At 61.2% G+C, this 67,930-nt stretch overlaps 6 protein-coding genes across 9 annotated transcripts; 3 read left to right on the top strand and 3 right to left on the bottom strand.

Annotated features, from left to right (window-relative positions):
* Positions 1-38,264: 38,264 nt before the first annotated feature.
* On the top strand, positions 38,265-41,692 carry METTL27 (methyltransferase like 27; the record flags this gene model as incomplete). Of its 2 annotated transcripts, XM_082493232.1 has the most annotated exons (6): positions 38,265-38,372; positions 38,460-38,588; positions 38,674-38,809; positions 38,888-38,980; positions 39,356-39,623; positions 40,721-41,692. In XM_082493232.1, the coding sequence occupies 5 exons, from the start codon at positions 38,265-38,267 to the stop codon at positions 39,592-39,594; spliced, it is 705 nt and encodes a 234-aa protein (XP_082349358.1). In that variant the 3' UTR covers positions 39,595-39,623; positions 40,721-41,692. The 2 variants fall into 2 exon arrangements, with proteins under 2 accessions (XP_082349358.1, XP_082349357.1); XM_082493231.1 differs by having other exon boundaries at positions 38,265-38,588.
* Positions 41,693-42,250: 558 nt separating this feature from the next.
* On the bottom strand, positions 42,251-42,895 carry LOC309679775 (claudin-4-like; the record flags this gene model as incomplete). Its single annotated transcript, XM_082493168.1, has 1 exon — positions 42,251-42,895. The coding sequence occupies one exon, from the start codon at positions 42,893-42,895 to the stop codon at positions 42,251-42,253; it is 645 nt and encodes a 214-aa protein (XP_082349294.1).
* Positions 42,896-46,570: 3,675 nt separating this feature from the next.
* On the bottom strand, positions 46,571-47,200 carry LOC309679798 (claudin-4-like; the record flags this gene model as incomplete). The annotated part of the gene is made up of 1 exon (XM_082493205.1): positions 46,571-47,200. The coding sequence occupies one exon, from the start codon at positions 47,198-47,200 to the stop codon at positions 46,571-46,573; it is 630 nt and encodes a 209-aa protein (XP_082349331.1).
* Positions 47,201-55,459: 8,259 nt separating this feature from the next.
* On the top strand, positions 55,460-56,104 carry CLDN3 (claudin 3; the record flags this gene model as incomplete). Its single annotated transcript, XM_082493076.1, has 1 exon — positions 55,460-56,104. One exon carries the CDS (start codon positions 55,460-55,462, stop codon positions 56,102-56,104), a length of 645 nt encoding a protein of 214 aa, XP_082349202.1.
* A 1,145-nt stretch (positions 56,105-57,249) lies between these two features.
* On the top strand, positions 57,250-59,841 carry ABHD11 (abhydrolase domain containing 11). Of its 3 annotated transcripts, none has more exons than XM_082493055.1 (5): positions 57,250-57,268; positions 57,843-58,016; positions 58,416-58,586; positions 58,856-59,037; positions 59,325-59,841. In XM_082493055.1, exons 2-5 carry the CDS (start codon positions 57,894-57,896, stop codon positions 59,461-59,463), a joined length of 615 nt encoding a protein of 204 aa, XP_082349181.1. In that variant the 5' UTR covers positions 57,250-57,268; positions 57,843-57,893; the 3' UTR covers positions 59,464-59,841. The 3 variants fall into 3 exon arrangements, with proteins under 3 accessions (XP_082349181.1, XP_082349180.1, XP_082349179.1); XM_082493054.1 differs by lacking the exon at positions 57,250-57,268 and adding an exon at positions 57,634-57,742; XM_082493053.1 differs by lacking the exon at positions 57,250-57,268 and adding an exon at positions 57,658-57,742 and having other exon boundaries at positions 57,839-58,016.
* A 377-nt stretch (positions 59,842-60,218) lies between these two features.
* On the bottom strand, positions 60,219-64,627 carry LOC309679660 (caspase-1-like). Its single transcript, XM_082493035.1, has 9 exons — positions 64,581-64,627; positions 63,829-64,101; positions 63,401-63,537; positions 62,972-63,148; positions 62,537-62,771; positions 62,255-62,407; positions 61,521-61,630; positions 61,053-61,158; positions 60,219-60,769 (listed from the first exon to the last, which is right to left on the bottom strand). Exons 1-8 carry the CDS (start codon positions 64,585-64,587, stop codon positions 61,066-61,068), a joined length of 1,185 nt encoding a protein of 394 aa, XP_082349161.1. The 5' UTR covers positions 64,588-64,627; the 3' UTR covers positions 60,219-60,769; positions 61,053-61,065.
* Between the last annotated feature and the right edge of the window lie 3,303 nt (positions 64,628-67,930).

The raw sequence follows: 67,930 nt of genomic DNA, 5'->3' as shown, positions 1-67,930 counted from the left end.
TCTCATCCAGAAACAACTCCTGATAGTCGGGGCCACTCCTGGGCAGGGAGAGCTTCCTGCACAGCCCTCGATAGGCATTTCGGCCAGCCAAGGGGCCGTGGGAAGGCAGAAAGCCTGGAAAGACCCAGCCTCTTCCAGTAGTGTCTCCAAGGCTGCTGTCCCCCAAGGTCCCCTCAAGCAGATAATGGCCTCTTCATCCTGCTGCCCCGAAACCAACAAAAGCTGGGCTCAAGGTCATGGTTCTCACTGTCATGTGTCTGCAGAGTGGATAAACAGCCCCGATGCAAAGGAAAGGGTTGCAGTAGGGTGGGGAGGGTTTGGACACAGGCTGCAGGGCCACCTGGGGATGGAGAAGAGCTTTAAGAAGGAGGAGGAAAGGCCAAGGGGTCCCCAGTGGGGGCACGGGACTGTTTGGCCACCAAGACGTTGGCACATGCCTGCCCTGGCACTGCTTGTGGCACTGCTCAGAGTGTGCCAAACCCATCGATGCCATTTGGAGGTGCCCGTGGGGCACACGCGAGGAGGAAGAGCGGCTGGGTCTGTGCAAGGTGTCCCCTGCCCCCAGGAAAGCCCACGCCAGTCTGGCCATGTTCTCCCCATGCATCTGCGAAGGGGGAGCAGGCGCTGGCTGGACCCCTGTGCTGGAAGCAGCCCCCGGCAGCACTGCCACGGTGTTGCAGCGAGCACAGGGATTGCTCTGGCGCGTTATCATCCTTCTGGGAGAAGCTGTTTGGAGGCACTTCCCGCGTTGCCTAAGCATGGCTGTGCATTGCCCAGATGCCTGGACCCCCTCGTGCCCAGGGTGTCCGTCGCCCGTGGGCTGCAGAGAAGAAGCCAAGGTGGACATTTCAGCAGGCTGCATGCCGAAACGGCGAGCGGGCAGGAGCCGGCGGTGCTCGGGCAGAGCGGGCAGGTGGGCTGCGGGCAGCCTGCCACATTCCCCGTCCCAGCCCAAGCTGGCCGAGGGCCCAAGCAGGCAAGAGGAGGGGGAAGGCTGCAGGAACTTGATAAAGGGTGTGGAGGGTGCGGACGTGGGGCTGGCTCTGGGCTGCCCAAGGAGAGCCATGGTCGCAGCCAGGATCTCAGGCTGGGCAGCAGCTGAGGGATGCTGAGGGGCACGAGGAGCTTGGCCTGGGGGGGTCAAAGCACCACGGGGTGAAGGATGAGAATAGACACAAGCCTGCCTAGCCCTGGTGGGGAGGGGACGTGGTGTCCTCACAAAGCAGGGAAGGGGTCCCTACAGCCCAGGCTGGCTCAGATGGACCTGCCTTGCTCAGGAAGCTGGGGCAGCACCAGCACTTGAGTCCCCCGAGCAGTCCGTGCACAAGAGATGTGAAGATACAAAGGCAGTCACGGTCTGCTTGGGCACCACCTGCATGTTTGTCCTGTGCTCCCTCCCTGCTCACAGGACCCCTGTGTTTTGGAGCTTTGGCCAGAGCTCAGTGGTCCCTGGGCTGTTTAGGACATCAGAGTCCAGGGCTTCCTCCTGGGCGCCTCTGAACATGTCCCCAAGATCATCCCCAACCCCAGCGCCGTGCTGCCCATGGCCAACTAGTCTACCAATAGCTGAGTGTGCTCAGTCCCTCACTCCGCAGGCAAAGGCATGTTCTGGCACCATCACAGTGGTGCTGTGCGCCTCGGTTTCCCCCATCATCTTAGACATGATCAGATGGGACACCAGAGTTTGAATATGGCTTGTGTGGCCCAAGCAGAGCAGGGCTGGGGCGGGATGGTGGTCTGAGATCCACAGGGTATCGCAGTGAGACCTCAGTCAAGGTGGGGACCTGCTGGCACTCGCCCCCGGGGCTTCCCAGCAGGATGACGCTGGCTGGTGCCAAAGCCATGGGTCAGGGAGCTGAGGAGCAGTGGAGAGGGCAGCCCCATGCCGCTGCCGTGCCCTGCCTGGCCCTGGCCGCTGGGGTCCTGCCCCTCTGCTCTCCATGCTCCCATCCACTGGTCAGACCATGGGCTGGTTTGCTCCTCCTGCCGTGTCCCAGTACCTTGCGTTTCCCTATAGCACATCTCAGAGGGATGCCCTCCCCATGGTGCCCTGGGGGTCCAGCTCCCCGCTGCCAGATGGGGGCTGCTCCAGCCACTGCTGCCCGCCAGGAGGTTCCTGCTGCTGCACGGCATCACCTCTCATCTCCTCTTCGGCAACCAAAACAGCCGACGCTCTCCCAGCCTGCCCAGCCCCAGCCCCTCGTGTGACCCAGACAGGCCCTGCTGCGAGGGAACAGGGGGTCAAGGGCCACGCAAACATCTGGAGGGAGGTGCAGCCCGCCCCGCATCCATACGGAGGGGGTCCCCATGGACAGGCAGCGCTTGGGTGTCGGGGGGGTTCCCCCTGGGCTGTGCCCCCCAGCCCACTGCTGTGTCGGGGTGGGGGTGTGCTGGCAGCATCCCTCAGACACAGCCGGTCTGAGGACTCCCAGCAGCAGCGCACAGCTGGCTCGCCGGCCGCCGGCACATCTGGAGCCGTTCAGGCAGGTCCAGGCAGCTGCCCACGGAACGCGCAGCAGCGAGGGCAGGGCTGCGTGGTGCTGCTCTGCCGGGAGGCAGGCCAGCCTCAGGGCAACCGGGGTGCCACTGGTCCCCACTAGAGCCACACATGGGCATGATGCTGTCCCCATTCACTCCCCTGCCCCACCCCCAGAGGATCTCATCCCCTGTCCCCGGCACTGGGATGCCATGCAAGGACCGGGCTGCAGGGACCAGCTGCGCAGCAGAGCTGGGGCAAGGTGCCGTACGGCTGCCGTGCCAGTCACCCCATCCAGGATGGATGAGCCACCCTGCCAGCACCCCCTCGCTGCCCATGGGTGTCTTCTGGAGGCACAAATGGATGGATGGACAGGAACAAAGGATAAGAGCACACTGCAGAGGGAGGATGGCAGCAAGGCATGGGCACGACTGGTTGGGGAGGGTCAGCCAGAGCAGCCCAGCTGCCCCTTGGCTTGTTGGACCTGGGCATTAGTATCAGCTGTCCCTATGGACTTTGGGGTCCTCTTCCCATGCAGACTGTGTCCTTTGCCCGGGATTCCTGCATGCTCCCAAATGAGGATCCGAGAAGATCTCAGGTAGGCTTTGGAGCACCCCATGGATATGGTCACCCCATGGTGAAAGGGCATGTGGGTGAGTGGGGTGCAGGGAAAACATGTGCCAGAAGAACTCCTGCCCCACAACTCCACCAGCAGCCCAGTGGAGAGCCCCAGCACAGCCTTCCTTACCTCACCATCCCTCTTTAGGCAACCTGCCTTTCCCTCTGGACAAGACCCCTGGCCAGTCAGGGTCCTCTCATACCAGCTTCCACCAGGGGATGATGCAGCTCCCCAGAGCAGATGATACCGGGGTGCCCTCCTGAGGGCTGGAGGCCGGGTCTGTCAGCTCTTGCTGTCAGTGCCACGAGCATCACTGCTGCGTACAATAGGCAAAAGCACCAGTTACACTGAAGCGGGGCACAGACCCAGAGGTGAAACCCATCCTCTCTCCTGGCCTTGCTGCCGATCAAGCCCAGCTCAGCCTGTTCTGCTTCCTGAGCAGATGAGCCAAGCCTCCATGGTGCCCCCACGCATTTTCCTACCAGGTACCACCACGTACTGGCCTGGAGGACACCTCGGTACAGCCAGTCCACCAGCTCCCCACCACCAAGGTGGGCAACACAGCAGAACAGAGCATGGCCACCAGGAAGAGATGCTCCCCTCGCCTCTGCAAGGCATGGCTGTCTGCTTCACAGCAAAGGGGCTTGATCCACATGGTTTCTCCATGCCAGTTTGGCCAATTTCTACCAACCTACCAGCCCAGGAAGGCTCCTGCCTGTACACATGGTGGAGTCTGTGCTGCCTGCTGCAGCAGCTGGACCACCTCCAGAGCATCTGCAGAGCACCAGCCCTTCTCCAGCCAGGGAGGACCCGCTGCTGCCCACCACCAAGCTGGCAAGGGAAGGGGAGAGAGGGAGTGGTGTCCCAATGCCGGAGTAGAAAACATCATTAACGAAGCATCAGTAGCTCATCAGGGGAAAGCAAGGCTGTTCTCAATTAGTTCAGATCTAGATTAGGCAAGAGAGGTGAGTAACAGCGTGGGCTGGACCCATGTAAAGTTATTGGCTCAAATAGACTAAAAAATAAACTAAAAAGAAAAAAAAAAGAAGAAATAACCATATTCAGGTCTGCTTTGTTTATTCAGAAATAGAGAAAATTAAAACATAAGTACTAGGACAAAATATGCCAGCTCTAAATTCTGCCTGAGATGATGATTTTATTAGCAAAGAATCTGGATCTCAAGTTATGTCTCAAAACAACACAAAACCAGATGCAGAGGTCAATACTCTCATGCCTAATAACAATGCTTTCAGTGACATCCTTAAGGAAGAGATGGACTCATCGGTATTGCAAGAGGCTTTTCAAACATATTTGGACAGCAAAGAGGACAGCAAGATTTTGCTATTAGAATCTGCAATTTAAGTTGAGACAGAGCATAATGAAAGCTCTGTTCCAAATGCAATCCCATGACATCACTAAGACTCAACAATTAACATCAGCTGCTTCCCAAGTAGTTTGAAAAATGGAGATAAAGTCATAACTCATTAGCTAAAGTCATCCCACAAGAAAAATCAGCGGTATCCTGAAAAAAAAGGGAAGTTTGAAGTCTCAACATAAAGCCATTTCCAAAGGGAATAACAGCAAAACTAGTAGGAAATAAAAAGTATGTGAAAGTCATACAACTCGAAATGTTTGCGATAGAACTAAGACAAATGTCAAAAAAATAAAACCCTCGCAGCAGAATCCAGTCCTGTAGAGAAAACACTCTCCCTGCTACCAACAAAAAAAAGATATCTTGAAGGTCAGCAGGAGCAGATCCTAACTTTCCAGGTTCTTCCAAACCTGGAAGAGACTACCCAGTTCCAGAGAATAACGTGGGGATGACAACAGTGTTGTCCACTTTAAAATAAGATGTTCAAAACACCAAACCTAAGGATTGTCACAGAAATGGGGAAGAGATCCTGCAACAAAAATAAGTACTGGGGGCACTGGGACCAGATGGCACCTGTTGGTTGTCTTCAAATCTTTCCTTAATTGCACTCATTTGTGTTGCAAAACTTGAATGGTTTGCACTTCATTGCAAAACTTTCAAAGCAGTCCTATAAGGGGGGCGGGGGGGGAGGGTGAGAAGTTGCAAAGTGACATACAGGAGATGAGAGCTAAAGATGAAGAATGAAGGTTTGGACAGCAAAGTGTCTGGCTAACGAGATTTCTCCCAACTGCCTGAAAACAGGATTGATCAGATGAGAGCTATGACCACTTTGGCAGACACAGGTGTCTCCTGTGGGAACAAAAATGGAGACATGAATGAGACACTCCGCAGACTGACTTCTGGTTGCCCGTCAAGTGCAATGGCTCTGCATGGCTGTGACGTGAGTATCTCCTCCATCTCCACTCCTACGGATGTGAGAGGCACTGCAAGTGCCGTCGGTGGTATCATAGCTTGCTTTCAGCAAGCCAGATCTCTAATCCAAAGCTGCAATCTAGACATGGCTCATGTCTGGCAGAGAGTCTCCCAAGAGGACTTGTTGGCTTTGCTTACTGCTCTCTGTCCTGGAGGAAAAGTTGATGAGGCTCCACCACAAAAAATGCCACTATCAGTCTCTGCTCATTACTGGCATTTAAGATCCCATAGCAACGTGCCGACATTGGAGAAGATACGAAGACCTTTCGCGGTTCGGAATAGACAAATATGGAACTGCAACCATTATAAAGGCGCCCAGTGGGGGTGGGAAGGGAGTCTCCAATACCACGGGGAACCTTCTCTTATCTTTAGAAAAAGCTACAAATACATGGCATTTGGCATTTTAAAGTGTGTTTATCAGCAGCACTGATGGTAAAAAGAATCTTCTTTAACTCTTGAAAGACAAACAGTGAAAAAAAACTACAGACACTTTGTACTTACAGTCATGTCCTATGGTCTTGGTGTGGGAAGATGAGTGACTAAGATGGTTGGATGGGATGACCATGAAATAAGCCATTACGACCTGAGGGCAGGTGCTTGCAGCACATTTGCACCTAAGCAGCTGGTAAAGCAGAGAAAAGCACTAAAGACTTTGTGTTTGGGGACTCTCAGGGAAGGTACAAGGCTGACCTCAGATGAGTGGATAGCAGAAAAGTCAAAAAAAAAGAGGAAACGGAAGGATGTGGAGGTGAAGGCTGCCCGTCTGCACTGATACAGCTCCTGGGAGCAGAGAACCACTTACACCCTGCACAGGGTCCTCCGTGGGTGGCTGCAGATGCTGCTTGAGCCCACTGGTCCCCCAAAAGCTGCTGCTCTGGCAGCTCATGCTCTCCTGGCTCTTGCTCACCATTGTTTCAGGGTGGCCAGAGGAAAGCACGCGTGGTGCAGCCACGGGGACAGCTCCTTTCCCTGCTGGGTCACACTCCTGATTGTGGGTTTGGTCTGTGGGTTTGGTTTTCTCCTTCATCCTGGGCCCTCATATCTGCAGACAGGAGTTTCCAGAAGCCCTTTGCAGTGAGAAGGGGCCAGCCCCCATGAGACCCTGACCCAGCTTTTGCTGCCTACTGAACCCCAGAGGAGTGACCGCAGGTTTCTAGAGAAAACCAAATCCCTGTCAAGGCTTGGTCCCAGCTTGGTGGCTTGCCCCAAGCAACTCCAGCACACAGATGATGGCTGTGGTTATCAAATATTGTGGCTTTTCCTGTGGTGCCTGCAGCTTGGTGATACAGGAAGAGCTCATCCATCTGGGAACACGGTCTCTCAGCACTAGGTCCAGGTCTATGGACTCCCCGCTCTCCCACTTCAAGCCCATGTCCTGGTAGACTGGCTCTGACCGTGCCCTCTCTAACAGGAATATAAAGCCCATAGGAATCTTTTCCCACCTTAGAAAGACCCACATTTTGCCTGGGGAGGCAAAGAGACCACAGAAGATGTGCGATGGCCACTGATCCTGTTGCTTGACTGCTTGGAGGCAACCAGACGGTTGATGAGCATCACTGAATGGGAGTCAACAGCAGGGCAGTGTTGTTGTTCTTGTGGTCTTTCAGATGCGCCGAATTTGCGGCCATGAGCCTATAAATATGATTTGAACATCAGAGGCCTGACAATGTTGCCCTGTGACCATCAAGACCAGGAACCGTCTTTTGGCTTAAGCTCCTCTGCCAGAAAGGCAACCGGTCTGCACGGGACCATACCGAGGAGAATTCAACCTCTGTCCTCTGCGATTAGTTCCAGTCATGGTCAGTGTTGAAATATCCCCTAGTTCACCTTTGAGCAGGTCTAGCTTTAGCTCCCAGCCTTTGGGTCTCGTTATATTGATTTCTTTGCTGAATAAAAGAGCCCCCGAGTAGTCCGTGTTGATTTTGCAAGGAAGCAAGCCTTATGCGATCGAGTCTGTTTGTCATATCTTCCTAATGCATGAAGCAAATTCAGACAAATTTGACAGTTAGGGGCCTTAGGAGGTACCTTTTAAGGGTTTTTTTTAAGTCAGGCAAATGTCAGGGAGGAGAGAAGCTCTTCTGGTTTCTTTCCCTCCCCATAAATTTCCACTGGGGAAGAATGTGGAAAAAGCTTTCACTGGTGTGCACATCTTTATAGAGTAGATGATCTGGGAGGGGATCCGTTACTCAGTCCTCCATTATCTCAGTGAAAATATCGACCCACCAGGAGACATCCCCTTGGAAACCTTGTGCGTGGAACGGGACACCCACCCCACGAGCTCCTCATCACCAGTAACTATCCCACAGTCTCCCACCCAACCTGGCAGCCCGAGCTCCAGCTGCGGGCTCCTGCTCCTCCGTGCGTGGTCCTGTGAGCCTTGCTGTCACGGGAGGCTCTCGCACCCCGGGGTGTTGGTGCCTGGGGATGAGCAGAGACCTTGGAGACCATCTCTCTTGCCTGCACAGCAGTGGGATGCTCCCCCCTCCCTCCAGATCCGTGCACACGCCACTGGATTTTGCAAAGGGGATTTTCCAGGATAAACAGTTGAGATGAACTCATGGAAATCTGTGGCTTGTTAACCTTGGTTAACGGCCACTGGCAGGAGCCGGGGGCTCGGAGTCCCCGCCGGGGGCAGCCTGGGTCGGGGTTTTAGGGAGAGATGCTGGGCACGAGGGGCCGCGCAGGTGACCGCGGCAGTGGGGCTGGCGGGGCTGGACGTCCTGTTCTCCAGTCTCTCAGCCCAATTAACACCACCTCAGAGGATGAGGTCATCGTAGCGGCCAGACAGTCTGGGAAAACACTTTCACAGCTCCAGGAGGATTTCCTTTTTCCTCTTTTCAATTGTTCCTCTGTGCTGCCTCCCCCCCCCCCGGCTCCCCCCTCCCCATCCATGTCCTCAGGCCTCCTTTGCACTTGGGCAGAGGCAGGCTCCTGCATGCCACGCTCACACCAGTCCTTCAAGGAGGCAGGAGGGGCAGCCACAGCCTGCAGAAGGGCGACGTGGGTGCTGGGGGAGACCCCAGTTGCTGCAACGTATTCCGTTCTGCCTGTCCCATCACGTGGCCATGGGAAGGAGGTGGCTGCAGAGCTGCTCCCGGCTGCCTCTGGTCAGCCCCAAACAGCACATCCCATCCCTGGGAGTGGTGGGGAGTGACGGGTCCGGTAGCTCTGTCCTTATCCTCCTGTCACCTGCTTAGGACAGTGATGCCTGCTCAGCGTGACAGGCAGGAGGACCTCTACATTTTGTCACCAAGAACATGGAAGTTCTCAAAGATGGAAGTCTTCAGAGTAAATATTTATCCAAAAACATGGCTTGCACCAGCATTTGCCAAGATTGCAACGAGGCTCCCTTTGCTTCCTCGCTGCAGCTCTGATCTAGAGATGCCAAAGTCTGGAGATGTCCCCCCAAGGCCCACCTGTGGGCCCCTCTGAAGTTGTCCCCATGTGGCCCCTCCAGAAATCCTGTGATCGCAGCTGCCGTTGCCCTCCAGGACCACGCTCAGCCACTCAGCTCTCCGCACTTGGCGATGCTCCTCCTCCTCCTACGCCCCTCCCAGCCCCAGCACATGGCTGCACAGCCTCGAGTCCTCCCCGGTTCACCAGAGACTCCTTGGAAGGACCCAAGAGTTACTCTTACATGTAACAGTGACCACCACATCCTCCATCCACAGGATGGCTCCCTGCCCCGTGCAGGCAACAGGACCAACCTGCAAGGGAAGTCCTTCCCAACCTGCAAGGGTTGGGAGCTAAAGTGGGGTGTGGGAAGGAGGGAGGGATGGGGTGTGAGAGGCATTGGGCTGCACCGGCCACGCTCTTGTGCGATGCAGTGAGGCTGCCCCGGGGGTCCCGAGGAAGACTCCCTCTGCCCCAGTAGGCCAGGACTGGGCACTTGAAAAGGACCTGCCTGACCCCTGTCCCCTCTTAATGCCATTACCATAAAGATGTGGGGGTTTGCTTCATTTGTCCAGATGTCAGGTCCCACCAGCGAAGCACTCGAGGCTGCTCCAAGGGAGATAAACCCAACTGTGGAGGACCCTGTGAGGCAGCTCCCGGGCAGGCAGGGCAGGCAGCACCTGCATGGGGATCCCTGCCCGTGCTGAGACGGACCCTGTTCCCTCCCCAGACCCCACTGGTGAGCTCAGCCGCTGCCCGCAGGAGACCCTGCAGCCGTCCTCGGTGGTTTGAACCCATCCGTGCCTGGGGGTGCAGAGCTCCGGCACCACGCTGGGCGCTGGGTTCGGCCATATCGCCCACAGTTTTCCTGAAATGTTTGTGCACATCTCTGTCTCACCTTTTTTGTCACAACCCGGCATGACATTTAGCAGCTATTTCCACATCACTTTGCTCCTGATTTCCGTGCCTACAAACTCATTCAACTTGTACGGCTATAAGTTTTCTGGGGAATCAGACAGCATTTTGGGGGCACAAACAGCAGTTTGGCAAGGGACTGGCTCAGACGGTGAATTTAACCGTGCCAGAACAGGGATCACCGGTTCACCATCCCCAGGATGCCCATCGCCCCTGCCAGCTGCCCAGCTCATCACACTGCCCACCTACGTCCACTCCACTGCTCATGGACGTCCAAAGGCCTAGGACTGAAGGGCAGTAGTAGCGCGTGGCAGCAGCTATCGTTGAATCACGTGGCATTCATTCATCAGTGTTGGTCTCCCGGCTGCTGATGGCTTGTTTTGTACATGGTGTTTTGAACTCCTCAGCTTCGCATCCCCAGGGCCTTGGTCCCTGAGCTCCTCAGGTGCCGTGTGGTCACCGTGGTACTTGAGGACCCAAGAAAATGAAGAGGTGGGACACAACTCACGACTCACAATGCACGGACTGGATGGTCTGGGGCATGTGAAGGACAGTATTTGGAGATTTCATGTGTCAATGGCTCTCTGAAGGTGCTTTGGAGCACCTCTTTATTTAGACATTGAAGGGGAACATCCAATGGAGCCAAGACGCCAAGAGGGATCCTCAGGACTTGGTGTCTTGGCACTCACTCATGGGCAGAGACTCTCCTGGGCAGAGACTCATGGTCCTGACTCTCCTGGGCCAGGCTGGCCTCGGAGGGGAGACAGGCCTGCAGAGCAGCCCGTGTTCCACAGCCACCATCTCGCACTCCACAAAGCATCCAGGGAAAGGAGACCTGCAAATTCACTTTTCCAAAAGAGCTGCCAGACTTTTCCATAGCTCCACCACGGCCTCGGGCCATTGCACTCACAAGACACTGCTTTCTTATCCTTTCTGTGCCTTAATGTTTATTCCCACCAGCGCCCACCATCTCTCCTCACCTTGGAAAGTACTCCCATATGCAGCATCGCTCTCCCCTCGAGCTCGCTGCCTGCCCTCTGCTCGGAGTAAGCGTTCCAGCGAGGCTTTGCCAGGCTGCCGTTAGACATGACCTCAGGCCGGTCCAGAGGTGCCTGTTTTCCTCTTGGGGCAATCCACAGAACAGCTCAGATACAGGGATACACAAACCCGTCTGATATGTTCAAAGAATTACTGAGCATCTGCAAGGAGAGGGAAAGAAAAACAAACACGCGGATGAAAGGATTCCTGGAACATGACAAAGAGGAAAGAAAAGGAGACAGGGATGAATAAGGCCACCCAGACAGGTCCCAGGCTTTTCTGGGAGCCCACCATCCCCTTGAGGACAGAGGTACCTCAGTACCTGCTCGGTGGCCAGACTGTCACCATCTGCCTGTCCCCTCTGTTCGTCCTCACTGAAACATGCAGTCAGACACGCCATTTGATGCAACCTCATCAGTGAAGAACTCCTTTCTGCAAAGCAGGGACACTGCGCCTTAACTCCCTGACCTCTGCCCTGACCACTTGGAGCAGCTAATGGTTCTGCAGCTAATGGTTCTGCAGCTATTAAATGTGCCTCGTATCTCATCCTGTCCCTTTTGCATCCTCCCCAAGGAACTCTTCTTTGCTTTCTTTGCAGCCCAGGGCAGACTTTTCTTACTGTCCTTGGCAGTCCACACATCCATCCATCTTCCAGGGCTTGCTCCATTGACATTCGGAAGTCTCCCAGATATTGTTACACAGTTCCTTTTTCCTGCCCCAACATCAAGGACATGGTTTCATCCATGAAAAAGAAAAACAAAAATAAAAATGAGGGTGACCTATTGTCTTCCAGAATAACCAGAGGAGTCACAGCTCTAGCTGTACCCAAGGAGACCAGTGGAGGAGGATGCTGAGAGCAGTTCATGTCCCTCAGGAGATGCTCAGGACTGGTCTACAAACTCCGCAGGCAGGTCCCAGGCAGGGATGACCCTCCAGTTCCCATGCTGTCGAAACCCCTCTGGTGCCCAGCAAGGAGCAGGGATGGGGCTGCAGATCCCTTGGAAAGACACCTTCAGCAGCCTGAAGTCCTCCCTGCCCTGGTGGACCTCCTATCTGCACCTCCGCCTTTCTCCACAGAGCTCCGTTGCTGCTGAGGCAGGGATGAGTCTACTTGGTGTCACCTACTCTCAGGTGTCCTTAGCCCGGGGAGTTGAAGTCACCGCACTGCTTCGAAGCTCAGAGATGCCGTTCACTGCTGGGAGGATCAGGCTCCCAGTGAGAGATGTCAGGCTCACAATAAAAAAGAGGGGTGAGGGAGGATTACCCGCTTGGTCCCCATGCGTGGGCAGCAGTGCTGCAGCCAGTCACCGGCCACGGGGACAGAAACAGGTCCGCACTGCCCATAGCCAGTGCTGCCTTTGCAGATAAATGCAGTGCATGGGCACACACCTCTGCTGCATTAAGGACGCTATTTTACAGCACTGACGGTGTCGTAACGACTAGCTGCTGCCGCACAGGACAGTCCTGCTCCTGCCGTGCTGAGCCGAATCATGGAGCTGGACCAGCAGGAGGCTGTTTGCTATCAGGACTGGTTCTCACCCTGCACTGTCTCAGCGCGTGATCAGGAGAGGAGGTACAGGTGGATGGGAAGCAGTGGGGAAACAGAGCTCTCCGGCAAGGGAGGGAGACAGACCCTTTTAGCGGCTTTAGCCTTTGGATGGGCTTGGCTGGCTCGTAAAACAAATCAGAACGGGCTTAAGAGAGCTTTCAGTTTGGGACCAGTGCTACCTGAGCGATCCCTTGGGAGACTGGCTCGCAAGATCCCAGCATCAGCACAGCGGGGGCAGAAAGCGGGGAAGGGACATGCACCAGTGGGACACTGCCTGATCCCCAGGAGCCAGAGGCTCTGGGGCACATGGGCAGCTCTCCATTGCCCTGTGTGCAACCCCAGGGCGAACACCAGGTCCAGGTCCAGGTCCAGGTCCAGGTCCAGGTCCAGCTGCTGCTCAATGCACGACTAGACAGCAGGTGCCACTCCAGAAGGGGCGCAGGGCAGAGCATGCCCTCAGGAGGTGGCTAACACAGTGGCAGGAGGAGGACCCTGGCAGGGATCCTGTCCCCACTACCTCTTGCCCGCACGTCCTCTCTACATGGACCTCTCAGGCGCTCCTGTCCCTATCTGCTCCCTCCCCACAGCACCCAGTCCCTGCCCCTTGTCCTTCTCCCGCTGACGCATCGGTCCTGCAGTGAGCTGGTCTCCAGGGGATGCCGTGTGGCTGCAAAGCCTTTTTGCGGCTGTTTTGGTGGGTACTGTTTGACCCCACGAAGGTGAGACCTTCTGGGATCCTCCCCCAGCAGGGATGGGGAGGAACCATGGCTTGACGTGGTGTGCGATGGCCGTACCAGCCGGTGCCAGCACAAGGCACCCTGAGCATCGCAGCTTATGGGGAGAGCACTGGGAGAAAGCAGGGCACGGCCGGCGCAAGACACGGACTGAAGCTCAGCGGCTCTTTCTGGGCTGCGCAAACATTATTGCTCCCAGGTCCCAGGCTCAGCTGTCGAGTCACCGAGCGCCAGGACCATTAATAGTGCAGTGACAGTGTTTAAATTGGAGCTGCCACCGCCGCAGACACAATAACTCCTCGTGCCCGAGGAACTGATTAGCAACGGCCCTGAGCTGCATTTTCCATCACCCTCTGCGGAGCGAGTGAGGGATGGGGCTGGGGGGGGAAAGGGCGCAAAGCGGACCTCTGGGGTGATGGTGCACCCTGCCATCACCAGGTCCTTCCCCGTAGCTGTGCCCCGTACCCTCTGCCTCGCGTCCGGCCACTGGAGCCCCTTCTGCAGAGCTTCGGGGCTGCGCTGCGACTTATTGTCGAGTGTTTACTGTCATTGCCGGGGAGACATTAGTTCAGATTATGTCAAAACAAAGTTATTCCAAGCTCAATCCTAGAGAAAAATATTATTGTAAGCAGTGATTGGCGAGGGGCGGCGTGTCCACCGCCAGCAATCCGAAAGCCCAGGGGGTGGGGGGGAGATAGGATCTTTGTTTTCAAGCCAGGCTCCCAGCCAAGAGCAGCCAAAGCCGAGGTAGAAGGGAGATTTTGTGCGGCAGCCAGCAATTCAGGTCAAAGCTTCATCTTCTCCAGAAAAAAAAAAAAAAAAAAAAAAATCTTTTAAACTGTAAAGAGAAAGTCCTGTTCCAGCCCCAGCCTTGGCCAGAGAGCATATGTGCCATATTGTCCAGGAATTGAATGTAAGGAATCCAGATATGCCATGTTATCCAAGAATCACATGTAGGAAATCCAGGAGTGACTTGTTATCTAGGAATCACATGCTGGGAAGCCAGACACAGCCTGTTAGACGGGGATTGTATGCAAGGAATCCAGATGTGGCACATCAGATGGGGGCTGGAGGCAAGGAATCCAGATGTGCTGCATGCATGACCCCGGAGCGGCAGGGAGGGATGAGAAACAGGCAAAGGCGTGCGGGCTGCACCTAGCCTGAAAGTGCAGGTACCCCGCTGGCTCCCGCCTCAGCTCAGAAACAGACGAAAAGCAAAAAGCAGCCTCAAAACCGGGGGCGGTGAGCAGGGCCGGGCCAGGCAAGGAGCTAGTAGGCTGGGGGACCCGGTGGCCAGCTCGCAGCAGGACAGAGAGGAACTGGCTGGGGTTGGAGGCAGCTCCGTGGGTTCAGAGACCGGCCCTGGAGGTGGGTGTCAGCAGGGAGAGGTGATGGTCCCTCTCACCAGTGCTGGACAAGAGCTCCAGCGCTGCCAAAAGAGGTCCAGGAGCAGCTGGTGGAGGGAAGGAGATGCACCAAGGAGGAGAGGATGCAAGGGTATAAGCGAGCCTAGAGAGGTGCAAATAAGGACAGCAAAAGGCAGGCAAAGTCTCAGGAGAAATTCCCAGACAGTGAGATAGAGCGGGCAGTGGACACCTCTCCCCAGGGCTGGAAGGGGATGGATGGGAGCTGTGGAGCTGGCTCCCCGGGGAGGACAAGGGGAGCAGCCCGGCTGGGCAGGGCGCCCGGTGGTGGTGGGAGCCACCTAGCCCAAGCCCCAGGGAGCTGCATGGGGACATCTCAGCGGGGTGGTCACCGAGAGCACCCAGGTCCCATCCCAAGCGGAGCAGCAGGTCAGGGGTAGTGCAGCCCGCTCAGTCGGGGACACGGGCACTGCAGGAGGCTGTGTCCACCCAGGCGAGCTGGCATGGATGCTACCACCACCCCAGCACCCTGGGAGCCTTTCCACAACCCTGGGCAGCGCTAGGGGAAAAGGAGACCTTCCCCAACACCTAACCCGGAGGATCACCACCCAGTTCAGCCGGAGGGAGACACCTCTGCAGAGTCACAGTCCCACTCCCAGCCTTTGCCATGCTGCCAGGACATCTTCCCAGGAGCTGGGCAGAGCTTCAAAGCAGCTGGTACCATCCCCTGGCAGCCAAGGCTCTCATCTCCAAGTGAGACTGGGAATGGATCCCATCATCCCAGTGCTGGGGCGATTTGGTGCCAGCCAGTGATCCAGCGCTGTGAGCTTCCCGTAACGGTGCCCTACTCAGGTGCACTTCTCTGACCACACCACCCTCCCCTTCAGGATGTTGTTTCTCATCTGCTTCTTCTCTCAGTGTCTATTTTCGTCGCTCCCTCCCGCCCGTTGAACCAGTGCCACAGAAATAAAGCGCTGGGCGTTTCTGGGGACTGGCCAAAGCACGAGCTGTGCAAATGGCACCAGGCAAAATGCCCGGTATTATTCTGGCACTGAAACAGGCTCTGTAGAGACTGGCCAGAGCCCTCCCCTTCCCCTGAGCTCCTGGAGGAAGGGGCACCCGCAAGGTGGAGGTAAATTGTGCCCCAGCCACAGCAACGCACAGAATCCGCAGATCACAGAATCCCAGAATCCCAGAATGGTGAGGGTTGGAAGGGACCTCTGGAGATCATCTAGTCCAACCCCCGTGCCAGAGCAGGGGCACCTACAGCAGGTTGGACAGGAACACATCCAGGTAGGTTTGGAATCTCTCCAGAGAAGGAGACTCCACAGCCTCTCTGGGCAGCCTGTGCTCTGGCACCACCAAAGGAAAGAAGTTTTTCCTCCTGTTCAGATGGAATTTCCCGTGTTTCAGTTTGTGCCCATTGCCCCTTGTCCTGTCACTGGGCACCACTGGAAAGAGTCTGGCCCCATCCTCTTGCCACCCACCCTTTGGACATTGATCAGCATTGATGAGATCCCCTCTCAGCCTTCTCTTCTCCAGGCTGAACAGCCCCGGGGCTCTCAGCCTTTACTCATAAGAGACGTGCTCCAGTCCCTTGATCATCTTTGTAGTCCTCCGCTGGTCTCTCTCCGGCAGTTCCTTGTCTTTCTTGAACTGGAGAGCCCCGAACTGGACACAGTGCTCCAGATGTGGCCTCCCCAGGGCAGAGCAGAGGGGGAGGATGACCTCCCTCGACCTGCTGGCCATGCTCTTTTCAATGCACTCCAGGATACTATTGGCCATCTTGGCCACAAGGGCACATTGCTGGCTCATGGTCAACTTGTCCACCAGGACTCCCAGGTCTCTCTCTGCAGAGCTGCTCTCCTGCAGGTCAACCCCCAACATGTACTGGTGCGTGGGGTTATTCCTCCCCAGGTGCAGGACCCTACACTTGCCCTTGTTAAACTTCATTAAGTTCCTCTCCACCCAACTCTCCAGCCTGTCCAGGTCACGCTGAATGACAGCACAGCCTTCTGGTGTGTCAGCCACCCCTCCCAGCTTTGTGTCGTCAGCAAATTTGCTGAGAGTACTCTCTGTCCCTTCATCCAGGACGTTGATGAATATGTTGAACAAGACCGGACCCAGTACTGACCCCTGGGGAACACCACGAGCTACAGGCCTCCACCTGGACTCTGTGCTGCTGATCACAACCCTCTGAGCTCTGCCCTTCAGCCAGTTCTCAATGCACCTCGCTGTCCACTTACCTAACCCGCAATTCCAAATCTTACCTATAAGGATGTTATGGGATGTTACGTTATCCTCTCTCACTTTTGGAGGTCAGGCTGTTGGAGGGTGCAGGCAGGAGTGGGACAGCAAGGATGCCCCCAGGCAGATGGGCAACAGGGTGGCAAGCATCCAAGGATATCAGTGGATGTTCTGGGAAAAGAGCCACACCCAGTGCCTGACCCTGCCCGTGCCGTCTTCTGGGCACCTCTGCTGGGTGATGACGAACAGACTGGAGACGGTTTCCCAGACTAAGCGAGCTCCTTTTGCGAACACACAGTGGCTGTACCCGTGTCCCCAGCATTGTCTGCTGTTTGTCTGTACTATCGTGTTTGGTGGCTTATATCTCTATCCTGTAGCATCCTCTGCTCCTCTGCACTGTCTACTCTGTCTCCTATATCGTTTCCAATGTCCACCACCATGTTGGTTTCATGGTTCTCTGTGGGTGGCCTGTGGCCTGAGCAGCTCTTTGCTGCTGGACCTGATCTCTGACCCTTTGCTTAGCTGGATACCTCCTACCAAAGGGCAAAGACCTTTTTACCCCCTTAAAACTGCTCTGTCCCCTCTCGGCAGCTTGTCCTCACCAGGGAGGAAGGGGACACGAGCAGGCACTTGCTCCTGCTCTGGGAATCTTCATGCATGGTCCTGATGGTCCAGTTGGACAACCTAGAGTGGTTCTCAGTGATGTGACAGTGCTATGACTTGTGAGCACACACCACACCTCCCTCTCCTCTGCAGCTTGTGGCCTTGCACTACCTGGCTGAGGCACTCCCATCCTCTTCCAGTTCCCAACTCAGGTACCAGAGCTGTCACCATTTAGCTCGTGCGCCTGCCCTGTCTTGCATATGAACCTTGATAGAGGAGACGTGACAACCTATGTCCCATCCTCTCATGGACCTGGGTCACAGGAGGTGTCCTCCCATCCCTAAGAGCTGCAACGTGGTCCCAGATCCTCCAGTTCAACCACGACACTGTCTCCATGTCTTCCGCCCTGGTGCTGCCTGGAGCCCTGAGGCTGATCAGAAGCCTTCCTTCAACAAGAATGTGCACACAGTGAGCACACCAACCAGTTCCCCACAGGGGCTGTGAAGGAACAGGATGAACACCATAATTTGATCCTCATCAGCAAAGGTTACCTGGAGAATTTCTCCTACAAGCTGGCCCAAAGCCTGGCTTGCAGGAAGACATTGTGCTGCGGTGCCAAAGCTCCAGGCAACGGTGAATCCTCCCGGCATCCAAAAATCTCCTCCAGTGCCTGGTGACCCTCGAGGAGTGGGAAACTGCAGCTGAATTTGTCGAAATGAGGTTTCCAGCCAGCGGACCATAGCGTGCATTTGTCAACACTCCCAAAAGCCTCCCCACCAGGAAACATCTTTATGTGCAAGTACCTATAAAAATGATGACGTCGCCTCCCAAGTTTCTCTGAGTGAGCGGGATAAACCGAGCCTCGCATTCCGCAGTTCATTTCCCAGCCTGTGGGACCGGGGGTCCACGATGAGTGGACACCACGTCTGGTTGCACGTCCCCCTCCCTGGGCCATCAAGCCCTGGCCCTTGGCAGGTCTCCAAACCCTCGGTATTGTCCTGTCTTTCCAAGACTTGTTCAATGTCAGTGTCAGCATTTCAGAGACTCTTCCAGCAGCTCATTCCCAGCTCGAGGGTGTAAGGTAACCGGGTCTGTGGGTTGAGATTTCTCCTTCACAGATGCTAATTTCTTAGCACCTGTGTGATCTTAGCACCAGGATCGAACATGTCTCTATGCTGTGACCCAAGCACGGGATGGAGTCATCTATTAAATATTTATGGGTTTGCTCGTTACAATTAGACTCCGCTTGTTTTACGCAGGGCTGGGATTGGGGGTTGGCTTGATTTGGTCCTTCTAAATGTATATTTTCAGACTTCTCACTGCCATTAGCCAGCGGCTGCTCATTGATTTCTTTGGCTTCCCTTTCTATCACCAGCACTTCTGTATGTCGCTGCAGCCCTCCCTTTTCCACATCCTCCCTGGGGTGCTCCACCTTCTCCAGCCCATGGAGGCTGGTTTTTGACACATCCCAGGCTCTCAGCAGGAAGCCTTCTCCATGTAGGAGGAGGTGCCTCCTGCCTGCTCTGCACAAGAGATTGTGGGACAGATGGGAGCATCCCGTGGACCACATGGACTCTGCCTGAAATGCTAACCCTGGGTGTTTCATCACCACACCTACAACCTTCTCCTGTGTCTGTTCACAGCCAACCTGCTAGAGCTCTTCACAAGGTGGATGGAGCAGCCCAGACAGGAGGCTGGTTGCTCTGCTGGGTCTAAGGGCAGACCCTTTCTGAGGTCTTCACCAGCTGCCGTCGTCCCACAGTCCCAGGAGATGTCACCAAGGTCTCTTATCTCCTCCGATGGCCACTCTGATCTACACCATCAGCCTTCCGGTCATCTGACCCTGCCTGCTCAGCAGGTCACCCCTCCAAAATGCATGGCTGAAGTAGCAGAAGGAGAATGAGGAAGAAGGGAAGGCACGCTGCCCTCTCCAAGGCAGCGAAACAGAATAAACACGCCGACCTTCATTCAGCTTCCTTCCTTCTACCCCAGATGCCAGCCAGGCTCCCGCCTGGTTCCCACCTGCTGCATCACTCAGGGTAGAGTGGTCCTCCCCCTTCGGCTGCGGGCCACCACGCTTACACATCCAAACCGCCTCTGACAGCTTCTTCCCTGAGAGAATTATTTTGGTCTATGAAATCATGGCTTTTGGGGCACTGTTGGGATGTCCTTGAACAAGTCCCAGTTTTTGCTAACACCTCCCACTCTAAATTTACAGTCCCAGCCCGTCACGCCAGCGATTGTTTCGCATTTTAGCAAATTGACCTTTCAAATGTCCAAATAAACACTCTGTTCGTTGATGTCCAAGGCGAGCGCAGCCACGCCGCTCTCCGGTGCCTACAGATCCCCCGCGCCTGAGCCCGGCAATTAGCCTGTCGTTAGCAGAGCAGAGCCCGCTTGCTCGTTACCCTGACAGTGTCCAGAGCTTTCCGTAATGACCGGCTCTTATCTGTGATTTTTAGAAACTCTCGAGAAGTTACGCTGCTGGCTGCACAAGACATCCGTTAAGCCTCTACCAGGCATCTCCAGGGAAAGAGCTCTTTCCCTCCGCGAGCCTTTCCTGTAAGCTGCAATCACGTTTCCCCTAAACGACCCCGTCTCTAATTAAAGAAGCTGGGCTGTCCGCGGGGCTGCGCGCGGATGCCAGCGCTATCAGCGACGGTGTCTTGTTCCTCTCCTGCCCCCGGGTTGAGCCAGCGCATCTCCCTGCAGCCGCCGCGGGCCCGGGGTCACGGTGCTCATCAAGCCTTTTTATCAGCTGTTCCAGTGTTTGAACAACCCCTCCTGGCAACGGCGCTTCATTCATTCCTCATCCCATTTTTCCCTCCCTGTGAGGCAGTAAAATGCTTTACCTTTGGGTTGGTTTTGTTGGTTTTTGGTTTGGTTTTTTTTTTTTTTCCATTATTCGCTACGGACAACTCTGCAAACACCCTGAGTTCGGACTAGTCCTTTGCCACGTTTTTGGCAGTCCCGGGGACAGAGTCCCTCCCAGACGCCTTCGTTCCTAAGAGCCGGTTTGTTTGCCGTAACTCGCTCTATTTCTGGCGAGAGTTTCGCTAGACTGACTGCGGCCACTATATTTGTATCAAGTGTTGGGCAATAGCGTGAGGAGACTTCATGTTTCTAAAACCAGCTATTTTTGGGACACGTGTGTAGCGGTGCTGCGGATGAGGTCAGCCATCCAGCCACGCGCACACGCCGACCTCCTGGGGACTCCTCTACCCCGTCCCACCTCGTGGGACATGCTGTGACACCCAGGTGCCCCAAACCTGTGCCAAAGGGCTGCACTCGTCAGCACAGGTCACCCACAGTGGGGACCATCCAGCAGCAGCCCACCTGCGGTCCTGTGCCCACCAGGCTCCCCTGACCACACATATGGTCCGCACCAAGCTCCCAGGACCTCCTTGATCTCCCAGGTGGTGGGATCATTTGCAGAAAGTAAGTTGCCAAGGTTTGGATGCCAAGCTTATGAGATCTCCACATGCTGTTGAGCACTGGGCAGCCTTTGCTAGGCATCAGAGGTGATGTGGGTAGTGCTTGCTTGTTAGTCACACCAAGAACCACTGCTCCAGGAGGTGCCTGTCCAGCATTGCCTGCTATCTCCCACCCTCACGCTACCCAACAGCACATGTGACTGGTCCATCAGCAGTGGCGAGAACCTGGCTCCAAGCACACTGCATGGACCGTTCCCTATCAATGCACCTCTGGTGGCATCCAGATGCCTCCATGGGGATCAGCCAAGGCAGGGGATGGTCACCTCCTCCCCCATGGAGCCATATCTCCAGCATGAGGGGCTGCATCAGGCCAAGTTTTCTGCACCATGTGGGAGAGGGCCAGATTCCACCACACCAAAATGGGCACTGCTGTTGGGTGCTCCCGCAGGTGGAAGGACAGAGCCCATAGCATCCCTTGGATCTCCTTCCTACTCAGGCAGAGGGGATGGGAAAGGCCATGGGCTCCAGCAAAATGCTGGTCTCCTCCAGGAGACCCCTTGTCCCATGGAGATCTCCACCTTGAAGATCTGCAGCGTGTCATGCTGTCAGACTCGGGACCCTGGAAGCAAGACCCAGGTCCAGAGGACAAGGTGGCAAGGACTGCTGCTGGCAGCAGACACCCATGTCCAGGGGGGCTCATCAATCCCAATGAACGTTGGTGCCCATGTGAGCTCCCCATGGGTGTGCAGCAGCTCTGCTGCGGGTGTTCATGGCATATCCAACATGGAGCAGTCCCTGGACCACCGCGCGGGGTTTCGGAGGCGCCGTCAGCGGCAGCGCAGGCGTCGGTGACTCATGGAGTGAGAACAGGCAGTTCTGCGGGACTGGGGAGCCCAGGGAGACAACAACAGTCTGAGATTTATTCCACAAAGCAGCCTGAAAACAAACCCGAGGAATGTTTATTATTTTTCCTATGTGGCAGGGAAATAAAGCACGATTGTCTCTCGCCTGGAAATGCTGGCATCTCCACACACAGCTCCTCCGCTGAGATAGCGTCCGCAGCTGGACACTCCCAGCCTTGAGTCAGGGCTGCCTCTCCGTGGTCCACACCGCAGAGGAAGGGAGATTTATGGAGTGACTGAATCCCTGGGACGGAGCCCACTGGGAAAGGTCATCCCGAGCCGCAGGAGCACCTGCCATGGACGCGGACGCTTGGGTTGTCTTTCGCTCCGGCACAGCCCCAGGGTGGGAGTGATGGATGTGCATCGAGGAGGGATGCCATCACCCCTTCCCCCAGAGCTGTTTCCCCCCTGACTGGGGGAATGCCTTGGTGGCACGAGAGGGCTAGGACCTGCTGCGGGGCCACTACATTGGGATGCTTGTGTTGAGTCCACACCTTGCACACCGGCTGCACCCTTCCTCGGCATCCTCCCAGCCCACAGACCCATTCCCTCCCCTCTTCGGCCCCCCACACTCCTCCTGGAGAAGCAAGGTAACACTTGGGACATCATCAGTCAGACAGCACCCAACCCAGCCTAGGTCCTCTGCAACGAGCGGCCAGCAGTGCTGGAGTCACTGGGCAAGATGTTAGAGACTATGCAGACTAAGGCATATCCCTGCCCAGACACCCCACAGGCTCACCCCAAAACCCAGCTGGTCTCACCCTACAGCACACCTCACCCACACGCTCTGTTTCGCTCTGCCAACACACCGCTTCCAAGAGTTGCAAACCTTTGCATCCCTTCCTGGGGTGCCGTTCCCCAGAGGTACCAGGGCTGCAACCCCCTGGGGTGCCATTCCCCAAAGCTGCATCCTCCCTTTCCCGGGATCAGGAATAGCAGCGCTGAGACCGGTACGAACAGGGTGTGAGTGGGGACGGGGTGCAAACACTGCTGGGAGGAGGGCCCTGGGGAGGGCAGGTGTTGGCAGCACTCTCATTAGCAGCTTGTGGAGACGCTGAGACATCTATGTGCAGCCTCACTGGGCACCCAGGCTGGAAAAACAAAGGCCAGACCGCTCCAAAAGGTGGATTGAAGCCGCTAAAAGTTGATTTCAGGAAGACGAGGAACAGATGAGAGTCATAAAACTCCCAGGTGAGGAGGCAGAAGACCATCAGCCCATCAGCAGCACCGCCGCCTTATGATTTCCAGAGGTGGGCGAGGACGGAAAGGGGAAAGGCGGTGGGCATGGAATGCCCATAGACACCAACCGCAGCCGCCCCCAGCTGGTGTTTTCCACAGGCCGCCATCTCCTCCACAAGCCAGCCCGCAAGCCAGGCTCCCGCTGGCCTTCTCCGCGATGTGGTCTTGCAAGTTTTTCCAGCTTTGACCTCAGTTCTGCTGCAGTACACGCAGCCTCGGCAGGCTTGGGAGGGCTGGAGCCCATCCCGCTCCCTGCCCTGTCTCGCAGGGCCCAGCTCTTTACAAATCAAGAATGTTTATTTAAAATAATTAGAAAAAAAAAAAAATCATTTAGAGCTAGGGAAGCCCTGAGACAACAAACGAACATGAGTGTGATACTGAGCTTCAAAAGGGCAGGCAGAACCGGTCTGTGCCTCATAAAATAATGAGTGAGCATTAGGAAAAGATCCTTAAATACCACAGATAAAAAAAGCAAAAGCATCTGGCACGGACCGTTTGCAAAGAACATCTCTTGCCTGAGAAACTTAATTGTTTTGTCAGGAAGAATTACGGGGCGAGGCCAATTAGAGCTGGATTTTGGTTCAGTGCCCGGTCTGATGGCCCCAAAGATTAGTACCCACACGCATCTCAGTGTCCCAAGCAGTGTCACACCAGCTCTGGCCCAGTGTATGGAGCAATGCCTGGGAACTGCCAGTGGACACCGAGATGTGTCCTGGTTTGCGTGGCCACCAGCCACCCTAGGAGGGGGTGCAGGGTCTGTTCCTCAGCCCTGGGGACACCGGGACAGGAGGGGTTGGACTGCTATTGCACAGAAAGACGTGAGTGCAGCGAAGCAAAGCCCTTGAACCCCGGGATCCCACACCTGGCCCATGGGGGACATTGTCTGAAGGGCCTGGGGAACCAAACTGCGGTTGAGAGCTGGAGAGGACAGTGAAGAAAGATGAGTTTGCAGTGTGATGGGGCAGCAGGACTGGCCCCAGGCTGTAGGCTCATGATCAGAGACACAGAATCTGGGAGAAACCCATCATGACCTGCTCTGGTACCTGGGAGAGGACACAGGGCTCCATCAGCAGAGCGATGCTGTCAAATGGGACCATCCTGGTGTTGGGTCGGGTGCAGGAGCCAGGAGGAGGGTCACATCCCAGACAACAAACACACCAGGGCTCAGTAACGAGGTCAGGGTCCTGGAATATACTCAGTATCCCCCATTCTGCATCTCTTCCACCCCTTTTCTGCAAACCTCCTTCTTGGTTTTCCCCTTCTTTGACAGCCCCTGGTGGTGCCATCTCTCACTGCCCCTCAGGAATGACTGTGACCTCACTGGGGAAGTGTCCCTGTCCGCTCTCAGAAAATAAATGAGTAACTGAGGTTGGAAGGGTCCTGTGGAGGCACCCAGCCCTGCTCTCCCCAGCACAGCAAGTCCAATGTGATGAGGTTGGCTGGGGACGTGTCCAGCCAAGTCCTGAACACCTCCAAGAGCAGACATCCCACTGCCTCACTGGGCCCTCATTCCCATGTTTAACCACCCTCATGGGGGAAAAACAATTCCATTAGGGATAATTCTAATGATAATTCGCTGTATCGCAATTAGTACCCATCACCTCTGGTTCTCCTGCTGCACCCCAGCAAGCTGAGACCACCAGACCGTATGGGGCAGAGAATGGTGCAGCCTCCAGTGCCCCTTCCCTGCGGCTCCCCTCCTCCTCCTCACCCCTATGGTCCTGCTCCATCACCCCAGACAGTCTCCTGGCCAAAACAGACCTGTACCCTGCTGAGGAGATGGGTGACTGGTGGGAGCACTTGCCCTCGTGGTAGGTCCAGGTTTGCAGGTGCCATGCTTGCCGGGAGCCTTTGCCCTGCCCGCGCCGCAGGGGCTTCGGGCTCAGTGCCGAGGGGAGCGCGGAGGTCTGCGAGAAGGGGAAAAGGGCAGAGAGAGGGAAAGCTTTGGAACAGCCCTTACTAACGGAGACGTCCATTCACGGCAGACAGCGACCCAAAGCATGAGTGAAACCAGACCCTGGCGGAGAGATAACAGAATAATTACAGTGAAACTGGAATTCAAACCATGGCTTGCTTGCCCTCAGCCTGGGAAAAGAGCAGACAAAATAACACAAGCCCTACCACACACACACGGCCCCGGGCACCGGCATTGCCCCAAGGAGCTTGCCCTTGGCAGGAGCCAGGGCAGAGGGTCGTGCCCATGTTCGGATGTGGCTGGTGGCACTCAGGAATGTTTTCGTGGGGCTCCTTATGTTCTCCGAGCTCTGCGGAGTGCTGCGTCCCACCGCAGGCCGGGGGCTATGCCCACTGGCCCCCACAGGGTGGGGAAAAGCGGGGTCTGAGATGCCGTGGGACCAGCACCAGCCCTCATCCCCCCATGCCTTGGAAGCACAGACCCGGTGGGTTGGGCAGCCAGGGCAGACAGAGCAGGAGCCCGCGGAGGAACGCTTTCCCAACATTGCCCCTCACAGCAGGGCTGCAAATGATGCCCAGGACCTCGTTTATTTAATTAATGGCCGGGATATGGGTGGGGTTTTTTTGCTGCAGTCACAGGGTCTTAGCCCTGGAAAGACATATCCCTGGTGGTTCACAGCTCTGGCCATGGGGGGGTGACCCGAGGTAATTGCCTCTTCCAGGTTGCACCCCGTAACTGTAAATACCACCGTTCCTCCATGTGCGCAAGGAGGAGGCTGAGGGCCAAGCAGGGGACAGGCAGGGCGCTGAGCCCCGCGGTCAGCAGGAGCAAGGGGGAGAGCGGTTGGGTGAGGTGGGAGCTGGAGGCACACGGAGACCCTGTCCTCCACCTTGACCTCAGCCTCGAAGCACCCAAGGATGCAGCCCTGAGCTCCAGCCTGTCTTGGCCTTCTCATTGCCTCAAGCTGGGGTGGATGTCCGGCAGAGCCATGGGGAGACAGGCAGCTCCCACCCAAAGCCCTGTCACAGAGCTCAAAATAGCAGCAAGCCCGGTGGCCATCAGGTCTCCAGGCCTTGCTCCCCTCCGCTGTCTTGCTGCCATGTCCCATCACTAACCCATTCCCCCACCAATATCCACCACCCTTGCAGAGGGCAACCGGGGACAAGCCCAGGGACAGCAAATCCAGTCACTGACTTTACTCCGAGAGGAGCAGAGCATCTGCTGCAGATGTATTGCCCTGAACAAGAAGAGCGTGGCCTGCAGGTCAAAGGAGGTCATCCTCCCCCTCTGCTCTGCCCTGGTGGGGCCACATCTGGAATACTGTATCCAATTCTGGGCTCCCTGGGTCAAGAAGGACAGGGAACTGCTGGAGAGGGTCCAGCAAAGGGCTACAGAGATGATGAGGGGACCGGAGCATCTCTCTCATGAGGGAAGGCTGAGGGACGTGGGGCTGTTCAGTCTGGAGAAGAGAAGACCGAGGGGGGATCTTATCAACGGTTACAAATCCTCAAAGGGAGGGTGCCGGGGGGGGGGGGGGGGGGGGGGGGGGGGAACAGGCTTTTTCCAGTGGTGCCCAGTGACAGGACAAGAGGGAACGGGCACAAACGTGACCATGGGCAGTTCCATCTCACCCTGAGGAGGGACTTCTCTCCTGTGGGGGCGGCAGAGCACTGGCACAGCTGCCCAGAGAGGGGGGGAATCTCCCCCTCTGGAGCCATTCCAAACCCGCCTGGACGTGTCCTGTGCCACTGCTGGAGGTGCCCCTGCTCTGGTGGGGGGTGGCACTGGGGGAGCTCCAGAGAGCTCTTCCAGCCCTCAGCCAGTCTGGGATGCTGTGTAACTGCACGTCACTGGCATTTTTAGGGTCTTAGGACACTGTTCAGGGCCATACACCCATGCCCAGCACAGCACCTACGTAGCAAAGGTCCTGGAGCAATGTACACCCTCGTGCAGCTTGTCACCCCCACCCCAGCAGTGACAGACCCTGCAGAGGGCTGTTCCTCGGCGGTGGGCTTCCCTGCCTGGGCAGGTTTCTGGGCTGGCAAACACCCGTCACGCCAGCCTGGGAACAGGGCAGCAAGGGGGCTGCCAGTTTGGGATTATGGGGTGTAATCCGGAGACATCGGACCCCCGGCACTCTCGTCATGGGACAGAAAACATAAGCCGGTCCCGGGGAAAACACATTGAAGAGGCTCCCAGGACCGGTAGGAGACTGCCCCTCTCTGCCCACCAGCCCCTGGAAGGGGACGGGGCAGCTCCGCGGGGCACCGTTGTCCCCGGACAGCCACCAGCTGCCCTCTCTGCGCTCGGCGCAGAAGCGCACCGTCCCAGGATGTGCTTGTCAGGAGGAGGGAAGCGGACCATAAATCACTCCAGCTGCGATGGGAGCTGGGTCCGGGCCACGACCGTGGCAGCCCCTTCTGCTCCCTTTGCCAAAGGGAACAAGCAGGGCACGGGGGTGCTGGCTGCGCGGCTGCGAGACGCAATCCGTCTGCAATGCTGCCTGTCCAGCCAGGGGGCCGGGCAGCTGCAGCATATAATTATATCAAACAGGGGGAAGGGTTGTATTATTTAATTTTTTTTTTTTTTTTTTTTTTGCAGTACAGCAGGAAATAGTTGGGATAGTTACATACCTGGCGAGATGGCCGAGGAACCGGAGGCCAAGAAACATAGAAGATCTGGCATCGCCCGGAGCATCTGTGCTGCACACAGCTTGCGAGCATGCGGGGCTGCCCGCGTATCTGCGTGCCTGACAGGGGACTGGTGGGTCACAGCGAGGACCTCCAAGTGTGGCCAACACTTTGGGAACCGGTGGTGAGCAGCCAGCATTTGCAGGGTGTCCCGAGGTGAAGCACTGAGCTCCATCCACCCAACGGTGAAGCATGGCTCTCCAGTGACTTGCAAGCACGCACACAGAGCCCAGCCACCTTCCCACCTCAGGGCAGGTTCAGACACCCCCTCACATCCCCAACACCTGGTTTATCTGTTGACCCACAGCCCGGGAAGGGACCAGGCTCCTCCATGGCCCACGGGGACTGTAGGAGAGAGGTCTGAAGCAGGACCTGCACAGTCCTGTGCTTCCTCCCATCCCAGCCAGGAGCCCGGACATTGCCACAGAGCAGTTCACAGCTCCTGCATTGGGGATGTGTTGCCCATAGCCCACCAAGCCCCAGCATGGGACTGGGCATCAGGCTGGTCTCTGGTGCTGGCAGTAGTAGAGGTTGGAGTAGGGACCTCCTGAGGTCTCTTCCACCCGGCTCTGCCGTTGTTTCTGTCCCAAAGCCAGCGCACATTAAGCTCTGCTGTCCATCCCAGACCCACCATGGTGAACCCCAGACCAGACTTCCTCCTCCAAGGCCCACCGTGCCAGCCGGAGACTCACTGCTTGCAGACCAGACCTGGGGAAGGTCACCTGGCTGTGACTCCAAGGGATGACCTCCCTGTCTCAGCCTCGTGGCAAGACAGCTCCAGCAGAGAGCAGCCATGAGTACAGCTCAGTCTGGAAGAGGAAGGCTGTCTCTGGCTTGGCCAAGCATGACATGTCAAGTGGGCTGCAAAAGACCAACCCTCAAATGCAGGGATAGGATAATCCTGGAGAGACTCTCCTAGGGCTTTGGGAACAGAAGTCTCCTCCGACACTGGTACTTCACTGCTGCCATCTCGGCCCCCAAGTCCCACCAGCAGAGCATGCACGGTCCTCCTTCAAGGGCGTGGAGGATTGCTCTTTGGGAACCACACCTGCACACAGGGTATGATAGTCCCAGGTGATTCCTGCTCCCTGCTGACCAGTGTGAAACCTCACCAAATGCCTTCCTGCGGTCAAGGGCCAGACCCGGGCTGGTTTCACCCACCTTTTCACTTGCTGCAGAAGGAGGTTCGCTGCCTTCCCCCTGCACTGAAGGGTGGGTGCAGTGCCCCAAGGCACCGTGCAGCCCGGTACATCGCCACCAGCAGAAGCACAGGACCCACACGGGGTGACACATCCTCGAATACTTTCCCAGCTTACAGCAGTTTGCAGTTCATGGACCTCCTGAGCCAGAGCTGAGTCTTTTTATGTGATAATCCCCGGGGGATTTTTCTTCCCTGAACTTGAGCTGAACCCACCCTTTGAACCCACATGAGCTCCTAGTTTACTTGTTCTCAAAGATAATCCACAGACAAGATTTCTTCAGCCAGTGTTGGAAGTGCTGTAAGACAAAAGCCCATCATCGGGCTTTGGAAAATACGGGGTTTATCCAAACACCCTTTACCCAGAGCTCCAGCCCACCCTAGGCTGAGCTCGCAGCCCTGCGGGAGGCCATCGACTGCACTCCCCACCCAACGTCAAAGCAGAAAAGGAAAGTAACCAACCAGCCATCCCAGAGCCAGCCCTGGTCACACATCCCCAGGACCACCGGGACCACCAGGGACCGCCTTCACCGTCCCTGGAGACCCTTGGAAATATATCAGCCACCTCCAGCAGGTCGTGCCGCGTCTGCCCGTGCAATCCCGTTACCCTGTCTCTAATGATTTAATGTTGTTTCCGCTGTCTGGGCCCCTCCTCCTTGTTCCTGAGATAATTGCAGAGATTTCCATTTTGCCAGATTCCTAGCCTCTCTCTGAACTTACTCCCTTAAAGCTGTTTCTGAAGGACCAGGCAGCCGCCCTGCACTATCCTCCCTCGCACGCGCTTCCCGGGAGTTATTGCGTAGCAGTTCTCAGTCCGTAGTCTTCATTTTGCTGCTCTCCCGCCTCCCTTTTCCAAGACTTTAATTGCACATCCTCTTCCAGCTGCAACTGTGAGTTAGGATAGCCCCACCACTGCGCTGCCTAACCAGGTCATTTGGATCAACGTGGGTTGGAGAGCACTCAGACAAGCAGCTCAAGCCAGGAAATCCAAAGATGCAATCCTCCGGCAAAATCCTCCAAAGCTGAAATCCTCCGGCAAAGGCAGGGCAAGACTCAACAGCCAGGAGTGCCTGGTTGACGTGGTTTCAACCACAAGAGAACATGTCATCGAGCTCTAGGACGGATGAACTCTCAGTCCATCACCCAAACCATTGTCACTCTCTCAGCCCATTGCTCTCTGCTGGTCAACCCAGACTCAAAGCCATTTCTTTCTCTATCTTCTGTGCGTGCTTTCCCTGAATGTTACATGGTCCACGTCTGGTGATTTGGTTCCAGTCGGAATTGGCAAATCTCAGCTCAGGTTCAGCTCAATTCAAGAAAAAAAAATAATGGTTTGACCTCTTTGGCTCCACTCCCCAAGGGAACCCCACAATCCTCATTTGGGCGGGATGGGCAGAGGATGAAGCAACCGAGGGATCCTCCATCCCTCCTACCAAAGGCGAGCTGCTGGGCTTACAGCAGAGCTGGGATTCACAGATGCCCCTGAGAAAGAAAGGTCTGCGCTCCGGGAGATAATGCAAGAGCCTGAGGTTATAATAAAAAAAAATGATGCAGCCCATCCTCCTTCCTGAATATCTGCAGAGTTGGGTGCCGGTGGAGGGAATTACAAATTGCTTTTTAAGATTCAGGTATACCCAAACGCCACCAAAGTCCCTGTGTAGACAGAGTTGAGATGGCTTGACCTCACCAAATGTCCAGAATTGCTGTAGGATCATCAAGATGGACCTCAACAGATAAGGTCCAGACTACCCAGGGCTCACCACGCCGTCTGCTTGGGCTACACCCAGCCTCACCGAAAGCACTGACTCACCTCTTACAAGTCACAAGAAATCCTTTGTTTATTTACGGCCACTGATCCACTCATTAATTCCTGCTCCAGTGAAAGTTTGCACCTTATTACTGAGCTGAACTTTGTTGACTCCGGCTTCCACCCCCTGGATCTCATCCAGCCTGTCCCTGACGGTTCCCAGGAGGGGGCAGTCGCTTCCCGAGATACACGGGCAAATCTCAGGGATGAGATCTTGGAGCGGGGTTGAGTCTCACGGGTGCCATCTGGGCAGTCCGGCCAGTGGCAGGGGAGGTGGTCGGGGGGATTTGCACCCAGCCGTGGGGTGGTGGTCTGCAGCCCTGCCTGGAGTCCCCGGGGACACGCTGCGGGATTTACACCCAGTGGCGGGGACGTGACCAGCAAGTCACGCTGCGTCTCGGGGTGGAACGGAGAGCTCCTGGGGTGCGCCTGGGGAGGGACGCCGAGTCACGAGGGTGCTGTCCCACCAGGGACACTGAGTCACGGGGCTGAGGTCTGTCGAGGTGTTCACTATGCGATGGCACTGTCTGCGGACGTGGGAGCAGGGAGGCGGTGGCGTGCCCGGCTGCGGGAAGGGCTGCGAGGGAGGGGAGACAAGTACAGGACATGATGGGGTGTGACAGAGCAGGCGGGGGGGTGTGGGGGTGGGTGGGAGCTGAGCCGAAGGAACAGGTTCTCAAGGGGTGTTGGAAGTGGCCAAGGTGGGGAATGGAAGTCCCCAGTCAGGGGGAGAGAGCAGATGGCAACGGGGACAACGAGAGGGAGCAAGGGGGAAAGGGGAAAGTGCAGGTGGGGCAGAGGTGGGAGTGAGGTCCACGGACATGGTCTGCGGTGAGGAAGAGGTTGAGCCGCGCAGCGGTTGCTCGGGTGAGAGCTGCAGAAGGAGCGCACATGGCGAGCAGAGCTGCTGGCCTTTGGGATGGGGACGGTGAGAAATGGGAACGTCACCAGTGTGGGAGCACCGTGCCCCCATGATGGAGTGGTGTGGGACTGCTGTGCCCTGGGGGTGCCGGGGGACACAGGAGCAGCAAACATCGGGGGTGCAGGAGAAATGGGAGCACTGTACGTTTGGAGTGTAGGGGGGGTGGGAGCACCATGCGCTGGGGATACAGGAGGATGGGAGCACCGTGCACTGGGGATGCAGGAGGATGGGAGCACCGTGCACTGGGGATGCAGGAGGGGTGTGGGAGCACTGTGCACTGGGGATACAGGAGGATGGGAGCACCGTGCACTGGGGATGCAGAAGGATGGGAGCACCGTGCACTGGGGATGCAGGAGGGGTGTGGGAGCACCGTGCACTGGGGATGCAGAAGGATGGGAGCACTGTGCACTGGGGATGCAGGAGGGGTGTGGGAGCACCGTGCACTGGGGATGCAGAAGGATGGGAGCACTGTGCACTGGGGATGCAGGAGGGGTGTGGGAGCACCGTGCACTGGGGATGCAGGAGGATGGGAGCACCACGCAGTGGGGATGCAGGAGGATGGGAGCACTGTGCACTGGGGATGCAGGAGGTGTGTGGGAGCACCGTGCACTGGGGATGCAGAAGGATGGGAGCACTGTGCACTGGGGATGCAGAATGGGAGCACCACGCACTGGGGACGCAGGAGGGGTGGGAGCACCGTGCACTGGGGATGCAGAAGGATGGGAGCACCGTGCACTGGGGATGCAGGAGGATGGGAACACCGCGCACTGTGGAGATGCTGCGACCCAGCCCTGGGGAGCAGCCGTGGTCAGAGCCCTGCAGGGTGGCAGGCCACAGCTGGGGACCGTATCAGGTCCCCGGGGTCTGCGTGTGGCGTGGGCAGTGTGGCTCGCTGGCGGGAGGACAACCCTTCCCAGCCATGCGAGCAGTCATGAATCAGCTATGTGAGCGACTCCCCCAGTCTGCCTGCCTGCTCCGCCGGTCTGATCTCCGGCCAGCTCTGCGCCGTGCCACGCTGATTTATCTCTCAGCCTCTTCTTGCTACCTGGTCATGAGCCATGCAGGCGTTAGGGGCCGGTACGGATGGTTTAGTGACAGCAGCCCCGGCTGCCATCAATCACAGCAGCGCTTGGATTTATGAACTGTGAAGTCGGGCAGGAGCCCAACAATCTTGGGGGGGGGCTCGTGGTGCTGAGTGGTGTCTGTTAGGGGGCAAAATCCACTTGTCCCCAGACACCAGAGGGCTGGGTTTTAGGGAAGGACTGGACAGTTCAAGGGCTGATGGACTCTGGCCACGTTTGGATGCTGGGAAAGGAAAACGCTGTGTCCTCCAAGCATGCAAGCGCGGAGCCATATCCCAGCCCACAGCAGCGCTGATGTGCAAAACACCACCAGCCACCCCGTCCGTCCCGCTGTCTGCTGCGTCCTCAGCTCCCGGGGAGATGTACCCTCCCTGCCTTTGCCACCCCACAGGGGCTCTCCAGGTCCCACCTGGTTGGCACCCCACGGGGGCTTTCCTCCCCTGCCCTGCTCGTGGCCCAGCACCGCACCATGGGGCGAGCCACAGAGCACCACACTTGAGCAGGGTAAGTCCTGCCCCATGTGGGGCTCAAGTGCCCCACGGGATGTGCGGCATAGAGCTCAGAGTACCATCAGGGGTCCCTTCCCAGAGCTGTGCCTGCCTTGGGGTGCCCTGAGGACATTCCCTGGCTCCGGCATCCTCCGGGTGCATCCACCACCAAGAAGGACCCGGAGAAGGGAGGAGGTATGGAGACGAAACATGTAGCCCGTGACCCTGACACCCTTTGGTGACAGCCAACGAGTCCATGGTGAGTGTCACCAAAGTCCCCTGTGCCAGAAGCTGCCAAGTCCCCATCTGGTGCCATTGAGAACCTGTCCTCCTGCCCAGCACCAGGGAACACGTCCACCCCACGGCTGGACCCGGGGGCTGGAAAGCACCCAAGTGCCAGGCTCTGAGCACCCAGGAGTGTGGATATTTGGGACCAGAGAAGCATGTGCAAACCTCTGAACAGCACGGAGCCACCCACGCAGCCCACGCAGCCCCCGCAGCGTGTCCCAGCCCCTGCAGAACGTCCTTCCTGCCTGTTCGTCCCTTCTGAAGGCTACATGGAGAAGCTGGACTCAGCTGCTGATGAAGGCAGCATCATGCTGCCCTAGGGGTCTTTTGGCCATCGTGGTACCCAGGACCTGCAGGGCTCACGGGGCTGTGTGGGGCAGAGCAGCTCCAGGGCAGGGCGATGCACCGGGCTGTGGCGCTGGGGGTGTGCTGGAGGCACCTGGGAGGGCTGGCAAAGTATGAGCTGAAGGGCTTTGATTGCTCCATGAACTAGAGATCGATGTTGGTGCCAAAGCAGCCCTGGCAGGGGAGCGGCGGGGCTCCTTTGAGCTCCCAGCATCCGATGCCAGAGTGGGAGCAGGAGGCACACACAGGGCACTAACAGGGATGCTCACTGCAGCCTCCAGCCCGCGTCCCATCCCTCACCCCACGAGCACAGCCGTCGTGGCTGCTGATGGCCCGACGCAGCGGCACGTGTGTGACCGCACTCCCTCCTGTGCTGACCAAACCACCGTGCAGGTCCAAGTGGTCTCAAGCTCTCAGCTGAGCACTGATGGATACCAACTCAAACCACCGGGACCTGTTGGGGTGACCACAAATGCCTCATCCACATGCCTCCCTCCATGCTCTTGTCGGGGACCATCTATCCATCATTAATTGATACCGCTGGGCTCATGCACGGCTGCGTGGGCAACCCAGCAAACTTCTGGGGTATGTGCAGCTGTGGCACTGGCCATCCCACAGCTCCACCCCAAGGGAAAGGCTTAGGGACTTCCCTCCAGCACCACTTTGTCCAGGAGACAGTGTTAGTCCCACCCCAAGGGCCAAGGCCATGCCAGGGATGCCCAGTACTGACCTTTGGCAATGCAAGCCCACTCGCCCAGTGCATCAACTCCCACCACACGCGTTACCCAGGGGTCTGGGACTGGCTCGGATGTGGGACATGCAGGCAGGTTAGGAGCAGGTGACATTGCCAGAACTGGAAGAGCGCAGCCTGGAGATGCCTGGTCCTTCAGAGGCTCCCAACCCAGCTCAGACCTGGTCTTTCCCATCACCTGTCTCCATTCAGTGGCACGTTCAAGGGCAAAGGACCCATCTCAGCTGCCCTTCCACCCCTACACCTCCCTCTTGGTGAGGGAGGGCAGGCAAGGTCATGCCAGAGGTCTGTGAGCTTGGGGACTCCAGCCAAGCCCCTGCCTGGGGGACACGCATCCCCCCAGCCTCCCCGGTGAGGGGTGGTGGGGACACCCCACGGCAGCGGTTGCACTGCACCCCAGAGACCCAGCGACGTGGCCCGTGCAGCCAGCACAGCCAGGGCACAGCCGGACGCCCTGTGCCCAGGCAGGGGACAAGGACAGCACCCCAAGGAACTGCACCACGGCAGCAGGACAGTATGTGCCCAAATGGGAGCCTTCCAGCACCGGGCCACGTGCCAGGACAAAGTCCAGCCTTCAGCACCAGCACCAGCCACGAGGAAGTTCCAACCTGCCGCAACCTGCTGCCACCCCTCGCAGGGGTCCCCACCGTCCCACCGTGCATCCTCGGGGGACAGCCTGGCTCCTCCGACGTTGGCACCGGGTCCGGTCCAAATCCCGGCCAGCCGCCGGCGCTGGGTCCAAGCCAGCCCAAAGCCGCCGTGGTGTGGAGCGAAGCTGTTTGCACAGCTGTGCGCAGCGCGGCGGAGCGAGCCAGCCCCGGGAAGGTGATGTTTGGAAAAGCACCAGCTAATTTGGGATTGGATCCGTGCGGGTCAAAGCTCGGGAATGGCGCGACCCAGCTGCAGCCCGGAGGGGCTGAGTGAGGGCGGCAGAGCCGGGGCAGGGAGATGCTGGCGGCGTACCCTGACTCTGGTTTATCTCGTAAATGAAGGTCAGGCTCTAATTAGTGGTGGAAATCACGTTGGGAGTGTGAAAGCCTTTATTAGAGGCCCAGCCACAAAGCTGTCCGGTGGCCACCGCAGTGGCGGGGAAGGTGCAGAGCTCGGGGGACACGGTCAGACCTGTGCTGGCAGCTGCAGGGGGGACAAAGTGCCTGCGTGCGGTGGCAGGAGCTGTGGCGGGGCTGCCGACCCCCTTCGGAAGCCACCCGTGTCCTCGGCGCGGGTGGGGACGATCCCCATTCCCGTAGGTCCGACCCCTGCCCAGCCCCACGCGTCCCCTCTGCCACCCCCCGAGGGATGCTCCGAGGATGTCCCCGGGGGGTGACAGCGGGAGGCAGCGCGGTGGCCGGGGCTGAGCCGGCCGGGGTGTACCGGGGGTCCCGGCGGGCGCGGGGCAGTGCCACGGTGGCAGTGGCCGAGCGCGGGTGGAGGGCTCCCTCTCGAGGTCCCCGGCCAGCACTGCCCGGCCGAGGGGCAGGGGCAGAGCCAGCCCCCACGCGTGACCGTGGGCAGGTCGCCACGGGGCTGCCGGACCCACAGCAGCTGGATGGACAAGCGGTGACAAGTGGTGTCCTTCAAGGGGTCACCGGCGACAGGGACAGTGGGATCCTCAGCAAGTCTGCGGGTGACACCAAGGTGAGCGGTGCGGCTGACACACCTGAGGGACTGGATGCCACCCAGAGGGACATGGACACGCTGCAGAGATGGGCCCATATGAATCTCATGAGGTTCAACAAGGCCAAGTGCAGGGTCGGGGCAACCCCCGGTATCAACAGAGGCTGGGGATGGAGGGCTGGAGAGCAGCCCTGAGGAGAAGGACTTGGGGGTATTGGTGGATGAGAAGCTCACCGTGAGTCAGCAATGTGCGCCCACAGCCCAGAAAGCCCCCGGCATCCCGGGCTGCATCCCCCGCAGCGTGGCCAGCAGGGCGAGGGGGGATTGTGCCCCTCTGCTCTGCTCTGCTCTGCTCTGGGGAGACCCCCCCGCAGTGCTGCCTCCAGCTCGGGGGGCCCAACAGCAGAAGGACACGGAGCTGTTGGAGCGGGGCCAGAGGAGGCCCCGGAGATGCTGGGAGGGCTGGAGCCCCTCTGCTGGGAGGACGGGCTGGGAGAGTTGGGGGGGTCCAGTTGGGTGAGGCACTGGCCCAGGTTGCCCAGAGAGGTGGTGGATGCCCAATCCCTGGAAACATTCAAGGTCAGGTTGGACGGGGCTCTGAGCAACCTGATCTGGTTGAAGATGTCCCTGCTCATGGCAGGGGGGTTGGACTGGATGGTCTTTAAAAGTCCCTTCCAACCCAAACTATTCTGTGATTCTGTGGAGGCGAAGCGGCCGCCACCAGGGTGGTGGCCAGGAGGACGCTGGGACAACAGAGGCCCGAGCTGCTGAGCAGAAGGTGACAAAAGCCACCAGCGTGGCTTCAGGGCAGCCACTGGCTCCTTCAGGGGACCCTCATTTTCTTTCCTTTATTAATCAGTAGTGGGATTTGTCTGCTTCACTCCTGGAAAAAGCCAGAAGCTAAATGATGGGTGACAACAGTTAAGGGTGGTACCACAAGCCAGAGCTTGTCCCACATCCTCCACTACAAACATCAAAGCTTGGTCCAGCAGAGACTCATGGAGCAACCAGCATGTTACCTCCTACAGAGAGCACCTCTAGTTGGGGTCCTTCTACCCAAGAACTAACGAACTTCTCTTGTTAATCAGCTGGGTATGGTACATTACAAATGCTGGGCACCTGGGTCAAGGGAGAAGGTATCTCACCACCTCCTTGTGCATCGTGTTGGCACTCAGTGACGTTTCTTGTCTTGCTTCCCATGAGCAAAACCCAAACTTGATATGGCCAAGATGTTCTACCTCCTTCCCAGCCCCGAGGGTCCACACTCCTGTCCTCTGTCCCCAGGCTCTGCCTACTGCTACACACCTTGTCCATGGGCAGTGGTTGGGAGTGGTCAGGCAGCTGGAGATGGGTGGACATGTCAGGACATGAAGGACCTGCCCCAGTGGTGGGTACCCTCTTCCCCAGGGGCTGGGAGAGATGCTCAGCGTTAGGATGGCACCATTACACGTGGTGGGACAGGATGGGTTCAGGTGGTGGCAGAGGACCGTGGTCACCACTTGCTCACCACTGGGTGGTGGGTCCAAGCGGCAGAAGAAGATGCAGATGCAGGTGTGGAGGTGACAGCGCAGCATGAGAGGTTGGGACAAGTGGCAGGGCAGGAGGTGACCTGTCCAAGGAGCAGAGTCACCGTGCACGGGTGACGTGAAGGAGCAAGAAGGCAGTGCCTGACCCGTGCCAGGGCCAGAGCAGATCTTCAGCAGCAGCATGGTGGGACAGGGCCTGGGGACACTGCAGGGAGAGAGCGGTGGCCCCTGGACACTTGGTAACAGCTCTCCCAGGGCACTTGGTGTCACCATCCCCAGGACACTTGATGTCGTCTTCCCCTGGCACTTGGTGTCACCCCCCCAAGGACACTTGGTCACCCTTAAGGCACGGGTGCCACCCACTTGAGGCACTTGGTGTCACCCCCCCAAGGACACTTGGTCAACCCCCGGGGCACTTGGTCACCCCTCGGGGCACGGGGTGCCACCCCCAGGGCTCCTGGACACCCCTCCGGGGCACTTGGTCACACCCGGCCCACTTGGTCCTTCCCACACACCCCCCTCCCTCCGGCGCACTTGGTCGCGCCCGGCTCCCCGTTCACCCTAACGGAGCGTGACGGAGGCGGTGGCGGCGCGGGTCCAGCGACCAATGGGACGCTGGGGGCGTATCCGGGGCGGGCGCACGGATCCAATGGGACGCGTGGGAGGGCGTGTCCGGGGCGGTCACACGGAGCCAATAGTGCGCTGGGGGCGTGTCCGGGGCGGGGCGGCGGAGCCAATGGGGGCGCTGGGGGGCGTGTCCGGGGCGGCCCGGCGCGGGATGCGGCTGGCGGCGGGTGTGCGGGAGCGGGTGGCGGCGGTGCACGGCGGCGCGGCGCTGTCCGAGCGCCTGCGGCAGTACGACGGCTGGGCCGCCCGCTACGAGCAGGTACAGAGGCCGGGGGCGGACCACCGGGGGAACCGGGGAGTACCGGGGCCGCTCCCCGCTGCCGCTGACCCGTCGTTGTCCCCGCAGGATGTGGCGGCGTTGGAGTACCGGGCACCGCACCTGGCCGCCGCTTCGCTCGCCTTCGCTTTCCCCGCGCCGCCCGCCGAGGCGCGGCTGCTCGACGTGGCCTGTGGCACCGGGCTCGTAGCGCGGGAGGTACCGGACGGGACGGGGCGGGGCGGGGCGGGGGGCGGAGGGAGCTAACGGTGCCGTGTGTCCCTCTGTCCTTCTGTCCCCGCAGCTCCACCGCCGCGGGTTCCGCCTCCTGCACGGCGTGGACGGCAGCGCGGGGATGCTGGAACGGGCGCGGAGCACCGGGCTCTACCGGCAGCTGCGGCAGTGCATCCTGGGCCGGGAGCCGCTGCCCGCGCCCGCAGGTAACGGGCCGGCACCGGGGGGGGGGGGGGGTCCGCCCCGGAGTGACCCCCTCGGTGACACCACACGTGTCCCCGCAGAGCACTACGACGCCGTGACGGTGGTGGGGGCCCTGGGCGAGGGGCAGGTGCCGAGCACGGTCCTGCCGGAGCTGCTGCGCGTCACCAAACCGGGTGAGGGGGTGTCCCCCGCTGTCCCCTCCCCGCCAGGACCCCCGGGGTGGCCGGACGGGGAGGCCGAGTGCCGGTGGCTGGGTGCCGGCTCCGTGGCACAACCGGGACGTGGCCTCATCCCTGCTGCCGGGTACCGGCAGGGACGTGCGGTGGTCCCTGGCATGGGGACGCAGCAGGAGGTGATGGTGGCACTCCTGAGGCATGACAGACGGTGCTCAGGCGTGACCTCCTGCCTGTCCCCTGCCCGCCGGCCTGCCAGCTGACTCCTGGCAGGGTCTCCCTGCCTCCCCTTGCTCCCCTTCCTTTCCGAGGGGATGCCACCGCCAGCGGGGGGGGACACCCAGCGTTGGCGTCACCGGTCTCCTCTCCCAGCAGGAGGTTTCCTGTGCCTGACGACCAGGAGCAACCCCTCCAACCTGCGGTACAAGGCGGAGCTGGAGGTAGCGCTGGAGCGGCTGGAGAGGCAGGGAGCCTGGCAGAAGGTGCTGGCCCAGGAGGTGGAGCGCTGGGAGAGGGCCACCTCCGAGGAGGAGAGCGCCCAGGGCACCGGCTACATCTCCGGGGTGGTCTACGTCTATCAGAAATGCCCCGTCCCCACCGTCGAGGAGGGCTGAGAGCCCAGGTGGCCCTGAGGAGGAAGGGGGTGAGCTCTTGGCACCTTGTAAAACCCAACCCAGTGACCCCGTCCCGGAGCAGGGTGGTTGCTGGGGAGCGATGAGGGTCATGGGGGGTGTCCAGAGCCAAAACATCTCCGCTCCCTTCCCCGGCTCTTTCCCCCTCAAGGCCTGGGCTGTGGGGGCATTGCCTGGTCCTCAGCGTGGGGAGGATCTCCTGGTTTCACCGGGGTCTCCTGGGCACCACCATTAGCTGTGACATTCGGGTACCGTCCCCGACACCTCGATCCTCGTCGTGACCCACCTGGCCCTTCACAGCCATCTCCTCTCTGGGTTGTCTTCTCCCCACTGTGCCCACCTCAGCCCTCAGTCAAAACCCGGATCCTTCTTCATCTTCCCCACCCCAGACCCCTGTGATCTTTACCTGGGGACCGTTGGAGGTGGGTCCCCATCGCCACATCCTATGGTCCCCATCCTCATCATCCCCAGGAGCGTGCCCACATGCCCACGTAAAAATCTAGACTGATCTTCATCTTTCCCACCCCAGATCCCCGTGGTCTTTACCTGGGGACCATTGGAGGTGGGTCCCATTCACCATGGCCTGCGGTCCCCCCTCTTTGTCCTCCCCAAGGGCCCTCCCACATGGCCATGGTCAAAATCTAGATCCATCTTCATCATCTCCACCCCAGACCCCCGTGGTCTTTACTGGGGGGCTGTTGGAGGTGGGTCCCCATTGCCACATCCTGCGGTCCCCCATCCTCCCCAGGAGTTAACCTAGCACACCCGGAGGTGCAGGAGACCTCCGCATCCAAACCAGGAGCAGCTGTGCCAACATGACTCCCAGCCGGAGAAGCTTTCCGAGTACCCCGCTGGCCTTTCATCCCACACCAGCTGCTTAAGTCTCATTTTCCTACAGCTTTGTAGTTACTGGTCTGGGTGGGAAATGAGGCTGGAAGGGACTTCAGGAGCTCCCCACCCAGGAGCCGCCTGGTGTCACCTGCCCAGCCTGTTCCCCGAGCCCTGCGCCATGCTGCCTCCTCCCCTCCTCCTCCACAGCTCCCTTGGGAAGTCTTTTACCCAAATCTCTTGCTGGGATATTTCCTTTTTTCCTCTTCTCGTCCTCCAGACCTGTTCCTGCTCGTCCCGTTCCCATGGCCCTGGGGAACCAGTTACTTCCTTCCAGAATCTCCGAGATTGGAAAAGACCTGTAAGACCATCTAGTCCAATCATCAACCCAACACTGCCAAGCCCACCACTAAACCATGTCCCTGAGCACTGTATCTACACCACCCTTAAATACCTCCAGGGATGGGGACTCCACCACTGCCCTGGGTAACGCGTTCCAATGCCCGATGGCCCTTCCAGTAAAGAAATTCTACCTAATATCCAATCTAAACTTCCCCCGGTGCAACTTGGAGCTGTTTCCTCTTGTTCTATCACCTGTTCCTTCGGGGAAGAGGTCAGCTCCCACCTCTCTGCCCCCTCGTTTCAGGGAGCTGTAGAGAGCGAGAAGGTCTCCCCTCAGCCTCCTTTTCTCCAGCTTCAACACCCCCAGTTCCTTCAGCTGCTCCTCATCAGATGTGTCCTCCAGACCCCTCACCAGCTCCGTTGCCCTTCTCTGGACACGCTCCAGCACCTCAATGTCTGTCTTGTCATGAGGGGCCCAAAACTGAACACAGCACTCGAGGTGGGGCCTCACCAGTGCCCAGTACAGGGGGACAATCACTGCCCTCATCCTGCTGGCCACGCTGTTCCTGACACAGGCCAGGATGCCACTGGCCTTCTTGGCCACCTGGGCACACTGCTGGCTCGTGTTCAGCTGGCGGTCAACCACCACCCCCATGTCCCTCTTCCCCTCCGCCACTCGTCCCCGGCGGGAGGCGATGGCTGTGTCTTGTCCCCGCCGCCCACCCAGGCCACCCCACATCTCCCACACTCCCCCTCCCCGTGGCTCTTGTCACCCTTCCGCATTGCCTCCCCAGGTCTTGGGGTCCCTGCTCCCCTCTCCCCCTGTTTGTCCCCAGCACTGTCCCCTGGGCAGCCGGGGGTCATGGCTGTCCCCGTCCCCGCACGCGGCTGTTGAATAAACCCGCTGCCTCCGCTGCCTGCTGTGTGGTGTTCCCGGGGCGGTGGGGACCACGGGCAGGGCAGGGTGGCCAGGAGCCAGGGGGCAATTTGGCCTTTCTCTTGGGTCCCCTCCCAGCCCCTGGGGGCTCAAAGGACCGAGCTCTGGGAGCCCGGTGTCCACCCCCCCCCCCCCCCTTCCCCATACCCCTCTTGGCCCTCAGCGCCTTCTCCCTGCCTCAGTTTCCCTGCTGGGGGATGCGTGGGGGGCGCCCTGGCTGACCGCTGCTGCGTCCTGGTGGGGACAGCAGCCTGGCAGGGTGTGACACCCATGGGACGTCACCATCCTCCCCCCCCCCCCCCCCCACCGCGCCGCTTCGAAATGAGCCCAGGGAGCCTCGGTGGCACCAAGATGTTTATAGTCCATGGGGAGCGCGGCCCCAGCGCACCGGGGAAGGACCGTGCTGGGGATGCAGGCAGCGTGGGGATGGGCAGGAGGAGGCAGCGCGTGGGCAGGGAGCGGGGGTGGCACGTGGTGGCAGGACGGGGACGGCGATGCTCTCCCTTGGGCTGGGTGCGCCGGTGCGGGGGCTCACACGTAGTCTCTCATGGGGTAGTCCATCGGGCTGCAGCTCTTCACGGCTCTGTACTTCTTGGGGTAGGGGTCCTGCTGGGACGGGGGTCCCGAGCAGCACAGGATGCCCCCACCAAAAAGCTGGAGGGCACTGGAGGCCCAGCCGATGTAGAGGGCGGCCCCCAGCTCTCTCTTGAGGGCCTCGGGCACCATGGGGTTGTAGAAGTTGCTGACGATGGTGTTGGCGGACCAGGAGACGGGGATGAGCAGCATGATGCTGGCCAGGACAAAGATGGCACCTGCCACGACGGAGATCCTGGTCTTGGTGCTTTTGTCATCTACACAGCGGGTGCAGTCCGCACCCGAGACGGCGGTGAGGAAGGCGATGAAGGCCACGAAGATGGAGGTGATCACCAAGGCGCGAGCCGCTTGCAGGTCGGAGGTGAGCTCCAGCAGGGAGTCGTAGACCTTACACTGCATCTGCCCCGTGCTCTCGTACACGCAGTTCATCCACAGCCCTTCCCAGAAGACCTGGGCCACCACGATGTTGGAGCCGATGAAGGCCGTCACCTTCCACATGGGCAGCGCGCAGGTGAGGATGGAGCCCAGCCAGCCCAGCACGGCCAGCGTCAGCCCGCCCAGCTGCATCGTCATCGTCGCCATTGACAGCACCTGCGGGGACAGGGCACAGCCGTCACCAACGTGGTCCCCGGCCGGGGGGGGGGGGAGCTCTCTGAAGAGCACGACCTTCATGCTCCATGTGTCCTGTTCCCCAGCAGGGTGGGAACAGTTGCAGACAAGCATGGGGACACGTGTGGCATGGGGCATTGCTGCAGGATGGCATGGGGACACATGTGCCATGCGGTATTGCTGCAGGACAGTATGGGGACACGTGTGACGTGGTATTGCTGCAGGATGGCATGGGGACATGCGTGACATGGGGCATTGCTGCAGAATGGCATGGGGACACGTGTGGCATGGGGCATTGCTACAGGACAGCATGGGGACACGTGTGGCATGGGGCATTGCTACAGGACAGCATGGGGACACATGGCATGGGGCGTTGCTGCAGGATGGCATGGGGACATGTGTGACATGGAGCATTGCTGCAGGACAGCATTGGGACATGTGTGACATGGGGCATTGCTGCAGGATGGCATGGAGACATGTGTGACGTGGTATGGCTGCAGGATGGCATGGGGACATGTGTGACATGGGGCATTGCTGCAGAATGGCATGGGGACACGTGTGACATGGAGCATTGCTACAGGACAGCATGGGGACACATGGCATGGGGCATTGCTGCAGGATGGCATGGGGACATGTGTGATGTGGTATGGCTGCAGGACAGTATGGGGACACCTGTGACATGGGGCACTGCTGCAGGACAGCATGGGGACACGTGTGACATGGAGCATTGCTGCGGGATGGCATGGGGACGTGTGTGGCTCTGAGCACCCAGGTCCCCAGGAGGCCGAGGTGCAGCAGCCCCCACGTGTCGCGTTTCCCCCTACAACATCCCCCCGGCACGGGGCAATCCTCTGCCATTACCCCTCCCCAGCCGGGCCGGGGGAGGGGGGGGGGGGGGCGACTTTCGGGGCGCAAGCCGAGGGGTTGGCTGTGCCCATCCCGGCACGCTCCGCAGCGCGCAGACAACCCCCCACCCCGCGCTCACCCCACGTCCTGCCCTGGCGGCCGCCCCGCAGCGCCCACCCCATGCCCCTGCTCCGCTGCTTCAGCCTCTTCGGCCGCCAGACGTGGTGCCGGGGGGGGGGGGGTGGGGGGGGCCACGGGCCGGCCAGGCAGCCCCCTGCCCTCCCCGCAGCACCGGCTGCTCCCCGGTCAAGGGCAGGTTTAGCTTTGGCCTCGACGGCCGCGCTGCAGCGCCCTTTGGACCCGGGATTTCCTCTCCGGGGCGCTGGAAATGGGTCAGAGCTCAGGTCTTCCTCCCACCCCGCCCGCGGCGCTCAGCGCTTTCAGCGATACCCGCTCTTCCTTCGCACTGGGAGCAGCGCCGAGCAGCGGGCTCCGCGCCTGGCATCACCCCTGTAAGAGGGGTGGCCGGTACGGGGGGGGGACACACACGCTGGTGTGCTCCGACGTGGTCACGCGTGGCCCACCGTGGCCCCGGGGGCTCAGCCCACGTGGCGGCTCAGCCCCGCGCGGAGCAGAGCCTCCGTAGCGCCACGGGGCAGAGTGTGCCCGTGGGTGCTCGCCGGGAGCAGCCGAGTTTCTATGAGCCCCGAGCGGCAGCGGTTGGGTTGGGGGGGGGGGGGGGGGGGGTATCGGCTGTGCCCGGCACACCCCGCGGCGCTCGCGGGAGGTTTCGCCGTTTGTTTCTCTCGTTCACGGTTCCGGTTTCTCTCCTCCCCCACTGCGTCCCCGCTCCTTCCCTCGGCACCTTTCGTCCCTCGGCATCCCCGTGGATATCCAGCGCGGGGACTTTGCCTCCCTTGGGCCGTAAAAGTCCCTTTGGGTCAAAAATAAAGTCCCTCTTCCCCGGGAAAGGGAGACCGGCCTCCCGGGAGGCCGGGATGATGGCGGGAAGCCATCCCGAGCGCCCCCCCCCCCAGCCAGTGGGACCCTCACCACAAGAGACAAACAAAACAGGGCACATGCCCGCTCGCAGCAGGGACAAGTAGTGGCCCTGTGGATTCCGGCGGGGACGCTCGCTGGAGCATCGTGCTCACGTTTCCACCCGGCCACCGGCACCGCGGGACCCTTTTCCGCCATCTCCCCGTGAATGGGTAGGGCAACTGGGAGCCCTCAAGCCCCCGGACCCGGATGAGACACGCAGAACCAGGCGTCACCCGGCGTCCCTGCGCACCCTGAGGCGGGAGGGAAGGATGTTCCCAAGCCGGTGTAGCAGCGACTGCGCCCCGGCACAGCTCGCCATGCCGGAAACGAGATAGGCAAAACACCCGGCGTTGCCCACGCCGGCCCCGGGGTGCTCCCAGCCGGGGCTGTCGGGTGGCCCCGGAGCCAGCGCGCCCCGACCCGCCCTCGCCGGCGCCTGTCACCTTCTTCCTGGGAATATCGTGCCGGGACAGGCGTGGGACAGCCCCGACGCCGCGTCTGGTGCCACCGAGGCATCGTGCCATGGAGGCAGCCGTTGTCACCCCCCCCTGGGAGCAGGGATCCGGGGAGGGGATGCCGGGGCTGGAGCCAGGTTCAGGGGGCAACTGGGATCACTGGAGGCTCCGGAGAGCAGGTTTGAGGGAATCTCAGGGGGATGGGGGTCCGTGGCACAGGAGCCACGGACAACAACAACAACAACAACAACAATAGCCGCCAAGGCGGGTGTTGGAGAAAAAAGAAAGAAAAAAAGAAAAGAAGTAACGAAGTAAAAGAAAGTGAGTAAAAGTAAAAAAAAAAAAAAAAAAAAGTAAAGAAAACGCAGCACAGCGGGGTCGGAGCAGCTGCCGTTTAATGTGGGAAGGCTGCGACGGGGGGACGGAGGGCAGCACAGCCCGGGGGGGACACACACACAACACACCGCGAGCCACCCCCTCCCGCCCCCAGCTCGGGCACCCCACTCGGGGGATGCCACGGGGCCGGCTGCCCCCCACGGGACGGGGTCGGGGCCGGGAGTCGCTCCCCTCCGCGCGGGTGCTCAGTCCCGCTCCGCTCCCGCCTCCCCGACCGGTTCTCCCAGCCCGGTCGCTGCCTTCCCACTCCCGGGATAATGATGCCCCCACCCCGGGGGAGATGCCGCGAGAAATCACACGTGGGTACCGCCGCTCCGGGCTCCGAAAGTAGGTCAAAGTCAAAATTCAGGGTACCGGCAGGCGAGAGCCCCCCACCCCGCTGCCCCTCGAGACCCTACCGGGGGTCTGCAGAGCCACCGATGTCCCCGTGACCGTGTGGGACAGGTTTGCTGTCCCCACCGGCACCGCCGCCCACCCCGAGGGATGCATCCTGGGGGGTTTTTCCCCTGCGCCACCGGCGGGACGGGTCCCCGGCAGCGCTGGGAGCTGCGTCACCCCGCGCGGCACACCCCGATACCAGGAGTCGGGAGATGCTCCGGGCTGGGGGAACGGGTGGTGTTTCGGAGAAGATGCCGCGGCTGAGTGTTCCGGGGGGAGCGGGACCCCCACCGGAGGGGGGGGCGTGGGGCAGCCAGGACAGGATCACCCTGTTCCCCGTCTCAAGCGAGATTAAAGAACCAGCTCCAATCCCCCGGCGAACAAAGGCAGCTCTGTCTGCGCTCCCTCGCACCGTCCCGGCACCCGGCCAGCCCCCAGCCCGGCCGGGGGGGCCGGGGGGGGATCGGTGGGTCAGGGGTGCCCCGGGAGGTCCCGGCCCCCCGGTGAGGCTGGAGGTGGTCCAGGTGGGCTCCTAGACGTAGTTGCTGGCTGGCAGCGAGCGAGCGGCCGTGAACTTGGCGGAGTAGGGCTTCTCGCCCCGGGGGGGGCAGGTGCAGCAGAGGATGCCCCCCCCCAGCAGCAGGAGCACGGAGGCCGCCCAGCCCACGTAGAGGGACGAGCCCAGGTCCCGCTTCTGGGATTCAGTGACCAACGGGTTGTAGAAATCCCGGATGATGGTGTTGGCCGACCAGCAGACGGGGATGAGGACGAGGACGCCGGCGACGATGAAGATGACGCCGGAGAGGATCATGACCTTGGCTTTGGCGGTGTCGTCCTCCACGCAGTTGGTGCACTTGCCGCCGGCGACGGCGAGCAGGGTGCCCAGGACGGCCAAGACGATGGCCACCACCACCATGGCGCGGGCGGCTTGCAGGTCCTGCGGCAGGGCCAGCAGGGAGTCATAGACCTTGCACTGGATCTGCCCCGTGCTCTGCACCACGCAGGTCATCCACAGCCCTTCCCAGATGATCTGCGCCACCACGATGTTGTTGCCGACGAAGGCCGTCTCCCGCCACATGGGCAAGGCGCAGCAGAGGATGGTGGCCAACCAGCCGATGACGGAGAGGGCAATGCCCAGCACCTGCAGCCCCATGGAGGCCATCGCTCGCTGCCTGCACCCCTGCCCTCCTCCCGCAGTGCAGTGCCGGCTGCCGGGACCATGGCAGGCGTTATATGCCTTCGCCGAGGGAGGAGCGCCGCCGCCACCGCCGCCGTCCTGCCGCCGGCACCGGACGGAGGGGTAAAACCAGTTTCCCGGGATTCCTCCGCTCGCATTTCTCCCCGCAGCGATGACACTTAATATCCCGGTTGCTCCCACGGAGGAGGACGCAGGGGGCCGGGATAGGGCCACCCAGGCGCCGGAGCGTGTCCCATCTCTGCCCGTGGGCAGGCGGGAGATGCCAAGGGCAGCACCGGGGCTCAGCCTGGGATGCTGAAGGGGAAGAGCCGGTGTCCAGGCACCGGGATGACTCTGCCGTCGCTGCCAGCACCTCCTGCTCCATCCCCTGGCTGGGCTCCCTCCACGCTTTCATGCCTCAGTTTCCCCCCAGCTCGTGGGGCGGCTGCTCCAGCAGCATTCCAGCCTCCGGCCCCCCACGGCCCCGTGCCGGGGCAGCAGCACGGCGTCCCTGCCCCGCTGCTGGGCTCCGTGCCCGGCAGGACACAAGCGGCTCTTGTTTGTTCCTCGGCGTCCGTACCAGCTCTTCCCAGCCCTCCATCAGGCCTCGGGCGGGAGGTGTCACCGCCCAGACCCACAAACCGGTCGGAGCGGCTGCCGGCTCCCCACGGAGGAGAGACAGCGCTGCCCGGGGCGAGGTGGGGGGGGGGGGGGGCAGACCCCAAAACCCACCCCACCTTCTGCTCCACCGCCCAGCCGGCGTTCACACGGCAGCCCCGACGTCCCAGCCCTGCCGAAATCCCGCTGCCTGCGCTGCCTGTGCCGCCGGCCGGGCTGGGCGTGCGGGAGCTGTGGGGGCAGAGGTGGCCTCGAGGTGTCCCGGTGGGGACGGGGGTGACGGGCGCAGGCAGGGCCGGGTGGCGCTGGCAGTGTTTTGGCACAACCGGCCGTACCCGCTGGCCAGGCTGTGCCGGTACCGTTGCCGATGCCAGTACCAATGCCAATGCCGGTACCAATGCCGATGTCCCTCTCTTCCTTTAATCCATGAGCGCCCCCCCCCATCCCCTCCCTGCTCCTTCTAAAGCCCCTCCAGCATCCGCGCAGGGGCAGCACAAGGCCAGACAGACGGCAAGGACGGACAGATGGACATTGCACCGTTCCCCCACCCCTGCTTAATCCCGGGCCTCTGGAAAAGATAACTGGACCTGAGATAATCTTGGTTTTTCCGAGCACCGGGGTTACCGGTGTGATCCAACCGCTTGTGCTGGTCGTTCGGCGCTACGGGCACTGGAGCTGCCGCTGCCCACACCGGGACGTCCCCGGCCATCGCGCTCTAACGCGGCGGGACGAGCCGGGCGGTCGGAACACCGCGGTGCCATGAGGATGCCGACGGCGCCTGGGCTGGGGGTGCCGGTGCCCGGCGCGGCGGGAGCGGGCAGGACAGAGCCCGGGCACTCGGGGACTCGGACCTCGCTGCCGAGGCTGAGCCGCGGGGACGAGCCGGGGTCCTGTGTGCCTGACCTGTGCCGGCCCAGGCGGCCGGCCACATTGCTGGCATACCGGCGTGCCCACCCCGGGGGCTGGAGAGTTGCGGTCATGGGTTCCCTTTAATCTGCAGAGCTCCGGAGCATCCCCGCCGGGGCCGGACTCCGCCTGAGGCTGAGCGTGGCTTTCACCTGCCAGCCGGCTGCTGTAACCACCGAATTATTTGGGGTTGGAGAGAGGCACGCGCCCGCCTGTGAGCGCTCCTGGCATGGGCCGCGTCCCCGCAGGCGCGTGGGGACGTGCCACGGGGCCGGGGACAAATAGCGAGGTGGGGACAGGGGCTCCTCCGCACGCGGAGCCGCTCTCACCCCCCCCCCCTCGGAGCCACAGCAGGCGCCAGCACGGCCCTCCGACACCCAATTACTGTAATTAAAGCCGGAACGTGACATATTATTCAAACTGGCGGCTGTCACCCAGAAACACCCCCGCGTCCCTCAGCAGCGCAGTGCCGGCGGCACAGCCAGCCCCGTGTCCCCGGCACGGCCGGCCAGCGGGACGGACGGACGTGGGCTCGGCGGGGAGCGGAGGAGAACCGGTGGCCCTCGGGGCATCACCCTGTCCCCAGCGCTGAGCCGGGGGAGGTCGGTGCAGCACAGGTGGGACGGTGGCACCGCCGAGCACCTCGACACGCGCCGTTCGGGGGCCGACGCCACATGGACACTGTCCCCACAGCCCCATCCCGGCTGCCCACCCCCCAGGGGCATCCCGTGGGACCTCGGCCCCGGCTTCGTCCCAGTGCCACCTGCAAGGGGACACGGTGCGGGGACATGCCGTGGTGGGACCACGGTCCACCCCTCTCAGTAGGGAGCTCCTCCACCCCAAAACGGGGTGCTCACCCTACCCCGAGCCTTCGCCGCTCGGCACCTGCCCGGGTGCGGGTCCCAAAAAAGGCGGGCGAGACTTGCCGGCGAAGCGGTGATCCGCCGGGATCTCCGGCTTCACATCCGCCGATGGAGGCGCTGCCCCGAATCCATCGGGATTTGCAGGATGAGGGGACCTGAGCTCCCATCCCGGCTCCACCGCGTGCTAACGGCGTCGGTGACGGCAGAGGTCCCCTCCAGCACATCGACCACCGCGGGGGATGCCCTGCACTGACTGTCCCTGCCTCATCGGGATGGGGACATGCCACAGCCCCACGGTTGGGCAACGAGGCCACCCCCGGGCGGGGAGGTGGCATCAAACCCGGTGTCACCGCGATGCCGAGCAGTGCGCGGTGGCGGCTGCGCCACCCTGACCTTGCTCAGGGCAGAGGACACCCCGCGGGGAGAGGGATGAGCGCACAAACCCTCCGCCACAGCGCTCGGGGACATCCCCACCCGCGACGCGGGTGACATCCCCACCTCCCGCGCACACCCAGCACCGGCTCAGCCCCGCGCCGCTGAGCCGAGAGCCCCTCATCCCCCGGCACCCGCGCACCAACGCGCCGCCGCACCGGCTACCTCGAGGTCCCAAAAAAGGCGGGCGAGACTTGCCGGCGAAGCGGTGATCCGCCGGGATCTCCGGCTTCACATCCGCCGATGGAGGCACAGCCACCGACCCTCCTGCTGCGCCGGCACGGCGCGGGGCGGCCTCTCCCCGCCGGCGGCCGGGGATTAGTTACTGGCAGCCCGGAGACTGAATGTTCCCAAAAAAATTCCTTGCCCAACATAAACCCCCCCCCCACCCCCGACCGGCTCAAATATGCAGAGTCAGGTCGTTATCCGCTACGGGAAAGCATAATCTTATCAGCACGGCCGGGAGCTGCGGGGTCCCTGGGGCGAGAAACGGGACCTTCGGCCTGAAGTCACTCCGAAAATAAAAGCCCTGAGCAAAAAGTGGCTCCGAGCGGGGGAAATACGCCCAAGTGGTGCCCAGGTGGTTCTCAAAGGGATGGGGGGAAGACGACGGCCGCGGCTCGGGAAGGGGGACGCGAGTGACGCAACCTGGGGGTCGTCCCCCCACGGCGGGCGATGCTCGGAGGAAGCGGGACACCGAGGCAAAGCCCCGGGGAAGCTGATCCCAAGCCGGCGGGGGTTGGGGATGCCCCGGGCGCGCCGAGATTTCGGGTATCCCGGCATCACTCGGGCGAGTTGCCAAGTCCCGCCGGACCGTAACCCCCCCACCCCATCCCCAACACCGCCCCCCGTGTGCCGGCCGGGCGCCGGCGCTGCCGACAGCTCCATCCCCACCCCGGTGGTAGACAGAGCCACCATTGATGCTCGGAGCCGCCTTACCTGCTCACCGCCACCGCCGCCGAAGGGGCTTCAACAATGGGTTGCCTGTGTGCCCTGGCCGGGGCAGAGCCAACAGCCCCGCGCCTGAAATATAAGCAGCCGAGGCAGCGCTTACCGCCCCGGCCCAGTTCCCCCCCCTGGGGGGAGGGAGGGATGGAGGAAACGTGCCGTCACTCCCAAGACCGCGGGGGGAAAGGGAACACCCCAAACCCCGCGTCGGCTGCTGGGTGCACGTGAAAGGGATGCAGCACCCGGGGCGGTTTCTGCTGTCACCTCCTTCTTGCCCCCCCCCAGGGGTGCCAGCTATGCGGTGGGGATGTCCGCCGTGGGTGTCCGTCCATCCTCCCCCCCTCCCCGCCAGCGCAGGTGACCTTCCCGTGGCTCAGGCCACCAAACCGCTGATGCTCCCGTGACATTTGGTCTGAACTTCATCTGGGGGTCACCAGGCATCGGTGGTTCCTTGTGCCCACCCCACCTTTGTCCCCGTGCGGGTGATGCTCCCTGTCCTTTCTCTGGGGGGGGGGGGAGAGCGGAGGGGCTTCACCGGGGTGGTGGGATGCAGGAGCGGGAGGGATGGGGATGCTCCCAGGACCCCCACAGGGATGCCGGCCCCGCTCAGCTGCTTTCGGTAAACACCGGCAAGCCGGTTTGCTCGCCACAAGAATGCATCCCGAAGCGCGCGGTGGCGGCCGGCACCCCGAAACCCCGGTGATTTGCCCCTTCCTCCGTCGTGAGTCAGGCGGCGGCGGCTGCCCCGGGCCGGCACGACACCGCGCGCAGCCTGTACTTTGGGCAATTTGGGATGACAAAGTGGGGACGCGGCGTGTGGGGCTGTGATTGTAGGGTCGGGGGCTGCGGTGCTTCGCCTGCCCCGTCTCACCCCATCCCTGCCCCAGTAGCCCCCACCCTACAGTGGGGGTATCCCCACCGCCCCACATCCCTGCCTGGGGTGTCCCCCTCTCCCCCTGCCCAAAACCCCTACCCAGGGTATCCCCATTGCCCCACCGCCCTACCTGGGGTGTCCCCCTGCCCCACACACCCGCATGAGGTATTGCCCCCTGCCCCACATCGCTGTCTGGGGTATCCCCATTGCCCCACACACCTGCAAGGGGTACCCCCCTGCCCCACATCACTATCGGGGGTATCCCCATTGCCCCACAGCCCTACCTGGGGTGTTCCACTTCCCCACATACCTGCCTGGGGTATCCCCCTCTTCCCCCAACCCACACCCCTACCCAGGTGTGACCCCCCCCCCCCGCCCCACGCCCCTGCCTGGAGTATCCCCATTGCCATACACACCTGCACGGGGTACCCCCCTGCCCCACATCCCTACCTGGGATGTCCCCTTGCCCCACATACCTGCCTGTAGCATCACTCCTGCCCTTCCCCCTGCCCCACACCCCTGCCTGAGGTATCCCCACTGCCCCACCTGGAGCGTCCTCCTGCCCCACACCCCTGCATGAGGTGTGTCCCCCTGCCCCACATCCCTGCCATGGGGTATCCCCATTGCCCCACACACCTGCAAGGGGTAGCCCCCTGCCCCCCACATCACTATCTGGGGTATCCCCATTGCCCCACAGCCCTACCTGGAGTGTCCCCCTGCCCCACACCACTGCCCAGGGGTATACCCCCCTGCCCCACACCGCTGCATGGGGTATCCCCATTACCCCACACATCTGCATGGGGTATCCCCATTGCCCCACAGCCCTACCTGGAGTGTCTCCCTGCCCCACACCACTGCCCAGGGGTATCCCCATTGCCCCACACATCTGCATGGGGTACCCCCCAGCCCCACACCCCTACCTGCGGTGTCCCCCCTGCCCAGGGTACCCCCCCCTGCCCCACGGCTCCTGCAGCCCCCTGTGTCTGTGCAGCCGTGGGTGCGCCGTGGGGTGCACGTGTGTGCACCCGTATCGCCGTCGTGCGCCTGTTGGCCTCCGCCTGTCTGTGCCTCTGTGTGTGTGTGTGTGTCTGTCTGTCTGTCTGCGTGTCCAGGTGTCCCTGCCAGCAGAGGGGGTGTGAGTTTGTGTGTGTGTGTGTGTGTGCGCCTGTGCGCACCCACACCCCGGGGTGCCGGCACAGCCCTGCCCGAGCTGCGCGCTGCCGGCACCCACCGGCACCCGCCGGCAGCACGGGCACCATGGGCACCCTGAGGGGTCCCCGGGGGCCGCGACCCCCCAGCACCCCCCAGCCACAGGGGCACAAGGCCCTGGGGTGCTGCCTGCATGGGCTCCCCTCCCCCCCGGCAGCACGTACGGGGTCACCCCCGGGCACCATCGCAGCCACCAATTTGACCAGCTGGAGGGGGTTTGGGGTGCCCTTGACGGAGTGATCAGGGTACAGTGGGGTGGCAGAAGCCCACCCAGGTGGATACGGGGGGTTTAGGGGTGCCATGGGGTGGCAGAAGTCCACCTGGATGGATACAGGGTGTTTTGGGTGCCATGGGGTGACAGCAGCCCACTCAGATGGATACAGGGCGTTTTGGGGTGCCATGGGGTGATAGAAGCCCACCTGGCCTGATACGGAGGATATCAGGGTGCCATGGGGTGGCTGAAGTCCACCTGGATGGATACAGGGGGTTTTGGGGTGCCACAAGGGTGACAGAAGACCACCTAGATGGATACAGGGTGTTTTTGGGGTGCTGTGGGGTGGCTGAAGTCCACCTGGATGGATACAGGGTGTTTTTGGGGTGCTGTGGGGTGGCAGAAGTTCACCTGGCCACATACACGTGTTTTGGGGTGCCATGGGGTGGCAGAAGCCCACCCAGATGGACACAAGGGGTTTTGGGGTGCCACAGGGGTGACAGAAGCCCACCTGGATGGATACAGGGTGTTATTGGGGTGCCGTGGGGTGGCAGAAGTTCACCTGGCCACATACACATGTTTTGGGGTGCCATGGGGTGATAGAAGCCCACCTGGCCAGATACAGAGGATATCGGGGTGCCATGGGGTGGGAGAAGCCCACCCAGATGGACACAAGGGGTTTTGGGGTGCCACAGGGTGACAGCAGCCCACCTGGATGTATACAGGGGGTTTTTGGGGTGCCGTGGGGTGGCAGAAGTCCACCTGGATTGATACAGGGTGTTTTGGGGTGCCATGGGGTGATAGAAGCCCACCTGGCCAGATACAGAGGATATCGGGGTGCCATGGGGTGGCAGATGCCCACCCAGATGGACACAGGAGGTTTTGGGGTGACACAGAGGGTTTTGGGGTGCCACAAGGTGACAGCAGCCCACCTGGATGGATACAGGGTGTTTTGGGGTGCCATGGGGTGACAGCAGAAACCCACCTGGCCAGATACAGAGTTTAGGGGTGCCATGGGGTGGCAGAAGCCTACCCAGATGGACACAGGGGGTTTTGGGGTGCCATAGAGGTGACAGAAGCCCACCTGAGCAGATAAAGGGTGGTTTTGGGGTGCCATGGGGTGGCTGAAGTCCACCTGGATGGATACAGAGAGTTTAGGGGTGCCATGGGGTGGCAGAAGCCTACCCAGATGGACACAGGGGGGTTTGGGGTGCCACAGAGGTGACAGAAGCCCACCTGGGCAGACAAAGGGTGTTTTGGGGTGCCATGGGGTGGCCATGAGGTCCACCCGGATGGATACGGGGTATCGGGGTGTCACAGGGTGGTGGAGGTGCCACAGGGCGCTGCAAGGGGCCGGAGGCCAACCAGGGATGGCTTACGGGGTGACAACGGGGTGACAACAGCCGCCCCAGCAGGACGACGGGTTTCGGGGTGCCGTGGGGTGGCAGAGGCTGACCCCGTTTGGTTGTGGGGGTTCAGGGTGCCGTAGGGCTGCTCCAGTCAGAGACGGGATTTCGGCCGGGCCCCCTCTTGCTCCCACCCCACCGGACCGGGAGCACCTATGAATCCCTTGGGATGATGGAATCGGCGCAAGAAGCATCCCCGGTACGGCGAAGGGGTTGCACTTTGCCCGGCGATGCAAAGGTGCCCGGCAAAGGTTCGCCAAACCCCGGTTAAACGTGAGCCCTGATAAGACGTTCCAGAAATAAACCAAACTCTGACCCGCCACCGGGGCCGGGGAGAGGGGGGGGGGTGGAATAACGACGCCGAGGGATCTCCAAGTCCCGAAGTTGGGGAGAGGGGGGGGGGGGTTCGGTGGGTCCGAAGGAGCGCGGCGGCCGCGCTTCCTCGTCTCCATCACCCTGAAACTAAGGGGATGACGGTGGCAGGTGGCGTTTCTCCCCCTCCCGCCCTTCTCCGGTAACCCGGCGCCATCTCTGCAAACAAAGGGGAGGGTGTGGGACGCGGGTGATGGTGACGGTGACGGAGAGGAGCGTCCGGCAGCGAAACCCCACCCCGGGCGGGCGCTGGAGCCGGCCCCGCCAGCCCTTATAAGCGCAGGTGCACCCAGGTGTAAGCTGATCCCCCAAGGGCTGCGAGCGGCGAAGGGTGACGGCGACGGTTTCGGTCCTCGGGTTCTTCTCCGCCATCGCCCGGAGCGCGGCAAGCGAAGCGGGTCAACCATGTCGATGGGGTTGGAGATCGGCGGGGTGGCCTTGTCGGTGCTGGGTTGGTTGTGCAGCATCATCTGTTGCGCTTTGCCCATGTGGCGGGTGACGGCCTTCATCGGCAACAACATCGTGACGGCGCAGATCATCTGGGAAGGGCTGTGGATGAACTGCGTGGTGCAGAGCACGGGGCAGATGCAGTGCAAGGTCTACGACTCCATGCTGGCCCTGCCGCAGGACCTGCAAGCCGCCCGCGCCCTCCTGGTGGTGGCCATCGTCTTGGCCGTCCTGGGTTTAATGGTGGCCATCGTCGGCGCCCAGTGCACCCGCTGCGTGGAGGACGAGAGCACCAAAGCCAAGATCACCATCGTCTCCGGCGTCATCTTCCTCCTCTCCGGCGTCATGACGCTCATCCCCGTCTCCTGGTCGGCCAACACCATCATCCGGGATTTCTACAACCCGTTGGTGCTGGACGCGCAGAAGCGGGAGCTGGGCACCTCGCTCTACGTGGGTTGGGCGGCCTCCGCGCTCCTGCTGCTGGGGGGGGCCCTCCTCTGCTGCTCCTGCCCCCCCAAGGACGACAGGTACCCCGCCGGCAAGGTGGCCTATTCCGCCCCGCGCTCCGCCGTCACCAGCTACGACAAGAGGAACTATGTCTGAGCGACCCCCGGGACCCCCCCACCCACCCACACCCCCCCCCCCCCGCGGGGAGCGGGGCCGGTGGGGGAATGGCGGAGGAGAAGGGGGGGGGGGGGGGGGGCGCGGCGGAGGGGCGGGCGGGCGGCGGGGTCAGGGCCGGGCTGTGTAAATAGAGACGGTTTCGGTTAAACACGAGGCGGTTTCGGGTCGGCGGGAGAAACGGGGCCCGGCGGGGCCCTGCCCGCGCCGGTGGGACGGGACGGGGATGGGGATGGGGATGGGGACGGTGCCCCCCCCCCCCCTCCGGTATGTGTGTCCCCCCCCCCGCCACCGGCCGGGCACCGTCTGTCCCTGTTACGCGTGGTCTGTACCGGTTACATTTGTCAATAAACGTGTCCTGTTTTGGTACACCGAGTGTCCTTGGGGGATGGGGGGGCGGGATCCCACCGGGAACGGGGACCTCTGGAGCGGCGGGACCCCACCGGCAACAGGGGGGGGGGGGGATGCAGCCCCCCGCCCCCCCCCCCGCCCCTTCCCCCGCACCGGGTGGGGGGACGGGGCTCTCCCGCCGCAGCCCGGGAGCGGAGGGGGGGTGTCCCTGCCGGGTGTCCCCCCTGCCCGTTCGGGGCCGCCGTGGGGAGCGGCGCTCCCGGGGGCAAAGTCCGGCTGCGCCGGGGGGGGGGGGGAACGGCCACACACACACACACACACACACCCCCCGAGCCGCTCCCACCGGCCCGGTCCCCGCCACGCTCCAGCGGGCAGGGACAAAGCGGGAGAGCAGCGGCAACCGGCGCCCGGCCGCCGCGGGGGCTGCCCGCCTCGCACTGCCCCCGGGCCCCCCCGCCCCGCTCCGCCCCGCTCCGCTCCCCGCCGATAAGGATCGGGATGGCGGCCGAGCCCGGCCCTGCCCGCCCACCCCCCCGGCGCTGCTCCGCCTCGGCGGTCACCTTGCCGCCGCTGTAGCCCGCCCGCCGCCAGGGGGCGCTCGCCGCCGCCCACCGGGGAGGGGCGGGGCCGCCTCCGGGCGCGCGCGCGCTGCGTCCCCGCCGCCGCCGCCGCCGCCGCCGCCGCCGCCGCCATCATGCTCCGCCGGCTGCCCCGCGCCCCCGCCCCCGCCCCGCCAGGCCGGCCGCGCGCCCCCCCGCCGCCCGCCGCCGCCGCCGCCGCCCGCTGCGTGGTGACGTAAGGGCCCGGCCGCGCGAGGGGGGGGGGCGGCAGGAGGGGTCCCGAAGCGAACGGCGGGGCCATTAACGGGGGTCAGGCGCCCCGGGCCTTAACCCCGCCCCCGCATTAACCCCGCCCCCGCATTAACCCCGCCCCCATGCCCTGACCCCCCTCCCCCAGTGGCCGGGGGCTGATGCTGGCCCCGCCCCCTGACGGCGGCCCCGCCCCCCAGCCCCCCGCCTTGCCAGCAGGGCAGCCTTGCCTCTGCCCCAGCCCTGGTCACGCCTTCATAGGCCACGCCCCAGGCCACGCCCCGCCTCCTTGGCCACGCCCCCACGCGCCCCTCTCCCCAGCAGGGCCGTGCCGCTGTCCCACGCCGAGGTGGGGGGTCGCGGGGACCGGCCGCCCCTGGTGCTGCTCCACGGGCTCTTCGGTAGCCACGGCAACTTCCAGACGGTGGCCAAGGCACTGGTGCGCGGTGGCAGCGGCAAGGTGAGACCCTGGGGGGAGGGGGGCGCAGCGCCCCAGGGAGGGGGTGACGGGCGGGTGGTGGCCGGTGACAGGGGGTGACGGGGTGCTCCTGCCCAGGCAGGTGCTGACGGTGGACGCCCGGAACCACGGCGGCAGCCCCCACAGCCCACTGATGACCTACGAAGCCATGAGCCTGGATGTGCAGCACCTCCTGATCCGCCTGGGCATCACCAAGTGCATCCTCCTGGGACACAGCATGGGGGGCAAGACGGCCATGACGTTGGCCTTGCAGCGGGTCGGTGGCACAGGGCTCGCGGGGCTGGGGGGAGCGGGAGGCAGCGGGAAGGGGGGTGACACCTGCAGGGGCTGCTCACCGGTGCCAGCCTTGCCCACCGCCCCGCGGGGGGTGGCTTTGCGTCACGGTCGGGGTGCTGTCCGCTGAGGGCTGCAAGCCGGGAGCAGGAGCGAGTCTCTGTCCACCAGCCCATGCTCCGGCATGGATTGGAAGGGAGCGTGGAGATCTCCCGTGCCAACACACAGGAAAATAGGAACGCGGGGAAGTTCACGTGGAGCGCTCCACTGAGGCAGGAGGAAGCAAAAAGCCTCCAGGGAGTCGGGGTGGGAGCGGAGCCCCATGCCTGGTCCTGTTGGGGACATCTTGGCTGGCATCTATCTGCCCTGCTTGTGTCCCCAGCCAGACCTGGTGGAGCGCCTCATCTCCGTAGACATTAGTCCCGTCTCAACTGCACCTGTCTCCGAATTCTCCGCCTACATCTCTGCCATGAAGTCGGTGAAGATCCCAGATGGTCTGTCCCGTTCTGCAGCCCGCCAGCTGGCTGATGATCAGCTGCGTCCGGTGGTCCAGGTAGGAAATCCCGCTCCTCGGATGGGGTTTTCCCTCCCAGCCTGTCCCCAGGACCAGAGCATGGGGCTTTAGGGCCACAGTCCCAGCGGGACTCTTTCACCCCTGCTCAGTCACCACTGGAGGACGTCTCCCCAGGGCTGCATGGGCGACAGGGAATGTGACAGCATGGGAGACGGGCAGAAGCGGGTGGAGAGGAGGACGGAGGGTGCTGGGACATCTTGAGGGCTTGTTGCTCTTACTGAAGAGCGTATAATCCCCTTTTGTGGCAGCTCCCGCAGCTGAGACAGTTCCTTCTCACCAACTTGGTGGAGGTGGAGGGCCGCTATGGCTGGCGGGTGAATCTGGAGGCTATTTCCCACCACTTGGCAGATATCATGAACTTCCCCATCTTCCACAAGCCTTATCCTGGCCCCGCACTCTTCTTGGGAGGATCCAACTCACCCTATATCAGGTGGGACTGGAGAGAAGTGGTTCAAAGACTGTGGTTTGATCCCTTGTGCTCTTCTGCAGCTGCCAAGGGTGGGAGGAAGCCCCTGAGATGGGGAAGGTCCTGGGATCAAGCTTTGTGCCTCCAGCAGCCGGTGACACCAACGAGCTGGGGAGCCAGGGGAAACCTGGGGGCAGCCCTGGGCTTTCCCAGCCAGGAAGGGGACGTGGTCAGAGCTGGGGAGGGTGAGGGAAGGCACCTGGATGGCCCTTTGACCACGCTTCCCCGTGGCGCCTTCCCTTGTCCTGCAGCTCCAAGCACTACCCGGAGATCCAGCGCCTCTTCCCCAAGGCAGACATCCAGCACATCGAAGGTGCAGGCCACATAGTCCATCAGGATAAATTTGAAGAATTCATCACTGCTGTCCTCAATTTCCTGCCACCACCATAGCACTGGGGACCAGGGTTTCTGCAAGCACCGCGTGGGACCTGAGGAGCTCCGGGCAGTGACATGGGGCTCTGTGAGAAAGGGCTTGGCCTGGACCGGCTGCCCACTTTGCAGTCCAATCCTGCCTGCAAGGCCTTCTCCCATCCCGGGTCTCCTGGAGCCGGAGCAGAGAGGCACCTCCATCCCGCTGAGCTCTCCACGCAGGGACGGCGGGTGGCACTGGCTCAGGACACTACCCTTCCTGCGCAGTCTGGCCTGCCTGCGCTGGAGTGTCTCTGGGAGGGGACAGGAGAGCCGTCTCGTTTTCCTGCTGCCAGACCACCTGGTTGTGGATCTGGGTGTGACTTTGCAGAACATGCAATAAAGCTGAATCCATGCCAAGGCAGAAAATGGTTTGGATGTAGCCGTGGAGGACAGGGAAGGCGGTGGCGGGCACAGGAAGGGGCTCTCACCAGCCAGGATACTGGTGGGAGGTCACAACTGGGCTGGGCCGGTAAGATGCTGAGCTGGGGGAGCAGCGCGCAGAAGACGCAGGTTTGAGGATCTTTCGTGGCTCTCAGGGGGAATCGCGTCCTTCCTCCACCTCAGGGGCAGCAGGAGGATCGGGAAGGGGGGGAAGCCACCTCCTGAGCAAGGAGATGTAGTGAGCTTTCAAGAGGGAGGCAGGGAAATCCTCCCAGAGCCATCTGCCCACCCTGCCCCGAGGGGTGTCCCCTCCTCCCTCAGCTCCCTCTGATTTCTCACCTCCCGCCTACTCATCATCCCCGAGAAGGATATGTAACAGCAGATACTGCCGGTCATACGGACCATCCACCTGCTGCAGGCTAAAGGCAGAGGAGCGGCGCTGTCTGCTGTGAAAACCCCTTTATTAGACGACGGGTAAAGCCAGAGATGGGGCAGAAGCAGCTCTGGGGGTGACAGATTGTCTCTGTCGCAACGGGGGACAGGCTCTGGGGACAGTTAAGAGAGACGCTAACCAGCATTTGGTGCTCCAGAGCCAGGTGTCTCTGCTGCTCCCTGGGAAGGGTTTGCTCAGTTTGAGGCTGTTTGGAGGCCACAAAAGAAAGGGAGGACAGGAGACCAAGGACTATTTTATTCCAGGTCTGTTTGTAATTGTCTATGGGAGGGGCTGAAGTAGCTGGTTTGGAGATTCACTGTGTTTCTGCAGAGCTGTTCTTGGCTTTTCCTCTTGTCCTTTCCTTTTCCGAGGAAGTGCATCTCTCTGGAGCAGGGCTGTGTTCACTTTGAGTTTTCTGCCATGTCACCCCCAAATTCAAACACTTTTGCTGGCTGTTTATTATCTTTTCACCTGTGGAGAACATTAGACCGAGAAGCTCCTGAGACATGGGCTACTGAAATGAGTTCCTTGAGCACCTGGTCTCTGCTATGGCCACCTGGGAGATGGGGATGGAGTCAGGCCACTGCCCGGCCCTGGCCACCAGCACACAAGTCCTTTGGCTAGCCTGTGCGAGCGCAAGGTCTGGAGGCCAGGAGCGATGGGGAATTTCTCCCCGCTCCTCCCCCCTGACCAGGTACTGGGTTTGGGGCACAGATGAAAGGCTGTCGCAGAAATGCAATGTGAAGAGACTCACCACGGGCAGGAGATCAGTGGCCTGGGAAGAGGTAGAACTTCCTGAGCATCGTAGTCCGTTCTTGTGATGGCAACTGCCAAGGGAATTTTCCAAAGGAATATTGGATCTGGGGTGAGAGAGACAGCAGGGAGAAATGAGAGCAGCTCATTTCCCACCATGGGAAGGCTGCGGGGAGTCAGGAGGCATCCCCACAGGCATCTCCAGGCATGTGTCTGGTGGCACAAGGGATGCCATGGGCTGTGCCAACACGCTGGGCTTGTGTGTGCGCACATGGTGGCAGGGTGCTGATGCCTCCAGAGATCCAGCTGAATTTCCAGGCCAAAACAGATCCCTTTTGGACAGAGCCTGCTCCCAAAGGGCCTGCCGAGAAATGACCTGCCCTGGCCCGAGCTCTGCTCTGAGCAGCGTCTCTGACTGTTGACATGGCTGCATCTGCTGGCATACCTGCAGTTAACTACGAAGCCTCACCTTTCGGAAGATCTGCTGTAAGTCGCTGTTACAGGCGTGGTTTCGAAACTGCTCTATCAGGCGCTGGATGAAAAGGGAACCTGTTTTTGAGCATCTCCAGGAGACAGTATCTGGGGAGGGAGAAGATGCCAAGTGTAATTTCACTGGTGTCCCTCACTGCAACAGTGATTAACGCTGGGTGCCGGAGCAGGAGATGGGGACACCTTCTCTGAGATCATTATATTTGGTCCATCCAACCCACAGCATGGGAAAAGGACAAGGCATCCCAAGGAAGACAGAAGTGACGGGAATATTTCCTTCAAGCCTCTCTGCTCTCCCATGCTCCCAGCCATGCCAGCTGCCAGGCTGGCACAGCCAGGAGCCATCTGTGCATCTGTGACCCAGCAGGAGAAGACAATTTCCCCCGGCCAGCCACTGTGGTGAGATAAATCGGCAGGCTGAGATGGGGGGGGAGGGGGGGCTCGGGCAGGGGCAAGGGAAGGCAGCCAGGCAGGGACACAAAGCTCTGGCCCCGGTGCCACGAAGAGGGATCTGTGGGTGTCCTGGAGCAGCCTTGCACCCTGGCATGAGGGGAAACTGCCTTCTCCAGAGGCAATGCCCTAAGTGGTCATGAGGTGGAAGGGACCGCTGGCAACCCGCCCAAAGGAGGAGGTGTGGAGGAGACCCATGGCATCAGGCCACCCGGTCGTCCTTGCCTCCCTCACGCGGGGTGACTGTCTCCAGGAACTGCTTACCAGGCGTGGAGGAATGTAAAGTGGCAAAATCACTCTCCAGGTGGACTTCAAAGATTGCGTCATCTTCCAGCTGTGCAGCGATCTTGTGAGCTGAGCTGAGAGGGCACACGGCAGGGTCTGCGGAGTCGCTCACAAACACTGACCCTTTGTTTCCTAGGAAGGCAGGGCCAGCCATGAGCGATGATGGGGTGTCCCATCCCCACCCTGTTCCCAGGGCTCATGTGCCCTGGGAGAGCCTGGCCGGCTCACGCGCCCCGCAGGCACCTCCTAGCAGGAACTCACTTCCACGGCAGGACTGGATAATCACCACTTTGGGTTTGCCCAGCAGCGCACGGCAGGACTTGTTGTTGAATGTCTCGTAGATGGTGTCGAGGGAAAGGATGTCTGTGGTCTCACTTCTGCTCTTGGTCCCACAGAGCCCAGCCCTGACCCCGTGGGACATGAAGATCAGGAAAGTGCTGTCAGAGGTGTAGTGATCTTTGCACTGTGCAAACTCCTTCATGACCATAGCCATCCCCTACAAACCAGAACAAGGAAGGAACATCAGCCACCTGCGACCAACTGTGTGGAGACCCAGCCACCAGCTGTAGGCAGGAGCCACACCACTGGGGACAGAGGTGTCCCCATGGTGCCTGAGCCCCCCATCACCAACACACACAAGGAGGGTTTTTGCACCACTCCCGGTACCAGTTGCAGCTGATTTGTGTAGTCCTTTACCTCGGAAGTTAAGTTGCAATGGATGTCCACCATGTACCCCAGCCCCTTCAGCAGCTTCGTCATCCCCTCCACATCCACTTCAGCCCCATCCCGCCGGCTCAAGTGCTCAAACTCAATGTTGCAGATGAGAAGGGCCCTACGGGTTCGTGTCTCCCGCGGTAGATGGATGGGATAGACCTGTGAGGACGGAGAAAGGCAGCAGTCAGTGGTGGGTGCATGCAGGGGGCCTTTCTTGGGAGGCAGCTAATAGCAGAGAAGGCCCACGCATGCAGCAACCACATCTCCCCATTCCTGCGGCATCTCCCCACATCTCCTGCCCTGCTCCTGGGTCAGCGAAGACCCTGGCTCCCCTCAGCAAGCCCCTGCAGGCTCCAGCAGAGCAGCCGGGCCACGTTCCAGCCCTCCTCTCATCTCCTCTGCCTGCAGCACCTGGTCTCCCTCTGTCCCCCTGATGCGCTGGTACTCGCTCAGGGAGCACTGCTGGATCCACTGCTGGCCCTGGATGCTGACGGGGGGCCCACGGGGAACCTCAGTGCCAAAGGAGGCCAGCTGCGCAGCAGGGAACCCTGCAAGCAGAAAGCCCCACAGTTACACTAGGAAGCGCCTGCAGCAAGAGGGGACTGTCACAGGGCATGGACAGGCAAGCGAAGCTGTTCAGCCCCATGGGGATAGCCACCCCTGAGAGACCTGTCATCATTGCATGGCAAGGGGGACTCAGTGCCACAGCAGGACACCCAACTGCCCCTTGCCTGCAGGCCTTGGACACTCGCCAGGGCCAGGTCCCCCTCCAGCACCCCGCCGGAGATGCCGGCAGACCCAGCATGGCCAGGAGCAGACCACAGCCCCGCATCTCTCACCCGACTCAGCCGCCAGACCCAGCTGCTTTGCCAAGGTCGCATCGCGCTTCCTGAGGCTGTCAATGAAGATCTCGCTGGCCCTGGCGCCCTTGAGGCGCACGCTGTCGATGAGGCAGCGAGCCTTGTCGGCGCGCACTGTGTATCTATCCTGCACTTCGTCCACCTCCTCGAGGCTCAGCACCCCTTGTTCCAGCAGCTCGTCCAGCAGTCCAGAGATCACCGGCTTGTTCACACGCTCCACAAAGGCTGTCCGCACATCCAGGAGCAGCTGATCTGAAGGGTGGCCCAGTCAGTGTCCAGAGTCCCCACACCACAGCTCCTGCTGCCCCACCACCGGCTCTGGGTGCTTCCCCTTCCCCACCGCCTCCCCAGGGTGCTGATCCCTTCCCCATCACCCCTCTAGCTGCTCCCCCTTCCCTATTGCCCCCCCAGCTGCTGATCCCTCCCCCACCACCCACCGTGGGTGCTCCCCCTCCCCTGTTGCCCACCCTGGGTGCTGTTCTCTCCTTCACCGCCCACCCCAGCGGGTTCCCCTGCCATCGCCCACCTCCCCCTTTTCCCACACACCCACGGAAAGTGCGCCAGTGGACGCATTTGCAGGAAGCAGGGCCCCAGCTACTCGGGTTTGCAGCATCCGGGCCGCAGCCTGCATGCTGCGCCATGTCCCTTGTGCATCAGGCTGGCTAGGGCGAGCAGGACCCGGGCAGAACCCCATCCCACCACTCAGCCTCAGCACCGATGGTCGTACTCACCCGCCATCACCCTTCAGTCGCCGAAGGAGGCACAAAGTCTATTTCTGCTGCCGAGGCGGGCAAAACGAAACCAAATGTTCACCAAAATAAAAAAAAAACAACCCAACCCACTTCCTGTCTCCCTGCTCCGGCCCTTCTCCCGGGCTGTTGCTAAACCCCGCCCAAGCCCCCACGGTCATCTATAGGCCAGCACACGCCTGGGAGCCCACCGGCTATGGGGCCAGAGCCCCTGCGCCCTTTGCCGCCATGCTGGGATTTCCTCCTGGGGTTGCTCAGCACATGCCCGTGACACTGGGACATCATGAACGCCTGTAACTGGCCCCAGCGCCGCAGCACCCAGCACCCGTGGGGCGAGGAGGAGGCTCCCGGCTCTCCTGTGCCTCTCAGAGGCAGGCATGGGGCAACTCTGCCCGCAGCCCCAGGGCCAGGCAGAGGTGGCTGTCCTCTGCCAAGGGCCGACGTCATCTTCGTCCCCAAACCTTCCAGACCCGTCTAGGGCTGAGCTCAGCTCGTTCCTTCCTCACGCTGCCCTGTCCAGGCGCTGGCAGAGAGACACCACCTCGGGCAGCAGCATCCTCATCCACCCAAGGGATCACCGTCCCCGTCTCCATCCCGCACGGGCTGGGGGGTAGCGGAGCCTGCCTGAACTGTAAAATATGGACTGTAAGATAGCCTGAGGTTGCCCCATTACTACGTTAGCAGGGCTATTTTGCAGGGCAGGTAGCGTGTAGGGTGAGACCTGGGTGGGAAAAGCAGAAGTAATGCCAACGATGGGGAAACCCAGCGACGAGCCATGCGGAAGAGGCACATCCAGCCCTTTGGGAGGCAGAGGCAAGCAGCGGCTGGCCATGGAGCGCAGCAGCTGCCGAAGGCTGAGCAGGGTGATAAAACAGGGAGACTTTTAAGATTATTTTTTTTATCATCCCAAAGGCTTCCCCAGGCCCGTTGGGGAGACCTGCTGTACTGTGGCTCTGAGGTGCCCCAACCCTGTGACAAGGCCCCACCGCCATACTGCCCTGGCCAGGGCACGGCTGGGGGCGAGAGGGGGCGGCGCTGCCCGGGAGAGGCTCCTCCAGTGCCTGCCCGCACCACGACCCTCGGCGGGCGGCTGCTGCCGGTGCAGGGGAACGGTGCTGGGTACGGCGGGGGGGGGGGGGGCTCTGCCGCCAGGACCCCGGCCGCCCCCCGGGCCCCGCCGCGGCCCGTTCCCCGCGGGCGCAGAGGCGGCGGCCGGGGAGGAGGAGGCGGTGCGGGGAGCGTGTGTGAGAGGGACGCGGTTACCGGCGGTCACGTGAGGGGGCGCCCCCGGTACTACCCCCGCGCCCCCCCCCGCTGATTTCCGACACCCCACCCCCCCCGCAACGCCCCGGTGACCGCCCGCCCGCCCTTTTCTGAGGGGGAAGAGTTAAGCGGCCGCGGATTGGCTGCAGCGGGACGCGCTGTGATTTCTCATTGGGCGCCGGGCGCCGAGTCCCGCCCCCGCGCCGCGAGCCGCGCCGGGTCACGGGATAGGCTTGCGGGCGAGGAGAAGGGCGTGGCCCGGCGGCCGGTGGCGCTGGGCGGGGACGCGTTCGCTCTGTTCATTGGTCGTTAGTGCCGGCGGTGCCGGGCGCTGATTGGCTGCGCCGCGCGGGTCTCGGGGGGGGCAGGGCGGGGAGCTGCACGCGGCAGAGGCGGGAGCGGCGCGGACGGAGCCAGGTGAGGCCCTGCCGGTTTCCCCCTCCCCCCCCTCGGGCCCCAGCCCGGCCCCGCCGCGTTCCTCAGCCCCCCCCCCACCCCGGCTGCCGCTCCTCCTTGCCGCTGCCCGGTGAGCGGGGCCTCCCCGGGGCCTGTCTGTGAGGGCCCGGTAGCGGCAGCGCTGAGGCGGCGGTGGCGGGCCCGCGGCCCGGTGTGGGTGGGGGCCGGCCCGCGCTGCGGCGTGGTCGGGGACGGCGCGGGGTGGGCGGTCCTGAGGCGCTGCCGGGGCGCTGCCGGGGCTGGGAAGAAGGAAGGAGGCGCGGGGCAGAGGCAGCCTGCCCGCCGCCGGCCCTGCCGCTCGGCCCGGGCCCGCCGTACCGGGAGCGGCAGCCATGCCCAGCCCGGCCGCCGGTGAGCCATGCCCGCCGGCGGGAGACCTCGGCTGCGGGCCCTATTCGCTGGCTTCGGGAGGGGAGCGCCGCCGCCGCCCGCCTGGCCGGGGCCGGCCCTGTCTCCCGGCCGGCGGGAGATCCCACCGGGAAGACCCTGGTGGAGGGGGGGGGATCCTTGTGCCGCACCGATGGCGGGAACAGTTATTCTGCCGCAGAGTCCTGTGGTCTGCAGCCCGCCCGGTGGGGTCTGCCCGGTGCCCCCACAGACGTTGCTGGTTTTGGGGGAAGGTGCTTCCCTTCCCTGTGGGGCAGAAGCCGCCGGCGGAGCTTTCTGTGCCGGTTCAAAACCGCCGGTGGCTGGAGTTTGGTGTGGCGACAGTGGTGTTGCAGGTTTGACACTTGGTGAGAAAACCTCAAACAACTACGTGCTGTAAACATAGGTTTCCCTAAAGCATTTGGGTTTTCCTGCTGAATTAACCGAAGGGGAGAGCGCTCATATAGTAATAGCCTGTGTTAAACTGGTGGCTCCCAGAACATCATTTGGGACATTATGTTAACAGTCTCATAAGGGTCTTACTGCTGATTTTGTCAATGACCTGGAGAAAGTTTGCAGCTAAAAGCTGATGAAGTGCACGAGCTGCTCAGAGTGCAGAGCGGAAAATAAGAGACGAGGATTCCATACAGTGGTCTCATTCGTTTGGCGCTGTACTTCTGATGAGGCCGTGCATCTCTTACCGGAGAAAGCAAACTGCTCGGGAGCAGTCTGTTGTACCACCAGAGGAGCAAGGAGTGAGGCCTGGCCTAGGGAGCAGTAGTTTTTGCATGGGTTCCTGACGATGTTGACCAACAGAGCAGGCTGGAGGCAGGCAGGCAGGTGGAGGTGGGCTTGGGTACCTCCCTGCGGCTGTGGAGAAGGAGGAGAGGTTGCGTTAGCTCAGCTCTCGCTGGTGCCAACACTGCTGCACCCGAGTTTGGTGCCCGTGTGTGGTGCAAAGGCTGGTGGAAAGCTGGGCAGAGTTCAGAGACGATGTCTGAGGGTGGGATTAAAGATGAAAAAAGCTGCCACGTGGTGACGAGAACTCCATCTGCTTCAGCCAACAAGCAGTTGAGAGAAGATTTGGTCGGTCTGTACTTGCGGAGGACAGAAGTCGGACTGTGGGAGTTCAGTATGGCTGGTGGGGGTATACCAGTGTGTGCGTGGAAACCAAAGTGTATGTTTTTGAGTAACAGAAATTCAAGCATGAGAACAAACTTCCCAAAGTCAGTGATGACTTTGTATTT

The sequence above is a fragment of the Vanellus vanellus genome (assembly GCF_965231255.1).
Source record: "Vanellus vanellus genome assembly, chromosome: 19".
Classification (NCBI taxonomy): domain Eukaryota; kingdom Metazoa; phylum Chordata; class Aves; order Charadriiformes; family Charadriidae; genus Vanellus; species Vanellus vanellus.
The sequence above is the reverse complement of the archived record's forward strand: the minus strand, read 5'-3'. Positions and strand labels throughout refer to the sequence as shown.

Excerpts from the sequence above, each read along its gene's own strand:
- ABHD11 (XM_082493055.1), top strand. The coding sequence starts at position 57,894 with ATGACCTACGAAGCCATGAGCCTGGATGTGCAGCACCTCCTGATCCGC. Across the intron at positions 58,587-58,855 it reads AGCTGCGTCCGGTGGTCCAG|CTCCCGCAGCTGAGACAGTT; the intron begins GTAGGAAATCCC and ends CTTTTGTGGCAG. Across the intron at positions 59,038-59,324 it reads TCCAACTCACCCTATATCAG|CTCCAAGCACTACCCGGAGA; the intron begins GTGGGACTGGAG and ends CTTGTCCTGCAG.
- LOC309679660 (XM_082493035.1), bottom strand. Across the intron at positions 63,149-63,400 it reads GGGGGACAGAGGGAGACCAG|GTCTATCCCATCCATCTACC; the intron begins GTGCTGCAGGCA and ends CCGTCCTCACAG. Across the intron at positions 62,408-62,536 it reads TATCCAGTCCTGCCGTGGAA|GAAACAAAGGGTCAGTGTTT; the intron begins GTGAGTTCCTGC and ends CTGCCTTCCTAG.